Genomic DNA, 51,288 nt, shown 5'->3' on the forward strand with positions numbered 1-51,288 from the left:
GTGACTATTAACTCTGACAACTACATTTGCTCTCCTGGTTGAAAACCTTTCACCTGCTCGCTTGCATGTTTTTTCTTTTTGGCAGTAAGTGGGAGGCCCCAGTCACCATTGTATCTCTGAATATAACTAGTTGAGCAGGTCCGCTATCTTGGACAGCTAGGTACAGCAAGACCATCTGGACAAACCACATAGAGCAGTTCTATATGAAAAGTACCCTGAGATAACTTCTGTTGTGATTTGGCGCTATATAAATAAAACTGACTTAACTTGAATATATGCAAAATCTTACACAGAGCAATGTATTTGACTGTGTTTGTCTGAACTCTGTCTTTTGTTTCTTCCATCACTGATATTAATTTAATAAAACACTGGTCATTCGTTTTTTTAACTTAGATTCTGTAGATATTTTTTATATTATTAATTTTGGTAAAATGTCAGTGTAGGCAAAGATATTGAATACATGAGATAAAACAGAAATATTATTTCAACAAGCGCAGGCTTACCTCATGAACCTTTTCATCTGTTTTCAGCATTTTGTTTCAAATTGTATTGTGTAACATTTTCACAGTACATGAGTTATTACATAAAAATATTTGGCTCATGTTCAAATGATACTGACAATAACTTTATACCTGTTATAATTGTATGACAGAGCACAAACACTTGTCCCTATCAATAGGAGAGATAACACAATGGTTGATCAAAGGCTATTACAACAGGTTTAAAGGCATTATCAGTATCATTTGAACATGATAAAAACATTTTCATGTAATAACTCATATGCTGTCAAAATGTTACACAATACAATTTGAAACAAAACACTGGGAACAGATGAAAAGTTCCATGAGGAAAGCCTATACTTGTTGAAATAATATTCATTTTTTATGCCATGTATTCAATATCTTCAATCTCTTGTTGCTGTACCTAGCTGTCCAAGATAGCGGACCTGTTCAACTAGTTATATTCAGGGATACAATGGTGACTGGGGCCTCCCACTTACTGCCAAGAAGAAAAAAACATGCGATCGAGCAGGTGAAAGTTTTGCGAGCTGGAGAACAAAGATAGTTGTCGGGGTCACTCGCTCCTTTGGATTCTGCACACGCTCAGAGCATGGTTTTCTCCTTGCAGGATACAATATTGCTCACACGAGCAGAGATATTCTGCGCATGAGTGCTGTGAAAGCACTCACAGAAATAGATCTACAGCCACGTGCATGGATATCATTTGCGCTTGCAAATTTTGGCAGATTTATAGAAAGACGTGCTCCCGGCTGTTGGCTTGATTGCAGGCAGCCTGGTCACCATCCTTCTGATGATACTCATCCCCTAAAGCAGCACATCAGCAATTGCAGGTGGAGGAGGTTTGCAGCATTGCAGCAATTTCCGCTATCAGAAGTCTACAGGGCTGCACAGTGGCTAAGTGGTTCACACTGTGGCCTCACAGCAACAAGACTCACACCAAGACAGACTCTTGTTGCTGTGTGGCGTTTCACCCTGTGCAGGCATGGGTTTACTCCAAGTACTTTGGTTTACTCCCACAATAAATATATTGAAATGTATTCATAATTTCTGAAGCACTTCTTATATTAGAGTTAGTCAGACAATGTGGATTAGCTGACACACACACACACACACACACACACACACACACACACACATACGCAAGCATGACAAACTGTTCTGGGAAAGTCTTTTTAATTATTTATTTATTTATTTATTTTTTTTTACCAATTTATATTTTTTTCAATTTTATCGGCCAAATATTGAAATACACAGCACACACAAATAATACATGATAACAGTAAAACCATCACACAAATGGTAATGTTGTGTTTCCTGTCATGTTGTGTTTTGCACCTCAGGGCCACCACACATAATAGATATATATTTTATTGTACCATAACCCAAAGAAATCTTGTCATTGTGTCAATTTCACAATGTTTTAAGACCAACATGTCCTATTGCTCTTCCAACAGTTCCACAGAAACAGTTAACAGATAATTTACAATAAGATACTAAATTAAATGTCAAATGGTATGTTAAAAATTAACAGGTTGTTTTTAGACATAAAAGCAGCCAGAAGGATCATATCAATCAGAGTTTAGGAGACTGAGAGATCTTGAATAAACTTGGAAGATGAAGTTTGCTGTGTTATTTTTTTTTTGTTGCTTTTCTGCGGCTTGACTTTGGCCCAAAACTGACACTCCTGACACAGAAATAAATAGTCAAACACAGTCTGCCTGCTCACCTAACATGTGTGATCTTCTGATGAAGTTTGGTGCCATGGAGGAAAAACTGAACTGAACTGAAGTTGAAACCAGACTGAAGGACAGTGAAACCAGACTGAAGGACAGTGAAAACCGGCTCAGGAACAGTGAAAACTAGATTATGGATCCGAGAAAAAAAGGTAAAGTCAAACATTTACTGTGATTGATTTAAAGACTAATTTAGAATGAATGAAAAAAAAAATGAAGCCCACACTTTGTTGCTAAAGATTCAAGGCCACAACCAAAAACCTGTTTTTATTTCCACAGGTATCCTCACTGCACTGGTTGCAGGTGTTTATTACTTTACCATCTTCTATCATGCTGGAGGAGAGTGTCAGGCAATACTGTTCTTGTATAAGAACAACCAGCTGATTGTCACGACCCATGATAACCAGTCAGACTCTGACTTAACTGATAATGGAAGAAACGCAGTGTTCCTAAAATAAAAATGTAAGTAAAATGTCAGTGCAGGCAAAGATACGTGAGATCAAACAGAAATATTACTTCAACAAGCACAGGCTTACCTCATGAAACTTTCCATCTGTTTTCAGTATTCTTATTGTATTGTGTAACATTTTCACAGCATATGAGTTATTACATAAAGATGTTTGGCTCATATTCAAATTATACTGATAATGCCTTTATACCTTTTGTAATGGCCTTTGATCAACCATTGTGTTTCTCTCTTCGTGTGTGGCCTATGAACCTATTAATAGGGGCAACATTATGTACGTGTATGAACTCTTTCCCAGCAAAGGACAACATGCTAACACTAATATTAATTACGTGTGGGCTACAGTTACAACCACTGATCCTTCTGAAGCTCTGAGAAATTTATTCATTTACAAATTAACACATCCGCAATTATGTAAAGTATGGACGACATGACAGCTCCCCAAAAGTGAAGTCAAAACATCTTGATTGCCCTGCGGTGGCTGGCTGCAGCATAGGTCATGAATCCCACCTCCTCCATGTTAGTGGATGGGACATGATCCACACTAAAATATCAAACTTCACATTGAATAACTTCCTCCCAAAGATACTTTCTGTCATTTTATGTAATTCTTATCATGCTGATGTTTGTGCAAGTGCTCATTTTTCTGATAAGTTTGTTTTTAATTAGTTATTTGACAATATAAGAAGGGGATGTGACGTCATGATTGACAGTTGTGACAGCTGCTCTCAAACCTCCATCAGCCCAACTCTACTGCGCAGACTCGGACTTCAAATGACGTCACACAAGCAAGATGGCAGCTCCTGGAAAGGAGATAATTTTGCTTCACTTTTACATAGCAGTAGGAAGTGGAGATACATCGTCCATATTTATATACAGTAAATGGCTGGCTGACTGAAATATTTATGCATATCTAGTGGTATAAAATATTAATTAATTTGACCTTGGTCAAGGTGTAAACACAACATTTCAGAAAACACATTAAAAAATGAGCAAACAACATTTTATATAATGGAACAGGTACAGACAATTCATGTTTTTGCTGTTAAATTGGACAGAACCCAAGTCAATTCAGAGTTCCTAGAAAATCATGTTTAGTCAGCGATACTATATAGTGGTAACACCTACACATGTGTTGACTGGCACTGCCTGGGCCACTCATGTACCTCTTTGTCTTGACCCTCTTGACAGAAAGTCAACATCAGCTGTTGTTTCCTTCTACTCGCTTTGTAACCTCTTGGTATTGTCAATGCACAAATTTTAAGTTGAGTTTGAAAAGAAGGAAGAAGAGATTTAAAAAATAACAGGATATTTCAACAAAAGGTATTCACATGATTTTACGCTTTCAACAGATCATGGTATCAAAATGTCCCTTTTAACCCTAAAAAACACGCTTTAAAGAAGTAGATCTGACAAGACAGAGATGAGACTGCTGAGCAGTTACAAAACTTTAGTGGCATCTAGCCGAACAGATTTCGCCGAAATGGAACATAATATTCATAAGTATGTTTTAATTAATGTATAATCACCTGAAAATTAGAATTGTTGTGTTTTTGTTAGTTTACAATGAGCCCTTTATATCTATATAGGGTCTTCTTCCACATAGTCTGCCATGTTGCTGACCTTCCAATCTAAAACAGCATTTCCATTTTGTAAAATGTTGTGTTTTCTGAAATATTATGTGTTTTGTTTTCAGTTTTGTAAATGTGCTTTCCAAAGATATTTTGTCTGGTCTGTAATGTTGAGTTTCCTGTAATGTTGTGTTTTACACCTCAGGTTCACTGTACTTAATAGATATATATTCTATTATGCAACAACCCAAAGAAATCTTATCGTTGTATCAATTTCACAATGTTTAAAGACCAACATGACCCCATTACTCTTCCACTGAAACAGTTAACAGATCATTTACAGTAAGATAATAAATTCACGTGTCAAATGGGATGTTAAAAATTAACGGGTCATTTTTAAATGACATAAAAGCAGTCAGAGGGATCATATCAATCAGAGTTTAGGAGACTGAGAGATCTTGAATGAACTTGGAAGATGAAGTTTACTGTGTTATTTTTTGTTTTGCTGTTCTGCAGCTTGACTTTGGCCCAGGAGGATGCTAATGCTACTGACATAGAAATAAATAGTCAAACACAGTCTGCCTGCTCACCTGACATGTGTGATCTTCTGATGAAGTTTGGTGCCATAGAGGAAAAACTGCGAGTTATTGAAACCAGACTAAAGGACAGTGAAACCAGACTACAGGACAGTGAAACCAGACTGAAGGACAGTGAAACCAGGCTGAAGGACAGTGAAACCAGGCTGAAGGACAGTGAAAACCAGATTATGGATCTGAGAAACAAAGGTAAAGTCAAACATTTCCTGTGGTTGATTTAAAGACTTTAATTAAGAATGAACTAATTATTTTTTTCATTATGATGCAATAAACAAGGATGGAGGATATTAGTGGGATGGAAATACTTGACAAGATAATGATATAGGATGTTTTACTTAATACAGAGAGAACCAAGGTAATATTCAGTGCAGGAGCAGGTGTCGATAAAAATATCGGACCATTCAACACAGACACAACTGTAATCTACAGAAGAGTGATAACAAACATCGGTGGAGCCTACACTCAATCCACAGGTAATATATGAAAAAGACATACACACATATATTCATTCAATGACTCAAGATGATAGTATGATGAGCATTTCAGCAGGATGCCTGCACCCATGAAAAGGATGAGCAGGTAGCAGGAGCAAGAAAATAATGGAAAGACAGATACATTTCATTTGACCCACTCAAACTTTGTTGTCAACTCTCAATGCCAGCAACAAAAACAGCTTTTGTTTCCACAGGTATCTTCACTGCACCGGTTGCAGGTGTTTATTACTTTACCATCTTCTATCATGGTCAAGGAGCGTATAAGTCATTACTGCACTTGTACAAGAACAGCGAGCTGATTGTCACAGCCCATGATTACGAGTCAAACTATGATGGAGCTGATAATGGAGGAAATGCAGCGTTCCTGCAGCTGCAGCAAGGTGACCAGGTGTATGTCCGCTTGGAAGCAAACTCACATGTTTGGGGAAGCAACTACCATACAACTTTCAGTGGTTTCCTGGCCAGTCAAATATGAGAATGGATAAATAATTTACCACTTTATTATGATAGAGAATTATAACTGGGCTCAGCTCTAGCTTACTATATTAGACACTAGGTGATACAGATGTGTGTGTATATACATTTATTAATCAGTAACCACATGGACCACTGTGTCAGAGACTGTAGGTTTGTTCACAGGAGAAACGAGTATTAAGCAATAAGCATTAAGTAGCAAGAGTAAAGAAGACCTATAGACCAACAAGTATATTAAAAATTTTTCATGAGATGAGCCGCTTTGTGTATTAGCAACACACCTTTTAATGTCAATGTATCTATGGAAATACCTTTTTACCTCTTATCAAAAATACCTATTAAAGGAAATAGCATCAATTCTCAAATATCAATATCAATCAGAAAAATTTAGAATCTGATTATGAAAAAGAGGGAAGTCACTCATAATGTAAATCCAGAGAAATAAATCAGTTCTCTTTTATGACAGTTTTGCGACATAAATAGATTTCAAAGCAGTTATATGTTGCACCCAGAGTGTATTTGTCGGAAGTTGAACAAATGTGTCACTAAATTCTGACATTTGAACACTGGATGGATGGACGTGTTCTACTGTACAGCCATAACAAATGAAAATGTAAAAGTTTAGATTTTTTTATTTTGGTAAGTTGTGCTTTTACAGCTGCTACAACATGCTAATAGACTTGAAGTTTGGGTTGTTCAAGCTGGAAGTTCAATGAAAAGACCACTGAAGCAAAAACAGTTGTAGGGGAGGGGGAAGGGGGCAGGTTGTGTTTAAGCAGTTCAACAAATCATCTTAAGAATTAAGTTTTCTTTTAATAGACTGAGCTTATATACATGAAAAATTATACAATGATAACATATATAGTTTTCTTTGTGATATTGTCTCGACTTTGCTGTTGTTCAAAAATATTTTTAACTATGAACTAATATAGAACATTGTATAATATTCTTGTTTAATGGATATTATATTATTATTATTCTCCAATACAATAAATTCTTGTCTTTATGTCAATTTCTCAATGTTTTTTCTCACGGTTTTCTTTTGGTCATGTTTGCTTGGATGGGATGACCATATAATAGATGTGAAACTGAATCTTTTATTTCTTTTCATTTATGTATTAAAACAAAACTGTTTGACAAAGATTTTTTTAATGCTAAAGATAGATAGATAGATAGATAGATAGATAGATAGATAGAGTTTTATTGTCCTGTAGGAAGTTTGTTTTCACAGTCAGTACGCACACAGAAACATACAGACAACTACACCGCAACGTACAGATGTACATACAGATACATTAACACATAACATTCATTCCCCACCTGTGTCCCACACACAACACAGATAAGTCTGGCTCTATACAAGGTCAGTGGGGCAGTTTGTTCAGTGCTGCTATGGCAGAAGGGACAAAACTTCTGCCAAAGTGAGTTCTTCTTCATCTCAGAGTCCCGGATATACGGCCTGACAGCAGTATTGTGGAAACTGGGTTAAAGGGGTGATCAGTGTCATTCACGATTGTGAATGGAAGACGTGTTATGACTCTGCCCTTCATGTCTGACAGGCTGAGTGTATGGGAGTGGATAATTTTGGAGGTAGCATGTGTAATCCTGGTAAGTTTGTTGTTGTTGGAGATGGTCAGTATGCTGAATGATAACTTATACTGTATGATTTTATGCTTTCAACATATCATGGTGACAAAATGTCCCTTTGAACCCTAAAAAAAACTTGCTTGAAAGGGGAGGGGTGTTCAGTTGGTTGCAATCTGCAACCTCACCACTAGATGGCACTAAATGCTACACACTGGTCCTTTAATGACCATGTTAAGGATTGGCAGAGTCAGGGCAAGTCACTGCATCCATGGTTGCTGTTTAGTATCACTGACCAAACCTTGAACTCTGAACTCACCGAAGATATAAAGATATATTCAAACACTTTTAATCAATAATACATTTCTGACCATTAAAATTTAAATTCAGATTACTAAAAAGAAGGCAGTCACTCACAATGTAAATATGAAATAATTAGAAATAAATCACTTGAAAGAGTGTAATGAGTCCTCTTTTATTTACTGCATTGTGTCATGAAGTTGACAGTTTTGTTACATAACTAAATTTTAAAACAGTTACATGTTGCATCCAGAATGTTGTTTATTTGTAGGAAGATGACCTAATGTGTCACCAAATTCTGACATTTGAACACTGGATGGATTTATTTCATGCACAGTCATGCTCTGTAATTGCTTAAGGCTGCATGACATGAATCATATCAGTAGTCTACAGAGTGTGTATGTACCTGCCTATAATCCATTGATATTGATATTCTACTGTACAGCCACAACAAATTAATACACTGAAAAGTTTACAATGTTGTTGATAAATTGTGCTTTTAAAGCCACTACAGTATGGTAGTTTTGGTTGTTCAAGCTGGAAGTTGTAAATACTACTCATCGATGAAAAAAACACTGAAGCAAAAAACATTTGTGGCCTCACAGCAACAAGGGTCACACCTTCACCGACTGTTGTTGCTGTGTGGTGTTTCGCCCTGTGTAGGTGTGGGTTTACTCCCATAATAAAAATATCAAAATGTATTTTTAATATCTGAAGCACTTCTTCCTGTGTTAGACTTATAACACAAGTTGTGATTATTTATGCTTTTTTTCATGTTGTGCAAAAAATACAGAACATTGCATAATATTCTTGTTTGATGGATATTATTATTATTCTGTCATTATATTATGTGTTATCGCTATTCGAGGACTGTTGACACAGCTCTGAATTGTCAGTACTGTGTACATACTGTGTGCAGTATGTGGTGCTGGAGATGACTTATTTGAAATTGTGTATACATTTGATGAACTATGTGTCATTTAGGCCTCACTTCCTGTTGCACGAAGGCAATACCACATAAGTGAAATATTAAAGCAGCAACACACTTACCAGAAGGCAACTGACATGGATATACATTTTCATGAATATTGGACATTATCTGTAGGAGATAACTATCACTTCCCGTGTCTTCTATGTGGCGCTAGAGAAAACCCACCAATTAAACGTTATGTTGCTGTATATTGTGTAGACCACACCTCGTAAATTTCATGTAAATGATGATGTTTGTCACATAAGGCTGACTTCAGGCCCGGACTGGCAATCAGGAGCACTGGGACTTTTCCCTGTGGCCTGGCCTGCTCACTGGCCTGGTAGGCCTGCTGCAGGCCGCAGATTTTTTTTTTTTCTTTTTTGATCCTGAACACAACACTGACCTGTGCATTGTGCCAGCCAGGTGGTAGAAATAGAGAGCGAATCGAGAGAGAGAGATTAGTTGGCAGTTACACGTTTCGTTTGGCAGCAAGTGCATTTAGAGTGGCTAAATGACTTAGCAGCAAGATGGACGGTGGAAAAAAGAGGAAGGGTGGAGCAGAGAGGGAAAGAGAGAAAAAAAGAAAGGTAAATAAACGTGCTAGCTAGCTCATGTTTGCTACCTAGCTAATATAGCTAATGTTACTGATGTGTCATCATCGTCCCCTGTCATTGTTAAAGCTGCCAAGAAACTGGACAATCAATAATAAAAGTGGTAGTTGCCTTTCTAATTTCCTCAAGAAGATTGATGGCATAATTGACATATCTAGTCTAGTTAATGTTGTCAATATTATTTGAAAATTCATTCGTTTTGGTGAAAATTTCATACTTTGAGCTCACAATTTAAAATTATTGAGACAACACAACGTCACACTATTCAGGCTACTGTAAGTTGTTGAAACTTAAAGATCTATGTTATTAAATGTTTGTGTTGGTTAAAGGGCTATTTTAACCTTTCATGGGTAACTGTTAGTGTATATCAGTAAACTGAGTAGGGTATTGTGCTCTGTTCTTTGAATAGGTGAAGAGAGTGGTTAACTGTATTATAAGGGTACATTAAAAATATGGCGTGCTCTTACTTTTTTCCTTTTTGAAGGCAGAGAGAGTAGCATTGGTGCCAAAGTAGTAGTAGTAGTAGTAGTGGTGTCTCCCTCCTTAATGATATGTACCTTTGGTTTTATTTGAGGTTTATAACAGAACATTGTACTAAGCAGTTGTTGGATCATTAGCTTGTTATTCACATGCACTAAAATTTATCAGAATGCAGGAAATCAAGTCTTTTTAACTAAAATTTTCTTTGTGGGGGACCCCCAGACCCTCTGCTTAAAAAGTGGCCTGACTGGGGCTACATTTTGCGCTATATTTCCTGGACTGAATGATTTTCCCAGTATGGCCCTGGCTGACTTCCTGACGTTAGTAGGTGGCGCTATGACAATGACTTAATATTGAAATGTAGATGTGTTCAGGCCTGGACTCTTATCAAGCGTGAGACATTTGGGGTGGATTTGAAAGTGTAATGTGGAGTTACAACAACTTCCTGTTTAATGCCTGAAACATGTTTTGGGCAAAATTGACTGGCACACCACACCAAGGGTGTTCCATGAAAACTAAAAAGCTTCACAATTTATCATTGCAAATGTCTTTAGACGTAACCTACCAAATCTGAAGACGTTTGGGCTAAATCTCTAGGACTTTGTTAAAGTACAACGCCTGTCAATGGCTTCACTTTGCCAAAAAAATGCAAAGTTTATTCAAAATGGCTGACTTCCTGTTGGGCTTAGGGTATGGCTCCAAGAGGCAATTTGTAAGTCTGGACATGATATGCCTACCAAAATTGGGTACATCTAGGGGAAACCTACATGTGAGGGTTCAACTTTGAAATTTCATAGTGGGCACTATCGAGCCAATTTGCCACACCCATGTCCAAGAACCATGAAACATATAAATGTCCACCACTTCTGACACATGTGCAAAGTATTGTGAGTTTTTAAGCACCTTTAGCTCCTCAAAAATAATTAAATAATGTAATTCATTTGGACAAAAAATAGTAATTCCTTGCTTTACAATGGGGCCTTCGCAGTACTCGGTGCTCAGGCCTTAATAAATAATGGTGTGATGGAAAAGCAAAGCTCTGAAAGACTGTCCATCAGTCAGGTGAATCATCCTGAACTTCTGTGAATCCAAAAAAGTTTAAAGAAAACTAACAAATATGTCATCATTGAATCAGGTATTAAAAAAGTCCTCAGTCATTATTCTTTGCAGACACTGAAGACAGTCATAGCTTTCTCACTGCAAGGTGAAGTCAGTGACTTTAAATATGTGGTTTCTCACTCTTTGACCTCACTGTTTTTCTCTAACCACAACCGGTGTGACATTCTACTTCAGCAGCTGCAGATGGAATGAAAGAGAAACTAAATGAGAGTTGAAAAGTGAGTGCAGGAATGAACTCTTGTCTCTCTCATGGTACTCCGATTGACTGAGTCTAGATTTTGAACTTTTCAAACATTACAGTTAACTGAAGAGAGCCTTTAACCCTGTCACTACAAAACATTTTTTCTTTTAGTTTTTCTCTGTTGAGCTGTCCCAGAGTTCTGGTAAAAAAGTAGTGTATTCATGTACCACTTATTCAGGTGGTATTTTACTGAACAGTATAATATTAAATTAGTCAATAACAGGTGTAAAAAATTGATCTGTACTAACTAATGCAGACTAATCTTGCCATAGTTAAAGTAAACTGGCAACTGTGTATTTTAATTTTTAATCAGTTGGTAAGTGCACAAAAATATTTTTATCAATAATCTCTTTGGTAATTGAAAAAATACCAGCATTACCTTTTTAAGAGGTTGTAAATTTCAACTGAATTCACACTGGAAACCTCACTTTGTGTTGTAAAGTGCAGCCTCACAGAGCTGCTTAACTGTAGACTCTAACCCAGCTTTCCTTGTTGAATTAATGATCTTTTTTTTATAATTTATTATTAGTTTTGATGTTAGTATTAACTTCATGTCCATTTTTTTTTATCTCATCTTATTCATTGCGTTTACATAAAAGGATTTTTTTTCTTTTTTTGTCAGAAGCTGAATTGTGTTCTTTGCTTTCCAGCACATGCACACACATCCTTGTATTACTCAAGCATGTTTCATTAAAATTACCTCCCCATGACTGTTTTAGGAGAAGTAAGATCAATGGATGAAACATCCTGGCAGTCTGAAAATTGAAAAGAACGATTTGTACCCATTAAGATTGTACAAATCAAAGATACAGTAAGTCTTCACTTAGTGGAAAATGACAGGGTGAAGAAATCTTCAAACAAATACAGTAATAATGTTTATAAATATTATTGCTTTGCTTCTTCTGTTTCTCTAGATTTCTTCTTTGTGTCTGAGTCTCTCAGAGCTTTGCAGAGGGTGTGGTTAAGTATGACTTCCTGTCTGACTAAACCACAGAGAAAACTAGAGGTTGTTTGAGAGGAACTAGTCATGCACGGGTTACAGGTAATTGTGTGACAAAACATGCATGCATTGTCACGTACTCAGTTTTCAGAGTGAGGCACCACAGCTTCTCTCCACCAACCACAACCACAACAAATAAACAGTTCTGACATATAATGGAAGGGTAACTTGTGTTATATACATTTTTTTCTATCATTTTAGGTCTGTTTTGTCTTGTGTTTTGAAGTTCTTTATTTTAGGAATTTCATATTGAAAAAGCTGCAAATGTGGAGGGTACCCACTTGATTTTGTCTACCTCAGACTGTTGAACTTGGCTTAAGTTGAATTTAACAATGCATTTTTTTCACAAGACAGGGACTGAGTATTTGACTCCCATCACTTACATTTAAGTCTGGCAGTATTTCAGGTCAAGTATGAACAGGAGGAGCAATTAAAGAGACCAATAACTATTTCAATGTACATATGGGCTTGTGAGTTTTCTGTTAAGAATTACTGTCACACCACCTGTTTGATGTGATGAAATAGCAACATTTGAACTACAATTTTGAGTTGCCCAAAAGTGAAATGTGACAATCACCAAAGTTGGACATATGAGATTTTCACTCACTAGGCAGCGCTATGACTATGACTGAGTATTGACATGTAGATGTGTTCAGGCCTGGACTCTTGCCAAGCATGAGAAATTTGGGGCAGAATGAACAATGTGAAGTGGAGTTACAACAACTTCCTGCTTCACAATTTATCATCGCAAAGGTCTTTAGATGTAACCTATGAAATTTGAAGATAGTTGGGCTAAATCTCTAGGAGTTTGTTAAAGTACAACGCCTGTCAATGGCTCACTTTGCAAAAAAAATGCAAAGTTGATTCAAAATGGCTGACTTCCTATTGGGTGAAAACATTTGAAAAAATATGTATTATGTCGACAATAATGAGAGCACTGAACCCTCCAAATTTCATGCACATGAAAGAAATTTGGCCCTGTGTTTGGGTGCACTATGGAGCCTGCTGGCAATGCCCGAAGCCAATCACTACAGAACTTTGTTCTTGAATTTTCGCCAGTTCTGATGTGTGTGCCAATTTTTGTGAGTTTTCAACCATCCTAAGGCCCTCAAAAATGCAATGTCATACTATAATAATAAACATGCTTGAAAAGGGGAGGGGTGTTCAGTCGGTTGCAATCTGCAACCTCACCACTAGATGGCACTAAATGCTACACACTGGTCCTTTAATGATCATGTTAAGGATTGGCAGAGTCAGGGCAAGTCATTGCATCCATGGTTGTTGTTTAGTATCACTGACCAAACCTTGAACTCTGTCAATATGAAATAATTAGAAATAAATCACTTGAAAAAGAGTGTAAAGAGTTATCTTTTATTTACTGCATTGTGTCATGAAGTTGACAGTTTTGTTACATAACTATATTTTAAAACAGTTATATGTTGCAGCCAGAATGTTGTTTGTTTGTAGGAAGATGAACTAATGTGTCACCAAATTCTGACATTTGAACACTGGATGGATTTATTTCATGCACAGTCATGCTCTGTAATTGCTTAAGGCTGCATGACATGAATCATATCAGTAGTCTACAGAGTGTGTATGTACCTGCCTATAATCCATTGATATTGATACTCTACTGTACAGCCACAACAAATGAATACACTGAAAAGTTTACAATGTTGTTGATAAATTGTGCTTTTAAAGCCACTACAGTATGGTAGTTTTGGTTGTTCAAGCTAGGAGTTGTAAATACTACTCATCGATGAAAAAAACACTGAAGCAAAAAACATTTGTGGCCTCACAGCAACAAGGGTCACACCTTCACCGACTGTTGTTGCTGTGTGGTGTTTCGCCCTGTGTAGGTGTGGGTTTACTCCCATAATAAAAATATCAAAATGTATTTTTAATATCTGAAGCACTTCTTCCTGTGTTAGACTTATAACACAAGTTGTGATTATTTATGCTTTTTTTCATGTTGTGCAAAAAATACAGAACATTGCATAATATTCTTGTTTGATGGATATTATTATTATTCTGTCATTATATTATGTGTTATCGCTATTCGAGGACTGTTGACACAGCTCTGAATTGTCAGTACTGTGTACATACTGTGTGCAGTATGTGGTGCTGGAGATGACTTATTCGAAATTGTGTATACATTTGATGAACTATGTGTCATTTAGGCCTCACTTCCTGTTGCAGGAAGGCAATACTACATAAGTGAAATATTAAAGCAGCAACACACTTACCAGAAGGCAACTGACATGGATATACATTTTCATGAATATTGGACATTATCTGTAGGAGATAACTATCACTTCCCATGTCTTCTATGTGGCGCTAGAGAAAACCCACTAATTAAACGTTATGTTGCTGTATATTGTGTATACCACACCTCGTAAATTTCATGTAAATCGGATGATGTTTGTCACATAGGGCTGACTTCAGGCCCGGACTGGCAATCAGGAGCACTGGGACTTTTCCCTGTGGCCTGGCCTGCTCACTGGCCCAGTAGGCCTTTTTTCTTTTTTGACCCTGAATGCAACACTGACCTGTGCATTGTGCCAGCCAGGTGGTAGAAATAGAGAGCGAGTCTAGAGAGAGAGAGTAGTTGGCAGTTACACGTTTCATTTGGCAGCAAGTGCATTTAGAGTGGCTAAATGACTTAGCAGCAAGATGGACGGTGGAAAAAAGAGGAAGGGTGGAGCAGAGAGGGAAAGAGAAAAAAAAAAGAAAGGTAAATAAATGTGCTAGCTAGCTCACATTTGCTACCTAGCTAATATAGCTAATGTTACTGATGTGTCATCATCGTCCCCTGTCATTGTTAAAGCTGCCAAGAAACTGGACAATCAATAATAAAAGTGGTAGTTGCCTTTCTAATTTCTTCAAAAAGATTGATGACATAATTGGCATATCTAGTCTAGGTAATGTGGTCAATATTATTTGAAAATTCATTCGTTTTGGTGAAAATTTCATACTTTGAGCTCACAATTTAAAATTATTGAGACAACACAACGTCACACTATTCAGGCTACTGTAAGTTGTTGAAACTTAAAGATCTATGTTATTAAATGTTTGTGTTGGTTAAAGGGCTATTTTAACCTTTCATGGGTAACTGTTAGTGTATATCAGTAAACTGAGTAGGGTATTGTGCTCTGTTCTTTGAATAGGTGAAGAGAGTGGTTAACTGTATTATAAGGGTACATTAAAAATATGGCGTGCTCTTACTTTTTTCCTTTTTGAAGGCAGAGAGAGTAGCATTGGTGCCAAAGTAGTAGTAGTAGTAGTGGTGTCTCCCTCCTTAATGATATGTACCTTTGGTTTTATTTGAGGTTTATAACAGAACATTGTACTAAGCAGTTGTTGGATCATTAGCTTGTTATTCACATGCACTAAAATTTATCAGAATGCAGGAAATCAAGTCTTTTTAACTAAAATTTTCTTTGTGGGGGACCCCCAGACCCTCTGCTTAAAAAGTGGCCTGACTGGGGCTACATTTTGCGCTATATTTCCTGGACTGAATGATTTTCCCAGTATGGCCCTGGCTGACTTCCTGACGTTAGTAGGTGGCGCTATGACAATGACTTAATATTGAAATGTAGATGTGTTCAGGCCTGGACTCTTATCAAGCGTGAGACATTTGGGGTGGATTTGAAAGTGTAATGTGGAGTTACAACAACTTCCTGTTTAATGCCTGAAACATGTTTTGGGCAAAATTGACTGGCACACCACACCAAGGGTGTTCCATGAAAACTAAAAAGCTTCACAATTTATCATTGCAAATGTCTTTAGACGTAACCTACCAAATCTGAAGACGTTTGGGCTAAATCTCTAGGACTTTGTTAAAGTACAACGCCTGTCAATGGCTTCACTTTGCCAAAAAAATGCAAAGTTTATTCAAAATGGCTGACTTCCTGTTGGGCTTAGGGTATGGCTCCAAGAGGCAATTTGTAAGTCTGGACATGATATGCCTACCAAAATTGGGTACATCTAGGGGAAACCTACATGTGAGGGTTCAACTTTGAAATTTCATAGTGGGCACTATCGAGCCAATTTGCCACACCCATGTCCAAGAACCATGAAACATATAAATGTCCACCACTTCTGACACATGTGCAAAGTATTGTGAGTTTTTAAGCACCTTTAGCTCCTCAAAAATAATTAAATAATGTAATTCATTTGGACAAAAAATAGTAATTCCTTGCTTTACAATGGGGCCTTCGCAGTACTCGGTGCTCAGGCCTTAATAAATAATGGTGTGATGGAAAAGCAAAGCTCTGAAAGACTGTCCATCAGTCAGGTGAATCATCCTGAACTTCTGTGAATCCAAAAAAGTTTAAAGAAAACTAACAAATATGTCATCATTGAATCAGGTATTAAAAAAGTCCTCAGTCATTATTCTTTGCAGACACTGAAGACAGTCATAGCTTTCTCACTGCAAGGTGAAGTCAGTGACTTTAAATATGTGGTTTCTCACTCTTTGACCTCACTGTTTTTCTCTAACCACAACCGGTGTGACATTCTACTTCAGCAGCTGCAGATGGAATGAAAGAGAAACTAAATGAGAGTTGAAAAGTGAGTGCAGGAATGAACTCTTGTCTCTCTCATGGTACTCCGATTGACTGAGTCTAGATTTTGAACTTTTCAAACATTACAGTTAACTGAAGAGAGCCTTTAACCCTGTCACTACAAAACATTTTTTCTTTTAGTTTTTCTCTGTTGAGCTGTCCCAGAGTTCTGGTAAAAAAGTAGTGTATTCATGTACCACTTATTCAGGTGGTATTTTACTGAACAGTATAATATTAAATTAGTCAATAACAGGTGTAAAAAATTGATCTGTACTAACTAATGCAGACTAATCTTGCCATAGTTAAAGTAAACTGGCAACTGTGTATTTTAATTTTTAATCAGTTGGTAAGTGCACAAAAATATTTTTATCAATAATCTCTTTGGTAATTGAAAAAATACCAGCATTACCTTTTTAAGAGGTTGTAAATTTCAACTGAATTCACACTGGAAACCTCACTTTGTGTTGTAAAGTGCAGCCTCACAGAGCTGCTTAACTGTAGACTCTAACCCAGCTTTCCTTGTTGAATTAATGATCTTTTTTTTATAATTTATTATTAGTTTTGATGTTAGTATTAACTTCATGTCCATTTTTTTTTATCTCATCTTATTCATTGCGTTTACATAAAAGGATTTTTTTTCTTTTTTTGTCAGAAGCTGAATTGTGTTCTTTGCTTTCCAGCACATGCACACACATCCTTGTATTACTCAAGCATGTTTCATTAAAATTACCTCCCCATGACTGTTTTAGGAGAAGTAAGATCAATGGATGAAACATCCTGGCAGTCTGAAAATTGAAAAGAACGATTTGTACCCATTAAGATTGTACAAATCAAAGATACAGTAAGTCTTCACTTAGTGGAAAATGACAGGGTGAAGAAATCTTCAAACAAATACAGTAATAATGTTTATAAATATTATTGCTTTGCTTCTTCTGTTTCTCTAGATTTCTTCTTTGTGTCTGAGTCTCTCAGAGCTTTGCAGAGGGTGTGGTTAAGTATGACTTCCTGTCTGACTAAACCACAGAGAAAACTAGAGGTTGTTTGAGAGGAACTAGTCATGCACGGGTTACAGGTAATTGTGTGACAAAACATGCATGCATTGTCACGTACTCAGTTTTCAGAGTGAGGCACCACAGCTTCTCTCCACCAACCACAACCACAACAAATAAACAGTTCTGACATATAATGGAAGGGTAACTTGTGTTATATACATTTTTTTCTATCATTTTAGGTCTGTTTTGTCTTGTGTTTTGAAGTTCTTTATTTTAGGAATTTCATATTGAAAAAGCTGCAAATGTGGAGGGTACCCACTTGATTTTGTCTACCTCAGACTGTTGAACTTGGCTTAAGTTGAATTTAACAATGCATTTTTTTCACAAGACAGGGACTGAGTATTTGACTCCCATCACTTACATTTAAGTCTGGCAGTATTTCAGGTCAAGTATGAACAGGAGGAGCAATTAAAGAGACCAATAACTATTTCAATGTACATATGGGCTTGTGAGTTTTCTGTTAAGAATTACTGTCACACCACCTGTTTGATGTGATGAAATAGCAACATTTGAACTACAATTTTGAGTTGCCCAAAAGTGAAATGTGACAATCACCAAAGTTGGACATATGAGATTTTCACTCACTAGGCAGCGCTATGACTATGACTGAGTATTGACATGTAGATGTGTTCAGGCCTGGACTCTTGCCAAGCATGAGAAATTTGGGGCAGAATGAACAATGTGAAGTGGAGTTACAACAACTTCCTGCTTCACAATTTATCATCGCAAAGGTCTTTAGATGTAACCTATGAAATTTGAAGATAGTTGGGCTAAATCTCTAGGAGTTTGTTAAAGTACAACGCCTGTCAATGGCTCACTTTGCAAAAAAAATGCAAAGTTGATTCAAAATGGCTGACTTCCTATTGGGTGAAAACATTTGAAAAAATATGTATTATGTCGACAATAATGAGAGCACTGAACCCTCCAAATTTCATGCACATGAAAGAAATTTGGCCCTGTGTTTGGGTGCACTATGGAGCCTGCTGGCAATGCCCGAAGCCAATCACTACAGAACTTTGTTCTTGAATTTTCGCCAGTTCTGATGTGTGTGCCAATTTTTGTGAGTTTTCAACCATCCTAAGGCCCTCAAAAATGCAATGTCATACTATAATAATAAACATGCTTGAAAAGGGGAGGGGTGTTCAGTCGGTTGCAATCTGCAACCTCACCACTAGATGGCACTAAATGCTACACACTGGTCCTTTAATGATCATGTTAAGGATTGGCAGAGTCAGGGCAAGTCATTGCATCCATGGTTGTTGTTTAGTATCACTGACCAAACCTTGAACTCTGTCAATATGAAATAATTAGAAATAAATCACTTGAAAAAGAGTGTAAAGAGTTATCTTTTATTTACTGCATTGTGTCATGAAGTTGACAGTTTTGTTACATAACTATATTTTAAAACAGTTATATGTTGCAGCCAGAATGTTGTTTGTTTGTAGGAAGATGAACTAATGTGTCACCAAATTCTGACATTTGAACACTGGATGGATTTATTTCATGCACAGTCATGCTCTGTAATTGCTTAAGGCTGCATGACATGAATCATATCAGTAGTCTACAGAGTGTGTATGTACCTGCCTATAATCCATTGATATTGATACTCTACTGTACAGCCACAACAAATGAATACACTGAAAAGTTTACAATGTTGTTGATAAATTGTGCTTTTAAAGCCACTACAGTATGGCAGTTTTGGTTGTTCAAGCTAGGAGTTGTAAATACTACTCATCGATGAAAAAAACACTGAAGCAAAAAACATTTGTGGCCTCACAGCAACAAGGGTCACACCTTCACCGACTGTTGTTGCTGTGTGGTGTTTCGCCCTGTGTAGGTGTGGGTTTACTCCCATAATAAAAATATCAAAATGTATTTTTAATATCTGAAGCACTTCTTCCTGTGTTAGACTTATAACACAAGTTGTGATTATTTATGCTTTTTTTCATGTTGTGCAAAAAATACAGAACATTGCATAATATTCTTGTTTGATGGATATTATTATTATTCTGTCATTATATTATGTGTTATCGCTATTCGAGGACTGTTGACACAGCTCTGAATTGTCAGTACTGTGTACATACTGTGTGCAGTATGTGGTGCTGGAGATGACTTATTCGAAATTGTGTATACATTTGATGAACTATGTGTCATTTAGGCCTCACTTCCTGTTGCAGGAAGGCAATACTACATAAGTGAAATATTAAAGCAGCAACACACTTACCAGAAGGCAACTGACATGGATATACATTTTCATGAATATTGGACATTATCTGTAGGAGATAACTATCACTTCCCATGTCTTCTATGTGGCGCTAGAGAAAACCCACTAATTAAACGTTATGTTGCTGTATATTGTGTATACCACACCTCGTAAATTTCATGTAAATCGGATGATGTTTGTCACATAGGGCTGACTTCAGGCCCGGACTGGCAATCAGGAGCACTGGGACTTTTCCCTGTGGCCTGGCCTGCTCACTGGCCCAGTAGGCCTTTTTTCTTTTTTGACCCTGAATGCAACACTGACCTGTGCATTGTGCCAGCCAGGTGGTAGAAATAGAGAGCGAGTCTAGAGAGAGAGAGTAGTTGGCAGTTACACGTTTCATTTGGCAGCAAGTGCATTTAGAGTGGCTAAATGACTTAGCAGCAAGATGGACGGTGGAAAAAAGAGGAAGGGTGGAGCAGAGAGGGAAAGAGAAAAAAAAAAGAAAGGTAAATAAATGTGCTAGCTAGCTCACATTTGCTACCTAGCTAATATAGCTAATGTTACTGATGTGTCATCATCGTCCCCTGTCATTGTTAAAGCTGCCAAGAAACTGGACAATCAATAATAAAAGTGGTAGTTGCCTTTCTAATTTCTTCAAAAAGATTGATGACATAATTGGCATATCTAGTCTAGGTAATGTGGTCAATATTATTTGAAAATTCATTCGTTTTGGTGAAAATTTCATACTTTGAGCTCACAATTTAAAATTATTGAGACAACACAACGTCACACTATTCAGGCTACTGTAAGTTGTTGAAACTTAAAGATCTATGTTATTAAATGTTTGTGTTGGTTAAAGGGCTATTTTAACCTTTCATGGGTAACTGTTAGTGTATATCAGTAAACTGAGTAGGGTATTGTGCTCTGTTCTTTGAATAGGTGAAGAGAGTGGTTAACTGTATTATAAGGGTACATTAAAAATATGGCGTGCTCTTACTTTTTTCCTTTTTGAAGGCAGAGAGAGTAGCATTGGTGCCAAAGTAGTAGTAGTAGTAGTGGTGTCTCCCTCCTTAATGATATGTACCTTTGGTTTTATTTGAGGTTTATAACAGAACATTGTACTAAGCAGTTGTTGGATCATTAGCTTGTTATTCACATGCACTAAAATTTATCAGAATGCAGGAAATCAAGTCTTTTTAACTAAAATTTTCTTTGTGGGGGACCCCCAGACCCTCTGCTTAAAAAGTGGCCTGACTGGGGCTACATTTTGCGCTATATTTCCTGGACTGAATGATTTTCCCAGTATGGCCCTGGCTGACTTCCTGACGTTAGTAGGTGGCGCTATGACAATGACTTAATATTGAAATGTAGATGTGTTCAGGCCTGGACTCTTATCAAGCGTGAGACATTTGGGGTGGATTTGAAAGTGTAATGTGGAGTTACAACAACTTCCTGTTTAATGCCTGAAACATGTTTTGGGCAAAATTGACTGGCACACCACACCAAGGGTGTTCCATGAAAACTAAAAAGCTTCACAATTTATCATTGCAAATGTCTTTAGACGTAACCTACCAAATCTGAAGACGTTTGGGCTAAATCTCTAGGACTTTGTTAAAGTACAACGCCTGTCAATGGCTTCACTTTGCCAAAAAAATGCAAAGTTTATTCAAAATGGCTGACTTCCTGTTGGGCTTAGGGTATGGCTCCAAGAGGCAATTTGTAAGTCTGGACATGATATGCCTACCAAAATTGGGTACATCTAGGGGAAACCTACATGTGAGGGTTCAACTTTGAAATTTCATAGTGGGCACTATCGAGCCAATTTGCCACACCCATGTCCAAGAACCATGAAACATATAAATGTCCACCACTTCTGACACATGTGCAAAGTATTGTGAGTTTTTAAGCACCTTTAGCTCCTCAAAAATAATTAAATAATGTAATTCATTTGGACAAAAAATAGTAATTCCTTGCTTTACAATGGGGCCTTCGCAGTACTCGGTGCTCAGGCCTTAATAAATAATGGTGTGATGGAAAAGCAAAGCTCTGAAAGACTGTCCATCAGTCAGGTGAATCATCCTGAACTTCTGTGAATCCAAAAAAGTTTAAAGAAAACTAACAAATATGTCATCATTGAATCAGGTATTAAAAAAGTCCTCAGTCATTATTCTTTGCAGACACTGAAGACAGTCATAGCTTTCTCACTGCAAGGTGAAGTCAGTGACTTTAAATATGTGGTTTCTCACTCTTTGACCTCACTGTTTTTCTCTAACCACAACCGGTGTGACATTCTACTTCAGCAGCTGCAGATGGAATGAAAGAGAAACTAAATGAGAGTTGAAAAGTGAGTGCAGGAATGAACTCTTGTCTCTCTCATGGTACTCCGATTGACTGAGTCTAGATTTTGAACTTTTCAAACATTACAGTTAACTGAAGAGAGCCTTTAACCCTGTCACTACAAAACATTTTTTCTTTTAGTTTTTCTCTGTTGAGCTGTCCCAGAGTTCTGGTAAAAAAGTAGTGTATTCATGTACCACTTATTCAGGTGGTATTTTACTGAACAGTATAATATTAAATTAGTCAATAACAGGTGTAAAAAATTGATCTGTACTAACTAATGCAGACTAATCTTGCCATAGTTAAAGTAAACTGGCAACTGTGTATTTTAATTTTTAATCAGTTGGTAAGTGCACAAAAATATTTTTATCAATAATCTCTTTGGTAATTGAAAAAATACCAGCATTACCTTTTTAAGAGGTTGTAAATTTCAACTGAATTCACACTGGAAACCTCACTTTGTGTTGTAAAGTGCAGCCTCACAGAGCTGCTTAACTGTAGACTCTAACCCAGCTTTCCTTGTTGAATTAATGATCTTTTTTTTATAATTTATTATTAGTTTTGATGTTAGTATTAACTTCATGTCCATTTTTTTTTATCTCATCTTATTCATTGCGTTTACATAAAAGGATTTTTTTTCTTTTTTTGTCAGAAGCTGAATTGTGTTCTTTGCTTTCCAGCACATGCACACACATCCTTGTATTACTCAAGCATGTTTCATTAAAATTACCTCCCCATGACTGTTTTAGGAGAAGTAAGATCAATGGATGAAACATCCTGGCAGTCTGAAAATTGAAAAGAACGATTTGTACCCATTAAGATTGTACAAATCAAAGATACAGTAAGTCTTCACTTAGTGGAAAATGACAGGGTGAAGAAATCTTCAAACAAATACAGTAATAATGTTTATAAATATTATTGCTTTGCTTCTTCTGTTTCTCTAGATTTCTTCTTTGTGTCTGAGTCTCTCAGAGCTTTGCAGAGGGTGTGGTTAAGTATGACTTCCTGTCTGACTAAACCACAGAGAAAACTAGAGGTTGTTTGAGAGGAACTAGTCATGCACGGGTTACAGGTAATTGTGTGACAAAACATGCATGCATTGTCACGTACTCAGTTTTCAGAGTGAGGCACCACAGCTTCTCTCCACCAACCACAACCACAACAAATAAACAGTTCTGACATATAATGGAAGGGTAACTTGTGTTATATACATTTTTTTCTATCATTTTAGGTCTGTTTTGTCTTGTGTTTTGAAGTTCTTTATTTTAGGAATTTCATATTGAAAAAGCTGCAAATGTGGAGGGTACCCACTTGATTTTGTCTACCTCAGACTGTTGAACTTGGCTTAAGTTGAATTTAACAATGCATTTTTTTCACAAGACAGGGACTGAGTATTTGACTCCCATCACTTACATTTAAGTCTGGCAGTATTTCAGGTCAAGTATGAACAGGAGGAGCAATTAAAGAGACCAATAACTATTTCAATGTACATATGGGCTTGTGAGTTTTCTGTTAAGAATTACTGTCACACCACCTGTTTGATGTGATGAAATAGCAACATTTGAACTACAATTTTGAGTTGCCCAAAAGTGAAATGTGACAATCACCAAAGTTGGACATATGAGATTTTCACTCACTAGGCAGCGCTATGACTATGACTGAGTATTGACATGTAGATGTGTTCAGGCCTGGACTCTTGCCAAGCATGAGAAATTTGGGGCAGAATGAACAATGTGAAGTGGAGTTACAACAACTTCCTGCTTCACAATTTATCATCGCAAAGGTCTTTAGATGTAACCTATGAAATTTGAAGATAGTTGGGCTAAATCTCTAGGAGTTTGTTAAAGTACAACGCCTGTCAATGGCTCACTTTGCAAAAAAAATGCAAAGTTGATTCAAAATGGCTGACTTCCTATTGGGTGAAAACATTTGAAAAAATGTTATTTTAATGTATTATGTCGACAATGATGAGAGCACTGAACCCTCCAAATTTCATGCACATGAAAGAAACTTGGCCCTGTGTTTGGGTGCACTATGGAGCCTGCTGGCAATGCCCGAGCCCAATCACCAGTTCTGATGTGTGTGCCAATTTTTGTGAGTTTTCAAGCATCCTAAGGCCCTCAAAAAAGCAATGCCATACTATAATAATAATAATAATAACAATAATAATAATAATAATCCCTTCAAAAACAATAGGTCCCTGGAACTAGTGCTCAGGCCCTAAATATAATAACCCATTCAGATCCCCTGACCATTCCAAACTTTCATAGGATGTCTAGGTCAATGATTACTGTCACCTGACTCTTCCCAAATGCACAAACTTATTTAACTGGATATCTATAAGCCAATCACAGTGTTCCACATCTGACTGCAGTACAGCCACACCCCTTTTTCACCAAGCATGGCCGACCGTGAGGCAAGGAGGAAGCATAAGGCACATTTTAATCTATTAATCATATTGTTAAAGTACATAATTTTTTATATACCTTTTGGTACTTTCTTATGTACCAAAAAAGCCAGCTTAACAGCCAATCACATGACTGCAAACGTATCTTTAATTAAACACAGTATGTCTATGATAATTACCAGTAAATGAGTTTACAGCAGGGTAATGCACATGTGTTTGTTGACACAAACCAACTGCTATTTCTGTAAATGAGGAAGTGAATTGTATGTGTGACCCTGTCAGGGTGGATCACTGTGGTTGAGACCTGATACAAGAAAATGCAAAGACTGAAGCATTAACCATGTACACAGGGAAATACTGTACTGCACGTAATCTGCAACCCATCCAGTCATTAAAACAAATACAGAAAGGACAATATGTGAGTATAACAGCAGCTACAGTACAGTGACAACAACAAATGTAAAGCCAAACATTGTTTTATTTTTTACCAAAACCATAAAAAAGAGAAAAGAAAAAATGTTTTAAAAACCTCTCAAACATCAGCTCTACTCATTTCACCTTGCTTGATACAACACACTGTATTATCTATAACATGTGATTTACAAAATATATGTAGCTCAAGATTCTTTCACATTTTCATGAACACAAATTATTCATTTAGCAAAGCTTGACAGAAAGTTTAGGTGCAGGCTGTATTGCCTGGCTTTTGGTTTTTGTATTTCTCATAATGGATAGGGTGGCAATGATTTCCAGTCATATTACATGCCACAATCACATGATGTTTACTTTCATTTACATCTTTAATTCTGCAATGCTTCTTGATGGATTTGAAATGATAAACCAACATGGTTGACTTGCTGATGCACAAGTTACCTGTCGGGTCATCAACCTCTCGCAGGCTCCGGCCAGCGTCACTACAGATCTTCAGGACATTTTCCTCATCAGCCTTGTTGATGAAGGACTGCAATGAAACTCTGCTGCAGTTTTTATCCTTTAAGTACCTGTGTAATCATGTTAAGGTTCAACTTTTTTTTTTTTTTCGATTCCTGAGTGGCTGCAGCACCTTTGCTCGAACCACAAAAAGATTTTTTTCATATTGAAAAAAGCTCACATGATCCTGCTGATAACTAAGTTGCACATGGCCTTCCATTGGTTGTCTGTGCTCCTATTGGCTTGTTTTAGTACCTCCGCCTCTGTTTTTTCCCCTAAGTATGCTCGTTCTTCTCTCTCAGGTAGTTTAATTGAGTGGGGCACGTGCCTTTGTCCCACTCAGCACTGTGATGTGATGGTGTTTGTCTCAAACAGCCCGTCTGCACTCAGACAGGCCTGAGGAGCTCACTGTTCGCTTGTTTATTCAAAGTTTGTCAAACGTATTGTGTGTTTAAACAACTTCACACTCGACGCTGCACTTCCTCTGGCCCTCAGCAGTACACCTGCCGAGTGTGGAGTCGAGTCAGAGCCCAGAAGCCCCGCCCCGCTATGATGTAATGTTTATATCAAACAGTCTCCGTTGCACTCAGACTCAGAGCTGAGCTACTCGCTGTTTGCTTGTTTATTCAAAGCTTATTAATATTAAATGTGTCATATGTCAAAATTGCACCAAATTCTACACGGCACCCCTTTTTTTCTCCAGCTATACACCTGCCAAATGTGGAGTTGATCCAATGAACGGTTCAAGAGATACGCAAAGGACATACAGACAGAGATTCCTCGCTTTAGTAGAAAAATTTGCACATGACTGCAATTTTTAATGGGCTTTTTTTATGGACAAAATAGCAGAGTTTTCACCGAGTATAATCAAATTGTCCTGTATCAACGCAAAAAGGATTGTACAACACGGAACAAACTTCAATGACCTACAAGTTGTATTTATCTGCTGCTGACCAACTTTCAGGGGACTAATTTATTTCCAATGAGAAATAAAATATGACCTTTTTGATACAACACATACCTGTCTCAGTTTGAACTGAACTACCAGAAAATGCAAAGGTAAAGCCAAACATTGATTTATTTTTTTAGCAACACCGTGAAAAAGAAAAAAGAAAAAACGTTTTTAAAACTTTAAACTTTAAAACTCAAACATCAGCTCTATTCATTTCACTTTGCTTGATACAACACACTGTATTATCTATAACATGTGATTTACAAAATATATGTAGCTCAAGATTCTTTCACATTTTCATGAACACAAATTATTCATTTAGCAAAGCTTGACAGAAAGTTTAAGTGCAGGCTGTTTTGCTTGGCTTTTGGTTCTCGTATTTCTGATAATGAACAGGGAGGCAGTCATTTTCAATCATATCACATGCCACAATCACAGGATGTTTCCCCTCACTCTTTAGCTCAATTTTGCAATCTTTTGTGGATTTGACATCATGTACTATCATGTCTGACGTGCTGATGCACAGGTTACGATTCTTGTCATCAACCTCTTCCAGGCGCCAGCCAGCACTGCTACAGATCTCCAGGACTTTTCCCTTATCAGCCTTGTTGATGAAGGACTGCACTTCTTCTCTGCCGCAGAGTTCGTTTTCCTCTAAGTACCTGTATAATGAGATCATGTTAAGGTTCAACTTTTTTTTTCGTTTCCTGAGTGGCTGCAGCAATTTTGCTCTAACCACAAAATATATTGAACACATGTTCCTGCTGTTAACTAAATTGCACATGGCAATTTTTAATGGGCTTTTTTTATGGAAAAAACTATATTATATTTACTTTATATTTTTTTTTTATATTTACTATATTTACTATATTATATTGATTATACTCAGTTGTCACTGAGTATAATCAAATTGTCCTATATCAATGCAAAAAGGATTGTACAACACGGAACAAACTTCAATGACCTACAAGTTGTTTTTATCTGCTGCTGACCAACTTTCAGGGCACTAGTTTATTTCCAATGAGAAATAAAATATGACCTTTTTGAACTGCACTACCAGATGGCTCATATGGGAGGCTAATTATGGGTGATCTCATCCGAAGTTAAACATTGCACTGATATAGGATTAATAAGAGTCCACTAAATTACAATTCAGCATACATTTTTAGTATTACTGGCTCTTTCAAAAGAAAAAAATATTGATTTAACATTTTAACTCACTCTCCCCATGCCTTTTTAGAACTTGTGTCAAAGTCACGTTGAAGGATGTGTTTCTTGATGAATTCATTGTATTTGTCTATCTCACTTCTCCCCTGACAGGGGTTTGAGCGCTTGGGTGCCAAGTTGCTGGTCATGTTGTTGCCTTTATAAAACACTCCTCCCCCATGAACAAGGGCTAGAGTGAAGATGATGGGAGTCAGGAGAATGACATTCATTTTGTCTGGAGTGGAGAAAAAATGAGAGTTTGAGTTATTGAGCAGAATAATGCTATACATGCAAGGTCTAAAATTAACACCCAGCAACTGCAAAATGGAAATGTTTGCTAAATAAATCATCATCATGACATCTAGCTCTTGTTCCTCTGGAAGTCTGATTTAAACTACAATACATTGAACAAAGCATCTGTCAAATAATTATATTATTATCAACAACCTACCACCATCTTCATCTGGACATGACATATACTATATTTGCTAACTTGTAGGTTTTCTCCATATTTTAAATAAAAGAGGAGACACCAAATGAAATGAATAAGTTGAGGTTAAAAGTGAATTAAATTCGCCATAAAAAGGCCAAAAATCTGAATTAATTTAGAATTTTACAGTGAAAGACAGGTTTTCTTACCTTTCTCTGTTGCTGTATTTGTCTGGACAGGAACAATACCGATTGATGATTAAGTGCCTGTTAGAACTTCTAAAATGTTTCTCCCCTTTTAAACTTGCTCTCTCCACCACATCTTGGATGCAACCAATTATCTTCAGCCAAAACAAAACTTAACAGCCAGTCAAATTACTGCATATAACCTATGTCTGAATGCCACCAACATGTCAGTATGAGTCACTGTGGTTGAGACCTAATGTGAGAAAATAGTAAGACTGAAACCTTGTAAGTTCACAGGAAACAAATGTACTGCACAGAATCTGCAACAGTCATTAGAACAAATACAGAAAGGACAATATGTGTATATTCTGTCAGTATAACAACAGCTACAGTACATGCATGCAGTATTCAGTAGTGGATGTTGTTGATATGATATGATACGACTTTATTGTCAGCTTACTCTTGAATGAATTTTGCATCCTTAGGCAGTTCTGTTTAAGAGGTTTACACACATATTAAACATACAGTTACACATATGACACTTTTCATAGATGCTCAAAAAACATTAAACAGTCATGACAGTCATACATATCACATCATATCCTCTGGATTCAGATCTCAGCAGATCACTGATCTTGGTTTAGCAACAGTATAGACTGATGTATAAAAGAATTCTTCAGCCTTTTGTGTTTTGAGGGAAATTGAGCAAATTGAGGGACTCCAAATCACCTAATCGAGGGCAGAAGTTGGTATTCTCTGTTTAAAAACGTGCAAGGAGTCAGAAGAGATACTGTTAGCAACTTAGTCTGGGCAGGCTCTTGTTGTGAGCTACTTGAAAGGAGTGTTACACAGGTTGGCTAATAATCTTTGCACAAAATTGGATTTTATTCTTTAGTTTGAAGTTTCATAGATAGGCTGCTGAACCAGCGTACCAAATATTTAACTCTTACAGTATTCATAGTGAATTTTGCAGGACACAGTAGAGGAAACATGATTTCCTCTTCACATGATGAACATGTTAGAGAGAAGAGGGTGTAGTGATAAAAATGAATTTATACAGTGATAGGCAGAGGTGAATTAAAGTGTCTAACTAAATATTAATCAATATTTAATCCATATATGTAACATGGATTAAATAAAGACATATACTGTATGGTCTGATATATTCATGATATTTGTCTTAAGAAGCTGATCATGAACCGGAACATTCCCAATTTGTGTCCAGCCCATGTACCAGTTGGTGTAGCATTTTATCTGGGAGGTGGTGGACAGGGATTTGACCATGAGGTTTCCAATGCATGGACCAATCATGTGAGGGGAAAGGCAAGTAAGCTATACCTAGGAAATGCAAAGAGGAGGGCCACCAGGTGAGGGAGACAGATGCACACACAAAACACAAGGGCTCTCCTAGAGGTTGCATATAATAGCATTTCACTGCTGTGGTAAAGTAGTGATAAAATAAATTGTAAGTAGACTATCAAATTTTGCCAATATACACAGAAATGCCAACAATCACCAACATACAAAATATTATATATTGATGAATAAATTTAAACACACAACCAGATATAGAATAATGAGCATATAGTTTATGGTTACATGTGTTAAAAGAGCCTTTGGGTTAAATATTGCACAAATTACACTGTCACTGTGCCAAGGAACAGCACCCTCCAGGCAAAAGTGTGAGGTGAAGGTCACTCTCAAACGAATGGCCTCGAATGGTGGCATTGTTGGAGCCCATCCTGTTGACTTCCTGGAGTATATCAGCTGCACCACGCTCCTCTGGCACACAGCAAGCTTCTGGTCGTCCTCCCTCATAGCTGTGAGCCTCTTAAAGTTGTGAAAGTTACAGATGGCCTTCACACAGAGCTCAGCAATGGTAGGGCTGACTCCAATAATGAGTCAGTACATACGCCACTGGGAAGAAAGGATGCCAAATGTAGTCGCACGGGACTAGCACACCGTGTAACGTGTAGGGAAGAACTTCAAAGGTGATTATTGCTCTGCACTTTTCATTTATTGCCTTTTTTTTACTAACATTGTGGAAAGGAGAAGAGGAACAACAGGTTATGGAGAGTACCTTGAAAGCACTTCGCTTGTGTCAGTAGCTCAGCTTTATCTCTGGGGAACACTCCCAACTGTGGGAGTGATGTCTAGGTTAGGAAATGTATGTCATGTATCAGGTGGATGTGACTCCCCTCGTTGAGATCTGCTGATAGATGTAACAGCAGAGCAGAGGAAAGAGACTGAGATAGTGATTTAACCAACCTGCGTTCTGGTGTTTGACATGTTTTTTTTTTCTTCCCGAAAACCAATCATTTTTAAAATGTTTGTATGAAACAAATATTCGTAAAAAAAAAAAACCCACTATTTGTGCTTTGCCGAATAACGTATTTGTATTCAGGCACACCCCTTGTAGGTATGCACCTTAAGAGATGTGAAATTGTCTAGTATTTAAAATGTTACATGTTCATTGTAGATATATTTCCAGCTATTACAACTATTCCAGAGATTATTGTTCCAAAGCGCACTTAGTTAAAATTAAGGCAAACAGTATTGTTATAACTGTTTTAGAAACTTTTACAGATTCAGTTTTACGAAACCTTTGCGAGTAAAAAGCCGATAAGTACTTTATCAAACCACTTCAACAAGCAATATGCAGAAAAAGGATATTTTCAGCTGCGTTGCCTGCAGTGTCCCATCCACCACCACACTGTTGTTTTACAGAACAACAGCACGGTAGTTAAGCTAACACCGGACCATTAAGAGATATTGATAAGAGTAGTAGTATCAATAAAATCCTAACGATACCCATCCCTAATTATGATAATGCAGCCAATAAAAATAATTCACAAGGATTGCACCAAGACACTACAAATACAACATGAAGAAAGTCAAGGAAATGTATGCCTCCGCTTATCCCCGTATTAAGGTAAACCTACTTTTACTTCAGATTGTATTAACTGCATTGTATGTCATGGGATGACAAATTAGTAGGCAGATTTACTTCATAGTTAGTGCGGTTCTCCATTCTGCCAGTGCAGCACCCATGAAAAAAATAGTAAAAAATAGTGCAGAATCCTGATGTATATACAGTTTTTGACTGAGTGAGTAAGTGTGTGTTGTACAGTACTGTGTTAACGTTTTAGGCAGTTTAGATATTTAGATTCTTATCCATAATGCAGTATCATCAGGGAGGTGTCTAATCGGTCCCAATTTAATTCTGTAGCATGACAATGATCTCAAACACACAGACTGAGTCATAAAGATCTATTATCAGCAACAAGAAGAACAAGGAGTCCTGCAACACATGGTATGGCCCCCAAAGAGCCCTGATCTCGACATCATTGAGTCAGTCTGGTATTATATGAAGAGATAGAAGCAACTGAGATGCCTAAATCCACAGAGGAACTGTGACAAGTTCTCCAAGATGCTCGGAACGACCTACCTGCCAAGGACCTTGAAGAACAGTGTGTCAGTTTGTTGAGGGGAACTGGTTTTAAAGGCAAAGCGTGCTCACACCAGATATTGATTTCATTTAGGTTTCTTCTGTTTACTGAACTTTGCATGAACGCCTAAAACTTATGCACAGTACTGTATATGTATGGCTGAGTATGAGAGTGTCGTCATGTGTAGATTTGGCTGTGAGTGAGTGTGTGTGTGTGTGTGTGTATGTAAACACTTCTTATTGCCTTTTTAACTGTTAAACATTCAAAAAAATGTTACAGTTTTGATATTGAAAACAACACTTTGACTTTCATTGATGAACAAACCTGTGTGCTATTGGGTTAGTGTATGTCTAATATTGGGTGGTGTAGTCAGGCTATATACTTAAATCTTAGACCTAAGCTCCTGTTCTTACTACATGTGTAAACCGCATACTGGTTTAAACCCTAATGGTGAGTCGGGACCAAATATGTGCATGTGAATAAGTGCATGTGCACATACACGTGATTAAGCCTGTGGCATCAAAATCTCATTCCAATTCCATGTGAGTTGGTTGACTGAAATATTTACACATATCAAGGTGTAAACCACAGCATTTCAGGAAACATATTAACAAATTAGAAAACAACATTTTATAAGATTTTACAATTCTTATTGTTCTTGCTGTTTGATTGGACAGAACCCAAGTCAATTCAGAGTTCCTAGAAAATCAAGTTTGGTCAGCGATACATATTGTTGTAAACAGCAACAGATGTGCTGACTTGCACTGCCTGGACAACTCATGTACCTCTTTGTCTTGACCCTCTTGAAAGAAAGTCAATATCAGTTGTTTCCTGATAATTGCTTTTTAACCTCTTGGTATTGTCAATGCACGAATTTTAAGCTGAGTTTGAAAGGCAAGAAGAAAAGATTGAAAAAATAACAGGATATTTCAACAAAGAGTATTCATATGATTTTATGCTTTCAACATATATCATGGTGTCAAAATGCCCCTTTGAACCCTAAAAAACAGGCTTAAAAGAAGTAGAACTGACAAGACAGAGACAAGTCTGCAGAGTAGTTAGAAAACTTAAACAGGAACAATCATGTTAAGGATTGGCCCAGTCAGTGCCTCCGTGGTTGTTGTTTAGTATCGCTGACCAAACCGCCCTGGATTCTGTCCAATCTAAAACAATTAGATTCCATTTCGTAAAATGTTGTGTTTTCTGAAATATTGTGTGTCATGTTTTCAGTTTTGTAAATGTGTTTTCCAAAGATATTTTGTCTGGTCTGTAATGTTGCAGGTGTTTATTACTTTACTATCTTCTATCATGCTGGAGGAGAGTGTCAGGCAATACTGTTCTTGTACAAGAACAACCAGCATATTGTCTCAGCCAATGATCACCAGTCAGACTCTGACTCAACTGATAGTGGAGGAAACACAGTGCTCGTGCAGCTGCAGCGAGGTGACCTAATGTTTTTCCGCATGGCTGCAAACTCACATGTTTGGGGAAATGACCACCTCACAACTTTCAGTTTTCTGGCCTGTCAAATATGAGAATAGATAAATAGTTTACCACTTAATTATTATAGAGAATTGTAACTGGGCTCAGCTGTAGCTTACTATATTAGACACTGGGTAATACAAATGTGTGTGTATATACATTTATTAATCAGTAACCACATGGACCAGTGTGTCAGAGACTGTAGGTTTGTTCACAGTAGAAACGAGTATTAAGCAATAAGTATTAAGTAGCAAGAGTAAAGAAGACCTATAGACCAACAAGTATGTTAAAAAAATGTTAATGTATTAACTATTTGCATGAAGAGAAAAAAATAAACTTATAATATAACAACAGTAAACAATGTATTACTTCTCTTTTTGAATAGAATCACTCACAGTGTAACCAAACACCATTTAAGTAGACGATGGCTAGTGGTCACTTAGTTATGGATCCCTTTAGAATCTAAGTTTATCCTCTATTAGCATTCATCTTAGGGTTAGGCTACCCAACTAGATTAACTCACTATGTTTTTGTCATGAGATGAGCCCCTTTGTGTATTAGCAACACACCTTTTAACGTCAATGTATATATGGAAATACCTTTTTACCTCTTATCAAAAATACCTATTAAAGGAAATAGCATCAATTCTCAAATATCAATATCAATCAGAAAAATTTAGAATCTGATTATGAAAAAGAGGGAAGTCACTCATAATGTAAATCCAGAGAAATAAATCAGTTCTCTTTTATGACAGTTTTGCGACATAAATAGATTTCAAAGCAGTTATATGTTGCACCCAGAGTGTATTTGTTGGAAGTTGAACAAATGTGTCACTAAATTCTGACATTTGAACACTAGATGGATGGACTTGTTCTACTGTACAGCCACAACAAATGAACATGTAAAAGATTTTTTTTATTTTGGTAAGTTGTGCTTTTACAGCTGCTACAACATGCTAATAGACTTGAAGTTTGGGTTGTTCAAGCTGGAAGTTCAATGAAAAGACCACTGAAGCAAAAACAGTTGTAGGGGAGGGGGAAGGGGGCAGGTTGTGTTTAAGCAGTTCAACAAATCATCTTAAGAATTAAGTTTTCTTTTAATAGACTGAGCTTATATACATGAAAAATTATACAATGATAACATATATAGTTTTCTTTGTGATATTGTCTCGACTTTGCTGTTGTTCAAAAATATTTTTAACTATGAACTAATATAGAACATTGTATAATATTCTTGTTTAATGGATATTATATTATTATTATTCTCCAATACAATAAATTCGTGTCTTTATGTCAATTTCTCAATGTTTTTTTCTCACGGTTTTCTTTTGGTCATGTTTGCTTGGATGGGATTACCATATAATAGATGTGAAACTGAATCTTTTATTTCTTTTCATTTATGTATTAAAACAAAACTGTTTGACAAAGATTTTTTTAATGCTAAAGATAGATAGATAGATAGATAGATAGATAGATAGATAGATAGATAGATAGATAGAGTTTTATTGTCCTGTAGGAAGTTTGTTTTCACAGTCAGTACGCACACAGAAACATACAGACAACTACACCGCAACGTACAGATGTACATACAGATACATTAACACATAACATTCATTCCCCACCTGTGTCCCACACACAACACAGATAAGTCTGGCTCTATACAAGGTCAGTGGGGCAGTTTGTTCAGTGCTGCTATGGCAGAAGGGACAAAACTTCTGCCAAAGTGAGTTCTTCTTCATCTCAGAGTCCTGGATATACGGCCTGACAGCAGTATTGTGAAAACTGGGTTAAGGGGGTGATCAGTGTCATTCACTATTGTGAATGGAAGACGTGTTATGACTCTGCCCTTCATGTCTGAGAGGCTGAGTGTATGGGAGTGGATAATTTTGGAGGTAGCATGTGTAATCCTGGTAAGTTTGTTGTTGTTGGAGATGGTCAGTATGCTGAATGATAACTTATACTGTATGATTTTATGCTTTCAACATATCATGGTGACAAAATGTCCCTTTGAACCCTAAAAAAAACTTGCTTGAAAGGGGAGAGGTGTTCAGTTGGTTGCAATCTGCAACCTCACCACTAGATGGCACTAAATGCTACACACTGGTCCTTTAATGACCATGTTAAGGATTGGCAGAGTCAGGGCAAGTCACTGCATCCATGGTTGCTGTTTAGTATCACTGACCAAACCTTGAACTCTGAACTGACCGAAGATATGAAGATATATTCAAACACTTTTAATCAATAATACATTTCTGACCATTAAAATTTAAATTCAGATTACTAAAAAGAAGGCAGTCACTCACAATGTAAATATGAAATAATTAGAAATAAATCACTTGAAAGAGTGTAATGAGTCCTCTTTTATTTACTGCATTGTGTCATGAAGTTGACAGTTTTGTTACATAACTAAATTTTAAAACAGTTACATGTTGCATCCAGAATGTTGTTTATTTGTAGGAAGATGACCTAATGTGTCACCAAATTCTGACATTTGAACACTGGATGAATTTATTTCATGCACAGTCATGCTCTGTAATTGCTTAAGGCTGCATGACATGAATCATATCAGTAGTCTACAGAGTGTGTATGTACCTGCCTATAATCCATTGATATTGATATTCTACTGTACAGCCACAACAAATGAATACACTGAAAAGTTTACAATGTTGTTGATAAATTGTGCTTTTAAAGCCACTACAGTATGGTAGTTTTGGTTGTTCAAGCTGGAAGTTGTAAATACTACTCATCGATGAAAAAAACACTGAAGCAAAAAACATTTGTGGCCTCACAGCAACAAGGGTCACACCTTCACCGACTGTTGTTGCTGTGTGGTGTTTCGCCCTGTGTAGTTGTGGGTTTACTCCCATAATAAAAATATCAAAATGTATTTTTAATATCTGAAGCACTTCTTCCTGTGTTAGACTTATAACACAAGTTGTGATTATTTATGTTTTTTTTTCATGTTGTGCAAAAAATACAGAACATTGCATAATATTCTTGTTTGATGGATATTATTATTATTCTGTTATTATATTATGTGTTATCGCTATTCGAGCGACACAGCTCTGAATTGTCAGTACTGTGTACATACTGTGTGCAGTATGTGGTGCTGGAGATGACTTATTCGAAATTGTGTATACATTTGATGAACTATGTGTCATTTAGGCCTCACTTCCTGTTGCAGGAAGGCAATACTACATAAGTGAAATATTAAAGCAGCAACACACTTACCAGAAGGCAACTGACATGGATATACATTTTCATGAATATTGGACATTATCTGTAGGAGATAACTGTCACTTCCTGTGTCTTCTATGTGGCGCTAGAGAAAACCCACTAATTAAACGTTATGTTGCTGTATATTGTGTAGACCACACCTCGTAAATTTCATGTAAATGATGATGTTTGTCACATTAGGCTGACTTCAGGCCTGGACTGGCAATCAGGAGCACTGGGACTTTTCCCTGTGGCCTGGCCTGCTCACTGGCCCAGTAGGCCTTTTTTCTTTTTTGACCCTGAATGCAACACTGACCTGTGCATTGTGCCAGCCAGGTGGTAGAAATAGAGAGCGAGTCTAGAGAGAGAGAGTAGTTGGCAGTTACACGTTTCATTTGGCAGCAAGGGCATTTAGAGTGGCTAAATGACTTAGCAGCAAGATGGATGGTGGAAAAAAGAGGAAGGGTGGAGCAGAGAGGGAAAGAGAAAAAAAAAAGAAAGGTAAATAAACGTGCTAGCTAGCTCACATTTGCTACCTAGCTAATATAGCTAATGTTACTGATGTGTCATCATCGTCCCCTGTCATTGTTAAAGCTGCCAAGAAACTGGACAATCAATAATAAAAGTGGTAGTTGCCTTTCTAATTTCTTCAAAAAGATTGATGACATAATTGGCATATCTAGTCTAGGTAATGTGGTCAATATTATTTGAAAATTCAGTCGTTTTGGTGAAAATTTCATACTTTGAGCTCATAATTTAAAATTATTGAGACAACACAACGTCACACTATTCAGGCTACTGTAAGTTGTTGAAACTTAAAGATCTATGTTATTAAATGTTTGTGTTGGTTAAAGGGCTATTTTAACCTTTCATGGGTAACCGTTAGTGTATATCAGTAAACTGAGTAGGGTATTGTGCTCTGTTCTTTGAATAGGTGAAGAGAGTGGTTAACTGTATTATAATGGTACATTAAAAATATGGCGTGCTCTTGCTTTTTTCCTTTTTGAAGGCAGAGAGAGTAGCATTGGTGCCAAAGTAGTAGTAGTAGTAGTGGTGTCTCCCTCCTTAATGATATGTACCTTTGGTTTTATTTGAGGTTTATAACAGAACATTGTACTAAGCAGTTGTTGGGTCATTAGCTTGTTATTCACATGCACTAAAAATTACCAGAATGCAGGAAATCAAGTCTTTTTAACTAAAATTTTCTTTGTGGGGGAGCCCCAGACCCTCTGCTTAGAAAGTGGCCTGACTGGGGCTATATTTTGCGCAATATTTCCTGGACTGAATGATTTTCTCAGTATGGCCCTGGCTGACTTCCTGACCTTAATAGGTGGCGCTATGACAATGACTTAATATTGAAATGTAGATGTGTTCAGGCTTGAACTCTTATCAAGCGTGAGACATTTGGGGTGGATTTGAAAGTGTAATGTGGAGTTACAACAACTTCCTGTTTAATGCCCGAAACATGTTTTGGGCAAAATTGACTGGCACACTACGCCAAGGGTGTTCCATGAAAACTAAAAAGCTTTACAATTTATCAATGCAAATGTCTTTAGACGTAACCTACCAAATCTGAAGATGTTTGGGCTAAATCTGTAGGACTTTGTTAAAGTACAACGCCTGTCAATGGCTTCACTTTGCCAAAAAAATGCAAAGTTTATTCAAAATGGCTGACTTCCTGTTGGGCTTAGGGTATGGCTCCAAGAGGCAATTTGTAAGTCTGGACATGATATGCCTACCAAAATTGGGTACATCTAGGGGAAACCTACATGTGAGGGTTCAACTTTGAAATTTCATAGTGGGCACTATCGAGCCAATTTGCCACACCCATGTCCAAGAACCATGAAACATATAAATGTCCACCACTTCTGACACATGTGCAAAGTATTGTGAGTTTTTAAGCACCTTTAGCTCCTCAAAAATAATTAAATAATGTAATTCATTTGGACAAAAAATAGTAATTCCTTGCTTTACAATGGGGCCTTCGCAGTACTCGGTGCTCAGGCCTTAATAAATAATGGTGTGATGGAAAAGCAAAGCTCTGAAAGACTGTCCATCAGTCAGGTGAATCATCCTGAACTTCTGTGAATCCAAAAAAGTTTAAAGAAAACTAACAAATATGTCATCATTGAATCAGGTATTAAAAAAGTCCTCAGTCATTATTCTTTGCAGACACTGAAGACAGTCATAGCTTTCTCACTGCAAGGTGAAGTCAGTGACTTTAAATATGTGGTTTCTCACTCTTTGACCTCACTGTTTTTCTCTAACCACAACCGGTGTGACATTCTACTTCAGCAGCTGCAGATGGAATGAAAGAGAAACTAAATGAGAGTTGAAAAGTGAGTGCAGGAATGAACTCTTGTCTCTCTCATGGTGCTCCGAATGACTGAGTCTAGATTTTGAACTTTTCAAACATTACAGTTAACTGAAGAGAGCCTTTAACCCTGTCACTACAAAACATTTTTTCTTTTAGTTTTTCTCTGTTGAGCTGTCCCAGAGTTCTGGTAAAAAGTAGTGTATTCATGTACCACTTATTCAGGTGGTATTTTACTGAACAGTATAATATTAAATTAGTCAATAACAGGTGTAAAAAATTGATCTGTACTAACTAATGCAGACTAATCTTGCCATAGTTAAAGTAAACTGGCAACTGTGTATTTTAATTTTTAATCAGTTGGTAAGTGCACAAAAATATTTTTATCAATAATCTCTTTGGTAATTGAAAAAATACCAGCATTACCTTTTTAAGAGGTTGTAAAGTTCAACTGAATTCACACTGGAAACCTCACTTTGTGTTGTGAAGTGCAGCCTCACAGAGCTGCTTAACTGTAGACTCTAACCCAGCTCTCCTTGTTGAATTAATGATCTTTTTTTTATAATTTAATATTATTTTTGATGTTAGTATTAACTTCATGTCCATTTTTTTATCTCATCTTATTCATTGCGTTTACATAAAAGGATTTTCTTTTGTTTTTTTGTCAGAAGCTGAATTGTGTTCTTTGCTTTCCAGCACATGCACACATATCCATGTATTACTCAAGCATGTTTCATTAAAATTACCTCCCCATGACTGTTTTAGGAGAAGTAAGATCAATGGATGAAACATCCAGGCAGTCTGAAAATTGAAAAGAAAGATTTGTACCCATTAAGATTATACAAATCAAAGATACAGTAAGTCTTCACTTAGTGGAAAATGACAGGGTGAAGAAATCTTCAAACAAATACAGTAATAATGTTTATAAAGATTATTGCTTTGCTTCTTCTGTTTCTCTAGATTTCTTCTTTGTGTCTGAGTCTCTCAGAGCTTTGCAGAGCATGTTGTCAAGTATGACTTCCTGTCCGACTAAACCACAGAGAAAACTAGAGGTTGTTTGAGAAGAACTAGTCATGCACAGGTTACTGGTAATTATGTGACAAAACACGCATGTTGGGATTCTAATGTGCACGCATTGTCACGTACTCAGTTTTCAGAGTGAGGCACCACAGCGTCTCTCCACCAACCACAACCACAACAAATAAACAGTTCTGAAAGTCCATGTCTAACATATAATCGAAGGGTAACTTGTGTTATATATATTTCCTTCTATCATTTTAGGTTTGTTTTGTCTTGTGTTTTGAAGTTCTTTATTTTAGGAATTTCATATTGAAAAAGCTGCAAATGTGGAGGTTACCCACTTGATTTTGTCTACCTCAGACTATTGAACCTTTATTTTGGCTTAAGTTGAATTTAACAATGCATTTTTTTCACTAGACAGGGACTGAGTATTTGACTCCCATCACTTACATTTAAGTCTGGCAATATTACATGTCAAGTATGAACAGGGGGAGCAATTACAGAGACCAATAACTATTTCAATGTACATATGGGCTTGTGAGTTTTCTGTTAAGAATTACTGTCACAACAACTGTTTGATGTGATGAAATTGCACTGTTTGAATTACGAATTTTGAATTGCCCAAAGTGAAATGTGACAATGGAAAAAAAAAAAGTGTTATCAACAAAGTTGGACATATGAGATTTTCACTCACTAGGTAGCGCTATGACTATGACTGAGTATTGACATGTAGATGTGTTCAGGCCTGGACTCTTATCAAGCATGAGAAATTTGGGGCAGACTGAACAATGTGAAGTGGAGTTACAACAACTTCCTGTTTAATGCCCAGGACATGTTTTGGGCTAAATTGACTGGCACGCCACGCCAAGGGCATTTTATGAAAACTAAAAAGCTTCACAATTTTTCATCGCAAAGGTCTTTAGATGTAACCTACAAAATTTGAAAATTGTTAGGCTAGGAGTTTGTTAAAGTACAACACCTGTCAATGGCTCACTTTGTAAAAAAAAATGCAAAGTTGATTCAAAATTTCAACATTCGAAAAAATTTGACGTGTGCGACAGTTTTCGTGAGTTTTCAAGCATCCTAAGCCCCTCAAAAATGCAATGTCATACTATAATAATAATAATAATAATAATAATAATAATAATAATAATAATAATAATAATAATAATAATAATCCCTTCAAAAACAATAGGTCCCTGGAACTTTAGTGCTCAGGCCCTAAATATAATAACCCGTTCAGATCCCTTGACCATTCCAAACTTTTCTAGGATGAAACTCACATTTTTTATTGAAAAAAGGTCCCTTAAGACTTTTTATTGTCATTTTTACTATAGGTGGATTGTCACTTTCAGATTCTCCATCCACTGGAATGGACATAAAAAATAACACATAATATAGTATTTTAATCTTTTTTTTTTTCTTTTTACAGCCAATGATTTATGAGTGCATTTAGAGTAGAAATCCACCATTACAATTTTGTGTGCGTGTGTTTGGAACATAATTGGGTTCTGAACAGGATAAATCAATTATTTTTTGTCAGGGAGGTTTTCTCACCTGCTCTGATCAGCCAGCCTCAGTCTAGAGGTGATCAATACCAAGTGAGGTTTACGTCTCTGCTAGAAATTCAAAAATTAACCTGGCTTTTTAAAACCTCCTCTTATCCTGTGAACATTTGATCACAACCAATCAAATGACTGCAAATGTATCTTTTACTTTACACAATATGTCTATGATAATTACCTGTAAATGAATGTACAGCAGGGTAATGCACGTGTGTTTGTTGACATAAACCAACTGCTATTTCTGTGAATGAAGAAGTGAACTGTATGTGTGACCCTGTCAGGGTGGATCACTGTGGCTGAGACCTAATACAAGAAAATGCACTGAAGCATTAACCATGTACACAGGAAAATACTGTACTGCACATAATCTGCAATCTATCCAGTCATTAAAACAAATACAGAAAGGACAATATGTGAGTATAACAGCAGCTGCAGTAGAGTGACAACAACAAATGTAAAGCCAAACATCATTTTATTTTTTACCAACACCATGAAAAAGAAAACAGAGAAAATGTTTTAAAAACTTCCCAAACATCAGCTCTATTCATTTCACCTTGCTTGATACAACACACTGCATTATCTGTAACATGTGATTTACAAATCATATGTACTTCAACATTCTTTCATATTTTCGTGAGCACAAATTATTCATTTAGCGAAGCTTGACAGAAAGTTTAGGTGCAGGGTTGATTGCTTGGATTTGACTTATTGTATTTCTCATAATGAACAGGGAGGCAGTGACTTCCAATCATATTACATGCCACAATCACAGGATGTTCGGATGTTTTTACCTTTCCTTTAATTCTGCATTGGTTTTTGATTTTGATGGATTTGACATCATGAACCGTCATGTTTGACCTGCTGATGCACAAGTTACCTCGCAGGTGCCAGCCAGCGCTGCTACAGATCTGCAGGACATTTTTTTCTTGAGCCTTGTTGATGAAGGACTGCACTTTTTTTCTGTCGCAGAGTTCGTTTTCCTCTAAGTACCTGTATAATGACATCATGTTAAGGTTCAACTTTTTTTTTCGTTTCCTGAGTGGCTGCAGCAATTTTGCTCTAACCACAAAATATATTGAACACATGTTCCTGCTGTTAACTAAATTGCACATGGCAATTTTTAATGGGCTTTTTTATGGAAAAAATAGCAGAGTTGTCACTGAGTATAATCAAATTGTCCTATATCAATGCAAAAAGGATTGTACAACACGGAACAAACTTCAATGACCTACAAGTTGTATTTATCTGCTGCTGACCAACTTTCAGGACACTAGTTTATTTCCAATGAGAAATAAAATATGACCTTTTTGAACTGCACTACCAGATGGCTCATATGGGAGGCTAATTATGGGTGATCTCATCCGAAGTTAAACATTGCACTGATATAGGATTAATAAGAGTCCACTAAATTACAATTCAGCATACATTTTTAGTATTACTGGCTCTTTCACAAGAAAAAAATATTGATTTAACATTTTAACTCACTGTCTCCATTCCTCTTTAGAACTTGTGTCAAAGTCACGTTGAAGGATGTGATTCTTCGTGAAATTATTATATTTTGCCTGACTGCTTGTCCCCTTACAGGGCTTTGAGCGATTGGGTGCCAAGTTGCTGGTCATGTTGTTGCCTTTATAAAACACTCCTCCCCCATGAACAAGGGCTAGAGTGAAGATGATGGGAGTCAGGAGAATGACATTCATTTTGTCTGGAGTGGAGAAAAAAATGAGAGTTTGAGTTATTGAGCAGAATAATGCTATACATGCAAGGTCTAAAATTAACACCCAGCAACTGCAAAATGGAAATGTTTGCTAAATAAATCATCATCATGACATCTAGCTCTTGTTCCTCTGGAAGTTTGATTTAAACTACAATACATTGAACAAAGCATCTGTCAAATAATTATATTATTATCAACAACCTACCACCATCTTCATCTGGACATGACATATACTGTATTTGCTAACTTGTAGGTTTTCTCCATATTTTAAATAAAAGAGGAGACACCAAATGAAATGAATAAATTGAGGTTAAAAGTGAATTAAATTAGCCATAAAAAGGCCAAAAATCTGAATTACTTTAGAATTTTACAGTGAAAGACAGGTTTTCTTACCTTTCTCTGTTGCTGTATTTGTCTGGACAGGAACAATACCGATTGATGATTAAGTGCCTGTTAGAACTTCTAAAATGTTTCTCCCCTTTTAAACTTGCTCTCTCCACCACATCTTGGACGCAGCCAATTATCTTCAGCCAAAACAAAACTTAACAGCCAGTCAAATTACTGCATATAACCTATGTCTGATTGCCACCAACATGTCAGTATGAGTCATTGTGGTTGAGACCTAATGTGAGAAAATAGCAAGACTGAAGCACTCATCATGGCCCTTGTAAGTTCACAGGAAACAAATGTACTGCACAGAATCAGCAACAGTCATTAAAACAAATACAGAAAGGACAATATGTGTATATTCTGTCAGTATAACAGCAGTTACAGTACATGCATGCAGTATTCAGTAGTGGATGTTGTTGATATGATATGATACGACTTTATTGTCAGCTTACTCTTGAATTCATTTTGCATCCTTAGGCAGTTCTGTTTAAGAGGTTTACACACATATTAAACATACAGTTACACATATGACACTTTTCATAGATGCTCAAAAAACATTAAACAGTCATGACAATCATACATATCACATCATATCCTCTGGATTCAGATCTCAGCAGATCACTGATCTTGGTTTAGCAACAGTATAGACTGATGTATAAAAGAATTCTTCAGCCTTTTGTGTTTTGAGGGAAATTGAGCAAATTGAGGGACCCCAAATCACCTAATCGAGGGCAGAAGTTGGTATTCTCTGTTTAAAAACATGCAAGGAGTCAGAAGAGATACTGTTAGCAACTTAATCTGGGCAGGCTCTTGTTGTGAGCTACTTGAAAGGAGTGTTACACAGGTTGGCTAAAAATCTTTGCACAAAATTGGATTTTATTCTATAGTTTGAAGTTTCATAGATAGGCTGCTGAACCAGCGTACCAAATATTTAACTCTTACAGTATTACATAGTGAGTTTTGCAGGACACAGTAGAGGAAACATGATTTCCTCTTCACATGATGAACATGTTAGAGAGAAGAGGGTGTAGTGATAAAAATGAATTTATACAGTGATAGGCAGAGGTAAATTAAAGTGTCTAACTAAATATCAATCAATATTTAATCCATATATGTAACATGGATTAAATAAAGACATATACTGTATGGTCTGATATATTCATGATATTTGTCTTAAGAAGCTGATCATGAACCGGAACATTCCCGATTTGTGTCCAGCCCATGTACCAGTTGGTGTAGCATTTTATCTGGGAGGTGGTGGACAGGGATTTGACCATGAGGTTTCCAATGCATGGACCAATCATGTGAGGGGAAAGGCAAGCAAGCTATACCTAGGAAATGCAAAGAGGAGGGCCACCAGGTGAGGGAGACAGATGCACACACAAAACACAAGGGCTCTCCTAGACGTTGCATATAATAGCATTTCACTGCTGTGGTAAAGTAGTGATAAAATAAATTGTAAGTAGACTATCAATTTTGCCAATATACACCGAAATGCCAACAATCACCAACATACAAAATATTATATATTGATGAATAAATTTAAACACACAACCAGATATAGAATAATGAGCATATAGTTTATGGTTACACATGTGTTAAAAGAGCCTTTGGGTTAAATATTGCACAAATTACACCATCACCATGCCAAGGAACAGCACCCTCCAGGCAACAGTGTGAGGTGAAGGTCACTCTCAATCGAATGGCCTCGAATGGTGGCATTGTTGGAGCCCATCCTGTTGACTTCCCGGAGTATATCAGCTGCACCACGCTCCTCTGGCACACAGCGAGCTTCTGGTCGTTTTTCTTCCCGAAAACCTATCATTTTTAAAATGTTTGTATGAAACAAATATTCGTAAAACCCCCCCCCCCCCCCCCACTATTTGTGCTTTGCCGAATAACGTATTTGTATTCAGGCACACCCCTTGTAGGTATGCACCTTAAGAGATGTGAAATTGTCTAGTATTTAAAATGTTACATGTTCATTGTAGATATATTTCCAGCTATTACAACTATTCCAGAGATTATTGTTCCAAAGCGCACTTAGTTAAAATTAAGGCAAACAGTATTGTTATAACTGTTTTAGAAACTTTTACAGATTCAGATTTACGAAACCTTTGCGAGTAAAAAGCCGATAAGTACTTTATCAAACCACTTCAACAAGCAATATGCAGAAAAAGGTGCGTTGCCTGCAGTGTCCCATCCACCACCACACTGTTGTTTTACAGAACAACAGCACGGTAGTTAAGCTAACACCAGACCATTAAGAGATATTGATAAGAGTAGTATCAATAAAATCCTAACGATACCCATCCCTAATTATGATAATGCAGCCAATAAAAATAATTCACAAGGATTGCACCAAGACACTACAAATACAACATGAAGAAAGTCAAGGAAATGTATGCCTCCGCTTATCCCCGTATTAAGGTAAACCTACTTTTACTTCAGATTGTATTAACTGCATTGTATGTCATGGGATGACAAATTAGTAGGCAGATTTACTTCATAGTTAGTGCGGTTCTCCATCCTGCCAGTGCAGCACCCATGAAAAAAATAGTAAAAAATAGTGTAGAATCCTGATGTATATACAGTTTTTGACTGAGTGAGTAAGTGTGTGTTCATGTACAGTACTGTGTTAACGTTTTAGGCACTTTAGATATTTAGATTCTTATCCATAATGCAGTATCATCAGGGAGGTGTCTAATCGGTCCCAATTTAATTCTGTAGCATGACAATGATCTCAAACACACAGACTGAGTCATAAAGATCTATTATCAGCAACAAGAAGAACAAGGAGTCCTGCAACACATGGTATGGCCCCCAAAGAGCCCTGATCTCGACATCATTGAGTCAGTCTGGTATTATATGAAGAGATAGAAGCAACTGAGATGCCTAAATCCACAGAGGAACTGTGACAAGTTCTCCAAGATGCTCGGAATGACCTACCTGCCAAGGACCTTGAAGAACAGTGTGTCAGTTTGTTGAAGAGAACTGGTTTTAAAGGCAAAGATATTGATTTCATTTAGGTTTCTTCTGTTTACTGAACTTTGCATGAACGCCTAAAACTTATGCACAGTACTGTATATATATGGCTGAGTGTGAGAGTGTGGTCATGTGTAGATTTGGCTGTGAGTGAGTGTGTGTGTGTGTGTGTGTGTGTGTGTGTGTGTGTGTGTGTGTGTGTGTGTGTATGTAAACCTTTGTTATTGCCTTTTTAACTGTTAAACATTCAAAAAAACATTACAGTTTTGATATTGGAAACAACACTTTGACTTTCATTGATGAACAAACCTGTGTGCTCTTTATTGGGTTAGTGTATGTCTAAGATTGGGTGGTGTAGTCAGGCTATATACTTAAATCTTAGACCTAAGCTCCTGCACATGTGTAAACCGTATACTGGTTTAAACCCAGATGGTGAGTCGAGCCCAAATATGTGCACGTGAATAAGTGCATGTGCACATACACGTGATTAAGCCTGTGGCATCAAAATCTCATTCCAATTTTTATTTCAAACATGTTAAAAGACACAAAGAAAAAAATATATATAAGCAAGAAAAATCAACAATTCAAATAAGGCATTCCATGTTCATTCATTTTTTATGATTGATATGAACTCAACTATCCGCCACCAGTGACCATGAGAATCATCTCAATCAAATCAAACAAAAACCAAGCATGCAAACAAAACAAGAACAAATCAATCAAGTTGGAAACAAACAAAACATCACAAGTCCATACAATATCTGTAAAATATATTATTTTTAAAGTCTTTTAAATTTGATTAGTGTTCCACATGTTTTCATTTCTTCACCGCAGTTGTTCCAAACATTAACTTCTTTGATTGTGACACAGTGATTTGTTGTATTTGTCCTTACTAAGTGCTTTTTGAACATACAAGTTCCTCTAAGGTCATGTTTGCTTTCTCTTATTTGAAACAACCCTTGGATACTGTTAGGTAACTGTTGGGTAATTGTTTAACTGTTAGGTAATTGTTGAGAAGTTGAGCACCCTGCTATGAGCTTGCAAGTTTCACTACAGGTCTGTTCCCCTTGCCTGCTACAGTGGGCAGTGAAATAAAATCTGTGAATCATTAAAGACAGACACTGTGGATTTCTTGCCCTAGAGCCTACATGAAAATTATTTTGGCTCGGTAAATTTCTGCTGTCAGTCAGCCTGGGAGAGACAGTTTGGCCAGCTGCTCGGCTCCTCATCTCCTCCTCATCCAGGAACATTTACATGCTGCTAATGTCTCACCTACTCTGTGGAATCCCAGTTATTAACACAATATTATTGCATTTAATAGCAATGTTGAACAAGAAAATGTTAGTGAAAAGGCTTTAAACTCAGGGGTAATGTTAGCTGGTTAGCTAGTCAGCACTGTACTGAGTGTAGCTACTGTTTTTACTGACACTATTTAGCTATTGACGTAAAAAAAAAAACAAAAAAAAAAACAACTTACGTCCATCCTGTAGAACACAGCATGTCAGTGCTGTAAATGTGCTTTGAAAAAAAAACCCAAAAACAAAACAACAGTAATTTAGCTGCTAATTACAGCAAAGGACAACAAGCTAACACTAATGTTAATTACTTGTGGGTTAAAGTTAAAACCACTGACATTAAAGTCTCTTTAAATAGGCAAATTCTGAAGCTCTAAGTGATTTAGTAATTTAAAATTTTAGTGCAGTCATGCTGTTTTACAGCATGTGCTGAGATTGGTGATTCATACCTTACACTGTTAACACAACCGCAACTGATTCTACACGACTCCCACATACTGCTGGCATACAATGAACAAATGAAGTACTGATTCTTTCACGGGTTCGATACCTATCAGGTACATATTTTACATCTAAATCCGAAGTCAATTCAGAGTTCCAAAAAAATCAAGTTGGGTGAGCGATACTATATCATGGTAAACACCTACACATGTGCTCTTCCACAGAGTCTGCCATATTGCTGACCTTCCTATCTAAAACTCCATTTCTTAAAATGTTATGTTTTCAGTTTTATAAATGTGTTTTCCAAAGATGTTTTGGCTGGTCTGTAATGTTGAGTTTCCAGTAATGTTGTTGTGTTTTACACCTCAGGTCCATTGTACTTAATAGATATACATTTTATTGTGCCGCAACCCAAAGAAATCTTGTCATTGTGTTAATTTCATAATGTTTAAAAAACAACAAAAAGGCATTAGACAGGAACAATCAAAGGATAACATTGATGTCCAAAAATTAATAAGTTATTATTATTTCCTCATTGCTCTTCCACTGAAACAGTTCACAGATCATTTACAATAAGATGATAAAGTCAGGTGTCAAATGGGATGTTAAAAATTAACAGGTTGTTTTAAACAACATAAAAGCAGCCAGAGGGATCATAGCAATCAGAGTTTAGGAGACTGAGGGATCCTGAATGAACTTGGAAGATGAAGTTTACAGTGTTATTTTTCGTTTTTCTGTTCTGCAGCTTGACTTTGGCCCAGAATGATGCTAATGCTACTGACATAGAAATAAATAGTCTAATGAAGTCTGCCTGCTCGCCTGACATGTGTGATCTTCTGATAAAGTTTGGTGCCATGGAGGAAAAACTGCGAGTTATTGAAACCAGACTAGAGGACAGTGAAACCAGACTGAAGGACAGTGAAACCAGGTTGAAGGACAGTGAAAACCAGATCATGGATCTGCGAAACAAAGGTAAACTCAAACATTTCCTGTTAAAGACTTTAATTGAGAATGAATGAATTGTTTTGTTCATTATAATGGAATAAACAAGGATGGAGGATATTAGTAGGATGGAAATACTTGACAAGATTATGATTAGGATGTTTTACTTTATACAGAGAGAACCAAGGTAATATTCAGTGCAGCAGTAGATGGTAGTGGACACATCGGACCATTCAACACAGACACAACTGTAATCTACGGAAGAGTGATAACAAACATCGGTGGAGCCTACGGTCAATACACAGGTAAGATATGATATATACATACACACATATATTCATTTAAAGACTTAAGATTTTTGTAAGATTAGCATTTCAGCAGGATGCCTTCCCTCCTGAACAGGATGAGCAGGTAGCAAGTGCAAGAAAATAAAGGAACAATAGATACATTTCATTTGAAACTCTTTCTTAAAAAAAAAAAATCAAGCTCAAATGTTGTTAAACATTCAAGGCCACAACCAAAAACCTGTTTTTGTTTCCACAGGTATCTTCACTGCACCGGTTGCAGGTGTTTATTACTTTACCATCTTCTATCATGCTGGAGGATCACATGAGGGAAAGCTGCTCTTGTTCAAGAACCACCAGCTGATGATCATGACCCATGATCAACCATCAGACTCTGACGGAGCCGATAATGGAGGAAACGCAGTGTTCCTGGAGCTGCAGCAAGGTGACCAGGTGTATGTCCGCTTGCCTACAAACACACATGTTTGGGGAACCAACTACCACACAACTTTCAGTGGTTTTCTGGTCAGTCAAATATGAGAATGGATAAATAATTTACCACTTTATTGTGATACAAAATCAATACTTTGAATCAATAATACATTTCTGACCATTACAATTTAAATTCAGATTACTAAAAAGAAGGCAGTCAATCACAGAAATAAATCACTTGAAAATGAATGTAATGAGTCCTCTTTTATTTACTGTGTTGAGTCATTAAACTGACAGTTTTGCTACATAAATTAATTCAAAGCAGATATAAACTGTACTCAGAATGTTGATTGTAGGAAGATGAACAAATGTGTCACCAAATTCTGACATTTGAACACTGGATGGATTTATTTCATGCACAGTCATGCTCTGTAATTGCTTACAGCTGCATACCATGGATCATATCAGTATGTATGTGTATGATCCTTCCCATAATCCTTTGATATTGATATTCTGCTGTCAGCCACAACAAATGAATACACTGAAAAGTTTACAATTTTGTTGGTAAATTGTGTTTTTAAAGCTGCTACAGCATGACAATAAAATTAAAGTTTGGGTTGTTCAGGCTGGAAGTTGTACGGATGTATTTGAGAAGTTGACATTTTGAGTAAAGAACGAGAATAAGAAGTGAAATCCTACAACTACTGTTTGCGTCATGGTTTGTTGATGTAGCCTTCGGAGCCAGCGGAGTCTCCCAAGTGGCATCTTCCACGTTGATGGTTGATGGTATGTCCATAAAGGGACGTACTATCAACACACACACACAATGATGTTATCCTATCATTGTCCCATGGAATGATAGGATATGATATTATATTAATAATGAAGATGAAAATTAATGATTACCAGTTAGATTGCTTATAAGTATTTCCTCCATCCTTGTCCCATCTGTGGCAATTCCAATTGAACTCCAATGAAAACCTTCAGCAAAGACAAAAAGGCTCATCTGTCTGGTGGGATATTAAAAAAATAACATATCACCATACATCAAAGAACATATACGCAGCCAGAGGGATCATATGAATCACAGTTTGGGAGACTGAGAGACCACGAATTAACACGGAAGATGAATTTTGTAATTTTTTTGTTTATGTTGCTGTTTTGTGGCCTGAATTTGGTGCAGGATGATAATAATGCTGGCAAAACAAAAGAGACTCATGAAAAACAGCACTATATGTGTGATTTGGGTGCCGTAACAGAAAAACCTGCAGATTTGGGAAGGACAGCAAGAGAAAGAGATGGAGGAATAAATGAACAAAGGCAGAGT

The 51,288-nt window shown here is 36.8% G+C and overlaps 1 protein-coding gene across 1 annotated transcript; it reads left to right on the forward strand.

Annotated features, from left to right (window-relative positions):
• Positions 1-4,737: 4,737 nt before the first annotated feature.
• LOC122973746 (collagen alpha-1(X) chain-like) lies at positions 4,738-50,196 on the forward strand. Its single transcript, XM_044341480.1, has 3 exons — positions 4,738-5,076; positions 49,422-49,550; positions 49,789-50,196. The coding sequence occupies exons 1-3, from the start codon at positions 4,767-4,769 to the stop codon at positions 50,067-50,069; spliced, it is 720 nt and encodes a 239-aa protein (XP_044197415.1). The 5' UTR covers positions 4,738-4,766; the 3' UTR covers positions 50,070-50,196.
• Positions 50,197-51,288: the final 1,092 nt, after the last annotated feature.

Source organism: Thunnus albacares, chromosome 22, assembly GCF_914725855.1.
Source record: "Thunnus albacares chromosome 22, fThuAlb1.1, whole genome shotgun sequence".
NCBI classification, from domain to species: domain Eukaryota; kingdom Metazoa; phylum Chordata; class Actinopteri; order Scombriformes; family Scombridae; genus Thunnus; species Thunnus albacares.

Coding starts and splice junctions, on each gene's coding strand:
- LOC122973746 (XM_044341480.1), top strand. CDS start 4,767: ATGAAGTTTACTGTGTTATTTTTTGTTTTGCTGTTCTGCAGCTTGACT. Junction 5,077..49,421: donor TATGGATCTGAGAAACAAAG/GTAAAGTCAAAC, acceptor TACTTTATACAG/AGAGAACCAAGGTAATATTC. Junction 49,551..49,788: donor AGCCTACGGTCAATACACAG/GTAAGATATGAT, acceptor TTGTTTCCACAG/GTATCTTCACTGCACCGGTT.